General features: G+C 35.8%; 4 protein-coding genes and 1 pseudogene across 4 annotated transcripts; 1 reads left to right on the top strand and 4 right to left on the bottom strand.

Annotated features, from left to right (window-relative positions):
• Nucleotides 1–3,346: 3,346 nt before the first annotated feature.
• On the bottom strand, nt 3,347–8,634 carry LOC131939990 (uncharacterized). Its single transcript, XM_059298524.1, has 4 exons — nt 7,906–8,634; nt 6,106–6,263; nt 5,108–5,256; nt 3,347–3,610 (listed from the first exon to the last, which is right to left on the bottom strand). The coding sequence occupies exons 1-4, from the start codon at nt 8,511–8,513 to the stop codon at nt 3,347–3,349; spliced, it is 1,179 nt and encodes a 392-aa protein (XP_059154507.1). The 5' UTR covers nt 8,514–8,634.
• A 9,246-nt stretch (nt 8,635–17,880) lies between these two features.
• Nucleotides 17,881–35,659, bottom strand: LOC131939989 (uncharacterized). The gene is made up of 10 exons (XM_059298523.1): nt 35,600–35,659; nt 35,360–35,424; nt 34,060–34,242; nt 32,255–32,418; nt 31,543–31,682; nt 31,135–31,236; nt 25,571–25,698; nt 25,122–25,279; nt 23,014–23,162; nt 17,881–18,150 (listed from the first exon to the last, which is right to left on the bottom strand). Exons 1-10 carry the CDS (start codon nt 35,657–35,659, stop codon nt 17,881–17,883), a joined length of 1,419 nt encoding a protein of 472 aa, XP_059154506.1.
• A 197-nt stretch (nt 35,660–35,856) lies between these two features.
• LOC131939988 (uncharacterized) lies at nt 35,857–36,555 on the top strand (annotated as a pseudogene).
• A 4,449-nt stretch (nt 36,556–41,004) lies between these two features.
• LOC131940000 (glutathione hydrolase 1 proenzyme) lies at nt 41,005–49,893 on the bottom strand. The gene is made up of 12 exons (XM_059298534.1): nt 49,766–49,893; nt 48,782–48,958; nt 47,934–48,056; nt 47,415–47,512; nt 46,061–46,253; nt 45,461–45,624; nt 44,922–45,071; nt 44,466–44,602; nt 43,495–43,682; nt 42,700–42,940; nt 41,912–42,025; nt 41,005–41,305 (listed from the first exon to the last, which is right to left on the bottom strand). The coding sequence occupies exons 1-12, from the start codon at nt 49,780–49,782 to the stop codon at nt 41,159–41,161; spliced, it is 1,749 nt and encodes a 582-aa protein (XP_059154517.1). The 5' UTR covers nt 49,783–49,893; the 3' UTR covers nt 41,005–41,158.
• A 1,872-nt stretch (nt 49,894–51,765) lies between these two features.
• On the bottom strand, nt 51,766–62,679 carry LOC131940004 (glutathione hydrolase 1 proenzyme; the record flags this gene model as incomplete). The annotated part of the gene is made up of 11 exons (XM_059298538.1): nt 51,766–54,592; nt 54,920–55,033; nt 55,893–56,133; nt 57,229–57,416; nt 58,202–58,338; nt 58,595–58,744; nt 59,776–59,939; nt 60,605–60,797; nt 61,165–61,262; nt 61,620–61,742; nt 62,515–62,679. Coding segments are annotated over 11 exons (1,720 nt in total), but the record flags the coding sequence as incomplete, so codon positions are not given.
• Nucleotides 62,680–67,575: the final 4,896 nt, after the last annotated feature.

The following is a 67,575-nucleotide window of genomic DNA, read 5'->3' as shown; positions in this document are numbered from 1 at the left end:
GCAATGTTAATTAGTAGGAAAATCCAAAACCTCGCACTCTGTGTATGTGTGTGTGTGTGTGCGTGCGCGCGTGTGTGTATGTATGTATGTGTGTGTGTGTGCGTGTATGTGTGTGTGTGTGTGTGCGAGTATGCGTGTGTCCGTGTCCGTGTGTCGAACTTCCTATTCCATCAGGCACACTCTTGATTTCTATAATTAACAATATGAGAATCTTAATATCTGAAATCAAATCTTTAAAAATTAACCTTGCCTTACCTGTAAATTATCTTAGAACCCATCATCTGCCACCAAAAAAAAAAAAAATCTTCACCCAACCCAAATCAAGCTGAAATCATTTTATGAGCACAAAGTCAACCAAGGTAGATTATTGAGTTGTCTCATGTTTACAAGAGGGAGATAACTTTAATAAAAACTCTTTATGAAAGTATGAAGAATTACCGTTACTTACTGGCTGAAGTTATCATATCATAGGTAACTAAAGTTCCGAGTTCGAACCCGCGGGTTGATGTGGCTCATAGCTGGCGGACAGCAGGCCGTGTTGGAGAGGCAACTTCAAAAACAAACAAGTGCTATGGGTCGGCGTGGTCGAGTCGGCAAAGCTCATGTTTGCTAAACCGAAAAGATGAGGCTCAACAGCAACTCTTCTAGGCAGATAACTCCAAAATCAAACACCTGCTGCCTTGTAGTTTGTTCGAATGCCATGGAAGCAAATCCTTAAAGAAAAGCAGGCTGGAAGTGGGGTGATACTTAATTGTGTTGGAGGGAATCCCTTTCAATACTAGAATTAAGAACGAAGAAGTCTAAGTAACAAATATTCTAAGAATTTTAGCGATGTTTCTAAAATTACATTTGTAATTTTTAAATATACTAGTAAATGCATTAGGCATAGTTTGCTAATTTTAAAGATGTCAGATTGAAGTTATACAGATGTCATATTGTAGTTTTACAGATGTTAGATTGTAGTTATACAGATGTCATATTGTAGTTTTACAGATGTTAGATTGTAGTTTTACAGATGTCATATTGTAGTTATACAGATGTCAGAGCTATACACAGATGTCAGATTGTAGTTATACAGATGTCATATTGTAGTTTTACAGATGTCAGATTGTAGTTATACAGATGTCTTATTGTGGTTTTACAGATGTCATATTGTGGTTTTACAGATGTTAGATTTTAGTTTTACAGATGTCATATTGTAGTTTTACAGATGTCATATTGTAGTTTTACAGATGTCATATTTTGGTTTTACAGATGTCAGATTGTAGTTACACAGATGTCAGATTGTAGTTTTACAGATGTCATACAGATGTCCTATTTTAGTTTTACAGATGTCAAATTGTGGTTTAACAGATGTCATATTGTCGTTTTACAGATGTCAGATTGTAGTTTTACAGATGTCTTATTGTAGTTATACAGAAGTCAGTGCGGTGTCTAGAATTGAGTCACTAAAGTCACAACAATAACGGTACAGTAGACTGTAAAAGTGGAGTCACAGATTTAAGAAGTTTGCTATGCCAACTTAGAAATTATAAGGGCACCAGTCATGTAACTGTTAAATATTTAGGTTTATAGTTTCTTACCCCCTCCCATACAAACCAACTGTTCCCTTAAAACATCTGTTAAATATTTAGGTTTATAGTCCCCCCCCCCCACCCCATACAAACCGTTCCCTTAAAACATCTGTTAAATATTTAGGTTTATAGTCCGCCCCCCCCCCACCCCATTCAAACCGTTCCCTTAAAACATCTGTTAAATATTTAGGTTAATAGTCCCCCCACCCCATACAAACCGTTCCCTTAAAACATCTGTTAAATATAAAGCTTTATAGTCCCCCCCCCCCCCCCACACACACACACAAACCGTTTCCTTAAAACATTTGTTAGTTACGAGTTTCAAAGTTAACTTCCGGATAAACTTTGCGTTAATCCTCGGATTAACGACACAACAGTACACCGGTTTACGTCAAATGGGGAACGGTCGTTAAAACAGTTTTAATCAACTCTGAGGCGCCCGGGGACAAACTTTTCGATTTGCACCCCCCCCCTCAAACTTTCGATTTGCATCCCCCCCCCCCCCTCAAGATTTCGATTTGCACACCCCCCCCCCACCCCTCAAACTTTCAATTTGGACCCCCTCAACCTTTCAATTTATTTTCCCAACCCATTTTGGCGCCCCCTAAGGTCGGCACCCGGGGACATATGTACCCCCCCCCCCGCCCCCTCCCCTCGCTACGCTACTGATTCAACTAATCTAATAAGCCGTGGAAGTTGTGAACTACTTTTTATAGCCCATTAAAAAATAATCAATGTGAAAGTAAAACGGTTTTTTTTTAATCGTAAGAGGAACAATAACAGGAGAAAATAAGGTCACTGGCCAAATAAACAAAAATTTAATGTACCTATTTCACAGCGAATTTTATTAAAAATAAATAGAGATATTTCTAACACAAAAACACAACACATAGACACACACAAACCCATACATAATTACAAAGCTGTACACCCCCCCCCCTCAAATATACACCCCAATACACACACAAACAAACGGACCCACACACAGACACACCAGCAGCCACACCAATCACTCTAACTCATAGAAACATTTAACACACCGATACAAACAGGCACAAAACGAAAGCACAAGCAAACACGACGTGCTTTTAAAACGGTTAACAATTTAGTTGAAACCATTAGTTATACAATATTATCACACTTCCTATAAATATATATATATATATATATATATATATATATATATATATATATATATATATATATATATATATATATATATTTATAAATATATATATATATATATATATATATATATATATATATATATATATATATATGTATATGTATATATATATATATATGTATATATTTATATATCTATATGTATTCACATATATATTCACACTTCATGAGTGTTGATAAATGACACACACACATATATATATATACCCTATATATATATACCCTATATATATATATATATCCTATATATATATATATATATATCCTATGTATATATATATATATATATATATATATATATATATATATATATATATATATATATATATATATATATATATATATATATATATAAACGGTTAACAATTTGGTTGATACCGCTAGATACCCAATGTAACAACATTCCTGTATATATTTATATACACACACACATATATACATAATATATTATGACACTTCATGTATGTATATAACTACATGGATATACTCATGTATGTATATGGTATATATACATGTATGTATATATATATATATATATATATATATATATATATATATATATATATATATATATATATATATATGCCTCACACGTTCCCTCTAATTTTCGGATCCCCATAGAGAATGTATCTAAAAATCTGGCCAACAGTCGAATTATCTGCCTGAATGGCCAACGTTTCTTTGGGAATTCTCCCGCTGTTGACCCACATGTGCATGGCGTAGTTCTGGCTCCAGTTGTACGGGTGGCTGGCGTTGACCAACTTCTCTATCTCGTACCAGTTGGGCTGGTACAGCTGTTTCCTCACGTTTACCAGACGATTCGTGTTGTTGAAGTACATGTTTTGTGAGACCTGTTGGGTGGGAGGACGGGATGTCACGTGTTGAGTTCAATGACCAAGTTCAAAGATTGGTTCATATATCTAAATGTTTCTTCAAAGATCATATATAAAATGTATGCTGACTATAAAATGAATATAAAAGGTAAAAGAATGCAAGGAAGGCCAGGGGAGACGTGGAAGCAGCCGGCAGAGGCAGGACTGTCATGGGGGACTTCCAAGAAAATTTCCGGTGACCGACAAAAGTGGAGGAAGCTTTCTTTAGCGGCCTTATGTGTCTTGGGCACGAAAAGGAAAAGATGATAATAAAGTTGAGTAAAGCAAAGCTCCTATTTATTGTTAATATATTTCTCGACCTCGGCATGTGAACGGATTATGTGGTCAGCACTATGCCCAGCCGCTTTTACTTTCCCTAACGTAAGCCAGGTACCCCTTAGAACTGGGTGGACTCTAGGAGGTCATACATCCAGAGATCTGAACTGGATACCTTCTGTTTAAAAGCCGAATGCTCTACTATTCGACCATGCCGTATAATTATAAGGCAGCGTAAATTATTTGTATTCCTTTCAAAGAAAGAATAATTTAATTTTATTATAACCATTACCTTTATTAAACCAACTTGTACTGAATTTATACAAACAATCTTAGATTGTCAACATACATATTTACCCTCAAAGAATATCCACCTACACATAAAGTTTCTTGTCCAGATAAATGTGTATGCAGATAATGTGTCGGGGTAGATTCGGGGTCTTTTCCAGATAGTCCCCGCAAAAAGTAACCCCCGCCACCCAGTAGCGATTTAAAAAAAAAATATAGAACTTGTACTTTCAGATTTTATTGATTTTGGACATGTCATTTACATTCTACATGAAAAGTTCTGTATTTGGTATCTTTAACTGTAACCTCAGTCCTAACCCCAACCCTAATCCTAAGCCTACTCTAGAGGCGGATATGGAGTTGTTGTTTTTTTTAAGGCGTAGGTTTATCAAATATACAAATGTCTAGACAACAGAAATAAGTCACAGGTGTCGGAGCTTAACTTACTGTACACTTTTTGCACTAGTGGCGGTGCTTATCTGGACAAGACCCCCCGAATCTCCCCAGATACATTTTCTGCATTCAAAATTTACCCTCATAGAACATGCAAATCTACCATCATACGATATCCACAAACATATCCTCACAGATAACCACATACAAACAACCCACAGAATAACCACATACAAACAACCCACAGAATAACCACATACAAACAACCCACAGAATAACCACATACAAACAACCCACAGATAACCACATACAAACAACCCACACATATTCCACATACAAACAACCCACAGATATTCCACATACAAACAACCAACAGAATAACCACATACAAACAACCAACAGAATAACCACATACAAACAACCCACAGATAACCACATACAAACAACCCACAAATAACCACATACAAACAACCCACAGATAACCACATACAAACAACCCACAGATAACCACAAACTAACCTTCATCGAGTTGTACCCCCAATCTTTGTTCTTGAAGTTCCTATAATGTTCGTACCACTCCTTGATAAAAGGGTGATGTCTTTTGGCCAATATAAAAGCGTTTCCCAGTCCAGTAGCGTTGTCTAGCATTCCCATCGTTAGGTCGTTATCTGGGTCAAGATAATTTATTTTGTTGTAAATTGGATACATTATGCTCTTTGGGGATATAAAACTTACATTGACCAAATAACAAAATGCACATGGACCACAACTTTTTCAATAGCAGAAATATCTAATTTGTATACACTTAGTCATTTTTGGCAAACATAAAATTAGAATAAAACATACACCATTGTTTACAATAAACATAATTTAAAATATATTATGATATTTTGGCCATACAAGTATTTAGGATGAAGAGAGTATCTGATTCGCAAGACGTTGTTTTATCTCGAATCTGTTCACCGACGTCTTGCTCAATATCTAGTAAATAAGCAGGTCATAAATAAACTAACCAAGTAGGTCATCTATAAACTAACCAAGTAGGTCATCTATAAACTAACCAAGTAGGTCATCTATAAACTAACCAAGTAGGTCATCTATGAACTAACCAAGTAGGTCATCTAAAAACTAACCAAGTAGGTCATCTATAAACTAACCAAGTAGGTCATCTATAAACTAACCAAGTAGGTCATCTATGAACTAACCAAGTAGGTCATCTAAAAACTAACCAAGTAGGTCATCTATAAACTAACCAAGTAGGTCATCTATGAACTAACCAAGTAGGTCATCTAAAAACTAACCAAGTAGGTCATCTATAAACTAACCAAGTAGGTCATCTATAAACTAACCAAGTCGGTCATCTAAAAACTAACCAAGTAGGTCATCTAAAAACTAACCAAGTAGGTCATCTATAAACTAACCAAGTAGATCATCTATAAACTAACCAAGCAGGTCATCTATAAACTAACCAAGTAGGTCATCTATAAACTAACCAAGAAGGTCATCTATAAACTAACCAAGCAGGTCATCTAAGCTCCTTAAAACCACCATGTCCGTGTCCAGATAAATCCCACCGTTCATGTAGATGGTCTGGAGCCGGACAATGTCCGAGTGGTGCTGTTTTATTTTGATTCTAGAACCTGATATCTCTAGCGGGGCCTCCCTGTACACAAACCTGGAATTATAAATTTTGTATTCATTGAATTAGAATATAATAGATTCCTAGGGGAGCTTATATTTAGAAAAACCTATAACAGTGTAACACATATGGTTACCAGCCAAGGGGGGATAAGATAAAGTTGTAATTCATTGGGTTGCGGCCCCTGTGGGACCGCAACTGAACTGTTGATGTAGTTGCTTTGCATGCTCTGCTGTGAGCGATTTTACCTATGGGTAGTTTCGTCCCTAGCCGTGTCAGTCACACGCAAGGCTGCTGTCTGTGGACACGGAGGGTGACGGTACCAAGAGGTAGACATAACAATGTAGACCTAATGAAGGTAGTGTGGTTATATAAATTATGTTTATTGTTAGAATACTTTTTTGTGTATTCTTGCTAGTGCTGTATGTTGCATACTAATTAGGTTGAGAGTTATTTAAGTATTTATTGTTGTATTACTTATTGGTACTTGTTGGCAGTACTGTGTACTAGCCGCAACATACTTTATTGCAACCGTGTATGTTTGTAACTTTTTCTTTACATTTTTTTTAGGGCTACAGTTTTTACAGTTTTGTTTTCCTTTTTGGTTTGTTTCATTATTCATCTCTAATCGTCGTACTACTGTTGTTCTACATCGCCGTCATGGCTCGATGTACTGTTGTACTGTTGTACTTGACAAAAACTGTCGGTGTCAGTGTGTCCTAAATCTCAGGGTCAACCCATCTTAACCACAACACCTCAGTGGGTAAAAGCATTCCCATTGAGTGAGGGTTACAACAGATATAGCAATCACAGTTTCAGTTGAGTGACATGAACAAATATACCTGACTATCGTGCCCGTCACCGCGAGTTGCTACTGAGATAAAAGAAAGTCTGACGAAATATTTTAAAATGGTTTCATCAATGCCTTACCAATCCTATATTCTAGACACGTTACCTTGTTTTCTAAAACTGGGTTATTTAAATGCTGAGTTTTACCGCTTACCCCTTACCCACTATGCAGGACGTCCAGCTAACGTATACAAAGTACTGAGATAGTCAGTTTGTATCTATGGGTGCCAAACCGTGTAATGATAAAAGATGTATCCTGTCGGGTATCGCCCATAAGACATGTTAATTTTAACTCTTCTCGGGAGTTTCATGGCACTTGTATGATCGGTGTGAAACTGCATTCGACTTTAAATTTTGTATAAACCGTTTAAGGAAAAAAAGTCGCACCCTCCTAGTGCGAAGTTTCAAAAGATTTTGGCAGAAGCCGCCCCTGTAGTATTCTCATCAACTCCCCGAAGTTTCATTCTGTGTATAGAAGAAAATCGCATAGCACCCTGCCGGGGCGCCGCTACTGCGAAATTTAAATTCTTTTTTCACATAAAAATATTCTCTTCTGGGGTATTCTCAACGAATTCCCAAAGTTTCATGGCGATAGGATGAAGGGTGTAGTAATACATAAAGAATAACCCCCCCCCCCCCACACACACACAAACAAACCCACCCACAAGCATACATATATATATATATATATATATATATATATATATATATATATATATATATATATATATATATATATATATATATATATATATATATATATATATATATATATATATATATATATATGTATATATACTAGGGACATTCAGGTAAAAGACAAACTCACCTGACGTTAGGGACATCCCGCACTATCAACTCCCAGAATTCCCCAACCGGATGTTGATCGCCGATGACGTAGATCGCCCTTGGAACAATATGTCGTTGTGCGGCAACAAAAGCCACGTAATTCCATAAATGAAATGTGTAGTGTCCATACGTCACAAAATAAACTATTTTAGGAACTTTTGTGCTGTTAGCCAACGCGCATGCGCTAGTTTCCAAATGACTAAAATGGATCCGTTCTAAAAACATTCGACACAAAATATCAGATTTTTCCGCGAATTCATCGCAAATCAACTTGCTATTTATAGACATCATACTTTTCTCAACTGATGCTAATAATTTATAAACACTGCATGTTGAGTTCAAGGCTGAAGGGTAGGTAACTCCAAAATTATCAGATTTATTTTCGGATTTCCACGAATCCCAGAACCTCGGCATTGAGGTTACTAAGAATGGATTAAATGACCATTCAGTCGTTTTTGTTGCCGGGTCAAACATTTTTAACGTTAAAGTTGAGTTGAAGTTACCTAGAAATAACACTATGACAAAACAGGCGAAGAAGAAAACATACACTAAACACAAGTACCTCTTCTGCTGAGTTAGAGGGGACATTATAACAACAGTTCTGATATAGGAGCAAGGTATTTCGGAACAACAGGATCACATGGAGTCTAGTGAATAAACAACTTAATTTGCCTGATTTATAGTATGTTGAATGTGATTCTCTTCATTGCTAGTCGATCATTATCACTTGTAGAATTTATCTCTCGTGATCCGGGACTATATCCACCATTTAAACTGTACCTACAAAAAAATTACAAAAATTAAAATCATTAAATCTCAGAAAAAAAATATAACTCAGCGCAATTAAACTTTAACCAATGAACGATTAAAATAGCGATGTTCCACGAATGATGTTGTTATAATGTCGTCTCTAAATAAATAAATTGTTATTTCAACTGGCCGAAAGTATTGCAATTATTATCATCTTTTTAAACAGAAGATAGTTATTTTGGTCCTCTCTTAAACATCTGTGGAACGCCTATGTAATGGTCCTCTCGTGAACACATCTCTAAAGTGTTCGAAACGATCAAGTTTTCTCACAAACTTAAGGAACTAGTTTTATTTGTTTACATTACATTCTAATTTTATTAATCCCTTTATTTGACTATACTAAAATCTCTTCACTACATAATTATTTACCTCTTAATATATAACAGCACACAGCAGTAAGATACTACAACAGAACATTCATTTCCTTTGTGAAATACCAGAATAGAACAAAATATTTCGCAAGTTACTTTAGATTGGAGGCTCTAGCTTCAATTAAATCATTTATAAAATACATAATGCTATGTATTATGTGCCATAGATGTATGGGTTAGCACTTGGGACACTTCCAACCGTATGTTAACTTGCTGACGTCAGAACTCATATAAAGTTACAGCTCCCCCTTATAATAAAAAAGTACCGCCATTAATTTAATCCCTTTTTTTTTCTAAGGTGTGTTGAGGGCAAATGAGATCAACTGGGGATTGTTAGACTTACAAACACAAACAGCTGCTGCATTTGTGACAACATTGTTGACATTAAGTAAACACAGGCGCTCCAAATATTTATTTGTGACAACATTGTTGGCTTAAATCAAACATACGAGCTCCAAATATTTATTAAAAATTCGTGACAAAACTGTTGACTTTAAGCAAACACACAATCTCCACGTGTTTAATAAATAAGCCTGGCATCAATTCTTGGGAATTTATTTACGATCTTTTAAAAATGTAATGATTTTTTTATCATACTTTGTAAATCTACTTTAGCTTAATACAATTAATGATTTAATGATTAAACAATATGTTTATTGTCGACTTGATTTAAAACACATGATTCGAATTGTTTAGATATCTAATTATTCTTATATATTTTCATTTTATAAATATTAAAAAGTAGAAATTAAACAAATACAAACCTTAACAATAAACAAAAGATCAAATAAATCGAAAATTTAAAATAAGAACATAAATTATATTTTGATATAATAGTAATGTCTCTCCGAAAATCTTCTTAACTCTTGGATTTTTACTTCAATTTCTGAAAACAATTTTAATTTTATTTTCATTAAGCCAACTTGTTATCAAACTTGTTCTATTTAAGACAAACTCTCCACCCTATAAACAGCTGACAAACACGTTTTCCTCCAGGTAGTCGATTGATCGAACACGTAACAGAACAAGAACAAACAAGTATGTAATCCCATTTAATCCCACTTGGTTTAATCGGTCTAGACATGCGCTCTAACTTGGTCTAATCTCTCTAAACATGCTCAGCCTGCACAAACAAACTCTGCAAACTTCCGTCTACTAATCTCATTTTAATCTGTCCCGTTTTAGGCTACTCACTTTAGAAGGATAAACGGATTAAAGCGCTGAATCCAAATTAAATAGTTAAACTATTTAAATAAAAAGTATGTTAAAAATTATAGATTTAACTCTTACATATAGAAAAATAAATAAAAATTGCGAAAAAAAAAACGTTTTAATAACAAGCTTTTAGGTAATAATACACTAAAAAAAGTAGATAATAAATTATTTTCTTTATATTTACAATAATACAAGTCATTTCTATTCACTATTTGGGTAGTGTTGAAACCCCTATCGACACAACTCAGAATGTTACAAAACCGATGTCAGTTAGGCTCAAACGGAAATTTAACAGTATACACAATTTTATTGAACACAGAACTTCATCCTGAATCCGTAAATTTAGCTGGATATGGAAATTTAAAAAAAAAAAAACTTAACAGGTACGAAATTTAACCAAAACGGAACTTTATTCGGAACCGGCATTTCAACCGGTAACGAAATGTAACAGCAAACGAACATAATCCGGAGACTGAAATTTGACTCTAAATTTAACCGTAACCTAAAATTTAACTGAAATCGGAACGAAATTCAACTGGAAACGGAACTATTGGAAGCTGCATTTTAACCTCAGCCGGAAATTTAATAAATGTAACCTGAACCGCAATCCTAATACTAACACTTACTGTGAGTATTATATTTCACGTATTTTTGTCAATATCTATATACACTTCTAAAAATAGACATTTAATTTAGTGGTTATCTTTTGCCTTTATAATCTATGTCAACATTTTTATGGTTGAGTAGTTTTTGTGCATTCGATTTTTACTTTCTCGTATATACAGAGTATACAGAAAGTATTGTAATCGTGCAAAAAAATTTTACACCTCCCTGAGTCGGAAAAACATAATTTTGCAATCTTGTCCGTATGTCTGTGTGTGTATGTGTGTATGTGTGTGTGTCTGTAAACACGATAACTTGAGTACCGTTACAGCTAGAATGATGAAATTTCATATATAAGTGTTATATCAAATTTGTAGATCCGTATAAACTTTTCCGATAACCGAAAGTGGAACTTTTTCTACTTTCAATTTTTCAAAAGCCTATAACTTGAGTATTACTGTTTCCAATAGATAAATGAAATTTCATATATAAGTAAAAGATATTATTCTTTGCCTTCTTTAAAATTTTTGAGTAATTTCCGTTAACGAGAAGTAGTAATTTAGGCTATTTCCGATTTTTCAAAAAACGCATTTGAAATTATAAAGTACTAATAGTATCCCGCACTATTATGCACATTTTGTTTGGCGTTCACTTGGTGTGCAATTCTTTTTTTCTACGAGATTCTATTCTATTATAAAAAGTTTAAGTAATTAAAAATGGATTAAAAATATTGTCTATACCCCGATTTGCCAACCCCCGAAGTGTTATATAAGAATATTCGAGACAGCTTAGGGGAGATCACTCCCGGTTTATTTAATACTTTTTTTAATTCAAAAATCAATGACGCCATTTTCTTGTATGTATAGACGCAAACTCTAGACCAGGGGTTCCCAACCTTTTTTTACTCTAGAGCACATTCTAAAATATCGGTAGGGTGGCGGGCACCACCTATTTTAAATCGACAAACTCCTTTCCCCCCTCAAACTTTCGATTTGCACACCCCCCCCCTCAAACTTTTGATTTTCATCCCCTTCAACCTTTCAATAATGTTTACGAAAAAAATTTTGTCTCTGTCGAATAGTGAGAGGCGGGCACATACGAATCGTTCGGCGGGCGCCATGGCGCCCGCAGCACGGGGTTGGGAACCCCTGCTCTAGACATTGAAACATTTTATCTGGTAATCTCGAACTCTGAGCGCGGAATTCCGGGAAAGCGTAATTTGATAAAGTGCGTTAGTGGTTGAGATAAAGTTTGCGTTTTTGGTGAGTTAGCGATTGCGTTTGTTTTTTCTTTTGCGTTTAAATGTGTGTTTGTGTTTGCGTTTGTGTTTGTGTTTGGTTATGTTCTGTTCCCAAGTTGGTATATTTCAAAAAGATTCACCGTGGCGAAGCACGGGTATGCAGCTAGTATATATATATATATATATATATATATATATATATATATATATATATATATATATATATATATATATATATATATATATATATATATATATATATATATATATATATATATATATATATATTATATATATATATATATATATATATATATATATATATATTATATATATATATATATATATATATATATATATATATATATATATATATATATATATATATATATATATTTATTTATTTATTTATTTATATGCATGTATATAAATATTAAAATGTTATGTCGGTCGCTCTTCCAATAACGAAATCCTGTCTAAGCCATTGACAAAAATCTAACTAAGTAAATGGAGACGATGATAAATTCGTAGCTGAAAAGTATATGATTGGAACTACTGGACATTCTATACACCCATTATTGATTAACGTTTAGGTTAACAACGCTTGTAGGGGGTATTGGATTTAATATCGCGACCAGGTGTTAAACAACACACAAAATCTTTACCATAAGCCAAGACCAGTTTTTCATAGGTCGAAATGTTTTATAAGTAAAATGGTCATACCGCAAATCGATTTAATCTTGGTATTAACAGTACTGTAGCAATGAACAACTTTCGCGGCTGATTAGTTGATTGGACGGGAATCAGGTTACTGGGTCATACGTTAACTGGCATTAATTAAAATAGAAAAAAGATCTAACGAAATTCCTGGTGTCTTTTTTTTCGATCTGACCTTATTAAATTAAATATTGAAACTTGACGTAAATGTTTATAATTAGACACTCGAATTTTGTAAACTTTTCCAAGTTAAATTTATCAAACATTACAAGATTTTGTAACATCTTTAATCTTTACCTTGTTTAATCTTGACGTCATACATTTCAAAAACAAAAACAAAAATTCATAAAAAACGTTTTAATAACAAGCTTTTATGTAATGATGCACTAAAAAGTAGAAAATAAATTATAGACTACTATTTAAATAACTATAAAGAAAAGCGTGGGTCACTTTAGTATCTATTGGATACCTTTACTAATGTTAAGGAACACACCCACGCTTTTCTTTATAGTTATTTAAATAGTAGTCTATAATTTATTTTCTACTTTTTAGTGCATCATTACATAAAAGCTTGTTATTAAAACGTTTTTTATGAATTTTTTTTTCAGTACTTTACATGTTTTATTTACAATAGAGTTACATGACTAAAAACCATTGCGCGCCTACTGAACATCACGTTCAGTAGGCGCGCAATGGTTTTTGAACGCAGCCATTACGTGATGGCGCAGCTATTGAAGGTGATGACGCGTGTGGTGTGGTTGGCTAGACATGCCTACTAATTCGGTCCAAATTTTAATTAATTCATAAAAAATTAATTAGGCATCCAATTAAGTCAAATTTAGTTTCAGATTGCATTGTCTTCATGTCTTGACCCACGTGCCAACTGTGAATCGTATCGGTCAAGTAGAACTGTCCGAATTTTCACTCCTGCGTTTCCGTCTAGACAGACAGACAGAGGAAGTGAGTTAAATAAAAGCTTGTAAAAATTAACTATTGAGAAAACGAAAACCCATCACAATTAAAAGCACGCTTTTTTATTAACCAGAGTCTATAAAACGTACTACAGCAAAATCCTACCTTCTCATTTTAAAGTCTTCGGGATTATCTCCCTGCCATTGATAACATTCTGATCTCCCCTGTATTTAAACAACACTTACGCCCCTTCACCTCTAGATAATCTCAACAAACTTCCCATATCAAGTTGCCTCTAATCCAATTAAAACCACTCCCACATTCTCCACCAAACTTCGTGAAAACGAGCCCAGTGAGTACAGTAGCGAGATAACAAACACGCGCCCCGTGAGTACAGCGAGATAACAAACACGCGCCCCGTGAGTACAGCGAGATAACAAACACGAGTCACCCACGTGTTGCATCTGCTTATCCCCGCCCACTTTCTGCCCACGTCTGACAAAAAACTGGTCAAAACCCTGAGATCTATGCTAACTAATCTTGAGATACACGTACACAAATTCTAACTTGTCAAACCTTCAAATCTATCTATGCTAAAAAAAATCTTGAGATACACGTACACAAATTCTAACTTGTCAAACCTTCAAACTACCTATGCTAAAAAAAATCTTGAGAGATACGTACACAAATTCTAACTTGTCAAAACCCTCAAATCTATCTATACTAAAAAAATCTTGAGATATACGTACACAAATTCTAACTTGTCAAAACCCTCAAATATATGCTAACAAATATTGAGATCCATTCACTACCGATTCGACATTCTCAAAACCCTCAAATCTATGCTAAAATCTTAAGATCGTGAGTATATTAATCCATTTCCATTTAAATGTTAAAAAACGCCTTTTAAAAAACGCGAAAAAGCAGCTAAAATTCAGTTTTATCATTCCTTTTCATAAGTGTACACACTGTGTGAAGCTTCTAAACACGCACTGTGGTGAGCTTAGCTTCTAAACACGCGCTGTGCGAAGCTTACCTTCTAAACACGCACTGTGGAGAGCTTAGCTTCTAAACACGCACTGTGCGAAGCTTTCCTTCTAAACACGCACTGTGAGGAGCTTACCTTCTAAACACGCACTGTGTGGAGCTTACCTTCTAAACACGCACTGTGCGGAGCTTACCTTCTAAACACGCACTGTGCGGAGCTTACCTTCTAAACACGCACTGTGCGAAGCTTACCTTCTAAACACGCACTGTGGAGAGCTTAGCTTCTAAAAACGCACTGTGCGGAGCTTACCTTCTAAACAGGTACTGTGGGGAGCTTACCCTTCAAAACAGAATGGTACGCATTAAGCGGAGCTTAGCTTCTGAACGTTGTACGCACTACCTTAGCAGTTCCCCCATCTTCATCTACCAAAATCAACTCACACGTCATCTGTTTTTAAATCGGTACAAGAAATGTAAAAATCTCAAACTATTTGAACATACTATCCACTGTTCTTCACAACCAATTTCAACGGATTATAGAGCGACGCGCACCAACAATTTATAGTTACTGTTATCGATTACTTTTGCACCAACAGTTTGATAGTTAATGTTATCGATTACTTTTGTTTTCACGTAAGGATTCGAAAAGGAGTAATGATTTATTAGCTACACAAGATGTTCATGTTTTTCAAAATCAAAGCGCAGTGAATCGATGAACACAGGTGGATATTAATTGTGTGTGGGGGATAACGAGGAAACGAGAATAACGAACATAAATTTTTGTTTTTGTTTTAGAACCTCAACAGTAAACAGAAAAGTGTGATGTCCTTAAATAACGTGTAAAAAAAGTAAAGATCCCCTTTCAGACTTAAAGATCCATACGGCTGTTGAAATAGAATTCATCTTTCTTGAACCCCCGGCATTTGAAGTGCGGGTCAACCCGCCTTTACTTTCTTTAAAATGAGTCAGGTACCAATCAAAGCTGGGTGGACTCCATTGTTTCTCCAGACTTGAAAGGGGCACTTGAAATTTTCCGGGGGGGGGGGGGGGCGGACTAAAATTTTCGGGGGGTCGGACACTGTTAAAAGTATATATTTACTATATAAATTCCATTTCGTTCAGGGGGCGGTAGACTTTCTTCGAGGGGGGGGGGGGGCGAAGAGTCCACTATGGTGGAATGGTCCAAAATCCGAACTCGAGACATTTGGACTAGCGGTAGAAATAACGTGCACCTTCCTGTTCAATGTGTAAACCCTACGTTTTCTGACCCATTGAATTCATATCGAAGTCTGTAACACCAGAACGTTTGCGATATTTCAGTCAGGTACGAAGTGATGACTTTACAAAACCGAGTAGACTGAACTTTTAAAAATTACGTTGCATTTTTTTTTTAAATTTTAGCCACATAATCTTCAAATAGGGAACGACGTGGTCCAGTAGCGTAGCGAGGGGGGGGCGGGGGGGACATATGTCCCCGGGCGCCGACCTTAGGGGGGCGCCAAATTGAAAGTTTGAGGGGTGGTGCAAATGAAAAGTTCGAGGGGGGGTGCAAATGAAAAGTTCGAGGGGGGGGGTGCAAATCGAAAATTTGCTCTCGAGGGGGCGCCAAATTGGAAGTATGTCCCCGGGCGCCGGGAAGGGTCGCTACGCCTCTGACGTGGTCAGACGGTAGAGTTCACGACGTCTGATCCAAAAGTCTCGGATCTCAGGCCCGCATCTGTAGAACATCCGTGAGTACACCCACCCAGCTCTGATGGGTAACTGACTCACGTTTGGGAAGCTAAGACAGCTGAACACGCCGTGGTCGTTGAAACAGATGAGCTCTACTTCATCTGTTCATATCTTTTGTTCACGTAAAAAGACGATGAATGTTCAAATATGGCGGCATCTGAAGTATTTGATGTTATTCTTATCCAGAATGACTAGTGTAGACTGAGTCATGTCATTTGTTTCCATGGAAACCTGTATAATCACAGACCACATGGGTTTTTTATTTATCACAGGTTAAATGGCTAACGTACATCGCTTGTCTTGAAATTTCATACAAAATTCTTTGAGGCTATCTAGACATCAATTCACTGGATATAACTCCTGTTATATTAGCCTGCGTTGACGTTGTCATTACCTCCCCTTTTTAATTTAATGTTGTTTTTTCGCCCTGGGGTCGTAAGCAAAAGATCACGATAAAAATGCATAAATAGTGTCCAGTTAAAAATGTACAAATAGTGTCCAGTTAAAAATGTACAAATAGCGTCCAGTTAAAAATGTACAAATAGCGTCCAGTTAAAAATGTACAAATAATGTCCAGTTAAAAATGTACAAATAGTATCCAACTGAAAACGTCGTATTGAAAATGTACCAAAATTGTCGGGGTGGACAATTTGTGGTGTTGACTAAAAATGTCGCAAAAATTGACTTTAAATTTCCGTGTAGCCCAGAGATATTATTCTAGAGTATTCCCCATTACTAGTGCACAATTTTAATTTTATTTTACTCATTATCATTTTTATTTTTCGTTCCTAAATGAGCATAGGGCATCTGTCAAAACTTTCCTCTTTCCACGGTCTCCAGACACTCAGCTGTTCTCAATCCCTTCCTACATATTCAATATTCTACATCGCCATGTTAAGTCTTTCAATGCCCTACACATTTTAGAGACCAGTGCTTTCAATATAGAAAAACAAATTAGTTCTTTTAACTTATGTTCAGTGCAATTAAAATCTTATTTTTATAAACCTTTTTATATTAGTTCCATTAACATTACAAATAAAGAATTCACATGTTGTTTACAGGGAAGGAGGTGTATATATTCCCCAAGTGTAAATTTTATAATTTTTTAACAGATCAATTTTATTGTGAACTGTCTAAACATTTGTCCAGAACATTTGTCCAGAACATTTGTCTAGAACATTTGTCCAGAACATTTGTCCAGAACATTTGTCTAGAATCATCAACGGAACTTACCCTTGATTAAGTGGCAGAGATTTAATTAATTAACAAAATTAGGAATCGCACAAAAAAGACAATTTGAAACTTTTATTTTTTAATATTAATTTAAAAATCAAATGTATTAATAATCCTATTTTATAACAGCCATGCATTAGACATCAGGTTTTTTCCTCACTTTCGGATCCCCGTAGAGAATATATCTAAAAATCTGGCCAACAGTTGAGTTGTTCACCAGAATGGCGTCCGTCCTAAGCGGTATTTGGCCGCTGTACTTCCACAGGTGGATGGCGTAGTTGTGGCTCCAGTCGTAGACGTGGCTGGCGTTGACCAGCAAGTTGATCTGGTTCCAGTTGGGCTGGTACACCTGCTCCCTCACGTTGACCACACGGCTGGGGTCAGTCAAGTACATGTCGCGGGGTACCTGGTGGTGGGGTGGGGCGAGCGGTCAGAGGTTAAATCCAAGTAGGTCAAGCACACTTTCAAAACTGACGGTTCATAAAGAAGTAGTTTAGCGTAGTCAGCACAAACCCTAATCGCCTTTACTCTCCCTGTAGGGAATCAGGTACCCACCAGAGCTGCGCGGACTCAGGATTCGAACTCGGGATTCGAACTAGAGGCTTTCGAATTAGCATTCAATGCTCTACCACCCGACTAAATTCTAGGGCTACGTTCGAATACAAAGGGCCGAAAGCCAGTAAATGGATAATTTCAAAATCCAAAAAGCAATAAAATACGACGTATAATAATAACTAGCCGTCCCGGCCAGGCCCTGCTCTGGCTTCTGTGAAAAACCTTTCTGTTAAAGACCATTACCTGTGTGTTAAGTAATCATTCTATACCCGGCATTGCCCACCCAAACCACCACCAACCAAAACAACAAAACGCAAACATAACGCTAACACAATTACAAATACAAACGAAAACAAAAACCTAACAACAAACCCAACCACAACCACAAACACCAATACAAACACAAAGAAAAAACAAACAAAAAAGCAAACGAAAACAAAAACCTAACAACAAACTAAACCACTAACACCAATACCAACACAAAAAAACAACGAAAAAGCAAACGAAAACAAACCAAATCCAAACGCAAAACCAACCAAAAACACAAATACAAACCCAAAGAAAAAAACACAAACAAAAACGAAAAAAGAAAGAACAAAAACGAACCAAATCAAAACGCAACCACTAACGCAAACCCACCTAAACACAAAGAAAACACTAACGCGAACATAAACGCCCGGGGCAGAATCGCCTGTTTTAGCTTAATGAACGACTATAGTACCCCAACTTATTCATAGTCTTTTGCACTCACTTAAACGAACGCGCCTGTTTCAATTTAATGAACAATTATAATACTCCAAGCTTATCCGTAAAATACCTACAACATTTGCACTTGATCAATCCCCGCTAATTATGTAATTATTTTTTTTCCCAACACCAAAACAAAGTAATTAAAAAGTAAATTCTTTTCGACTAATGCAATGGTTTTATAAAGGGAAGTAATTGTGTTCTGCCTAATTTATCGAAGGGAAGTAAGCGCTATAGGACTAAATAAAGACATAATTAGAATTTTTGTAAAAGATGATATTTTTTTTAAAATTGTGTTTAATGAACATGCCGACAATTATTAGTTTCAGTTTGAAAAATGAAAATTATTTCCCAACACTTTCAATGGTAATTTTTTAACTCATAAATTTAGACAAATGCGCACGGTAATATTCTAACACTTTAATCCATGGAAGTATGTCAACGATATACATACGTGTTTTTACATACAGAACTGAGCTTTATATATTAGACTAGCCGTCCCGGCCAGGCCCTGCTCTGGCTTCTGTGAAAAACCTTTCTGTTAAAGACCATTACCTGTGTGTTTAGTAATCATCATAAACCCGGCATTGCCCACCCAAACCACAACCAACCAAAACAACAAAACGCAAACATAACGCTAACACAATTACAAATACAAACGAAAACAAAAACCTAACAACAAACCCAACCACAACCACAAACACCAATACAAACACAAAGAAAAAACAAACAAAAAAGCAAACGAAAACAAAAACCTAACAACAAACCCAACCACAAACACCAATACCAACAAAAAAAAAACAACGAAAAAGCAAACGAAAACAAACCAAATCCAAACGCAAAACCAACCAAAAACACAAATACAAACCAAAACAAAAAAAAAACACAAACAAAAACGAAAAAAGAAAGAACAAAAACGAACCAAATCAAAACGAAACCACTAACGCAAACCCACCTAAACACAAAGAAAACACTAACGCGAACATAAACGCCCGGGGCGGAATCACCTGTTTTAGCTTAATGAACGACTATAGTACCCCAACTTATTCATAGTCTTTTGCACTCACTTAAACGAACGCGCCTGTTTCAATTTAATGAGCAATTTTAATACTCCAAGCTTATCCGTAAAATACCAACAACATTTGCACTTGATCAATCCCCGCTAATTATGTAATTATTTTTTTTCCCAACACCAAAACAAAGTAATAAAAAGTAAATTATTTTCCTCTAATGCAGGGGTCTCCAAACTACGGCCCGCGGGCCGGATGCGGCCCGCGAGGTCCTCTCATCTGGCCCGCGGAGATCTTTTTGTCCACGGAAAAAACACATGTTGGTGATGGCTGAGGAACTTTGCCCAGAAAAATCAAAGACATGCCTGGAAGAAACTGGCCCCCGAACTGAAATTTGATAGTTAATGCGGCCCTCGGATTGAAAAGTTTGGAGACCCCTGCTCTAATGCAATGGTTTTATAAAGGGAAGTAATTGTGTTTTCCTAATTTATCAAAGGGAAGTAAGTGCTATAGGACTAAATAAAGACATAATTAGAATTTTTGTAAAAGATGATATTTTTTTAAAACTTGTGTTTAATGAACATGCCGACAATTATTACTATAATTTGAAAAATGAAAATTATTTCCCAACACTTTCAATAGTAATTTTCTAACTCATAAATTTAGACAAATGCGCACGATAATTGTCTAACACTTAAATCCATCCAAGACCAACGACAAACATATGCGTTACATACAGAACTGAGCTTTATATATTAGATTATAATTATAATTTTTATTTTTATAATAATAATAATAACAATTATTATTATTATTATTATTATTATTATTATTATTATTATTATTATTATTATTATTATTATTATTATTATTATTATTATTATTATTATTATTATTATTATTATTATTATTATTATTATTATTATTATTATTATTATTATTATTATTATTATTATTATTATTATTATTATTATTATTATTATTATTATTATTATTATTATTATTATTATTATTATTATTATTATTATTATTATTATTATTATTATTATTATCATTTTTATTATTATTTCTATCTTTATCGTTCATTTATGCGTTTATTCGTTTATTTATTTTTTCATATTTTCATTTGTTCATTTGTTCATTTGTTCATTTGTTCATTTGTTCATTTGTTCATTTGTTCATTTGTTCATTTGTTCATTTGTTCATTTGTTCATTTGTTCATTTGTTCATTTGTTCATTTGTTCATTTGTTCATTTGTTCATTTGTTCATTTGTTCATTTGTTCATTTGTTCATTTGTTCATTTGTTCATTTTATTCCAGTGTTTGTTAGTTCGTTTATTTGTTCATTTGTTCATTTGTTCATTTGTTCATTTGTTCATTTGTTCATTTGTTCATTTGTTCATTTGTTCATTTGTTCATTTGTTCATTTGTTCATTTGTTCATTTGTTCATTTGTTCATTTGTTCATTTGTTCATTTGTTCATTTGTTCATTTGTTCATTTGTTCATTTGTTCATTTGTTCATTTGTTCATTTGTTCATTTGTTCATTTGTTCATTTGTTCATTTGTTCATTTGTTCATTTGTTCATTTGTTCATTTGTTCATTTGTTCATTTGTTCATTTGTTCATTTGTTCATTTGTTCATTTGTTCATTTGTTCATTTGTTCATTTGTTCATTTGTTCATTTGTTCATTTGTTCATTTGTTCATTTGTTCATTTGTTCATTTGTTCATTTGTTCATTTGTTCATTTGTTCATTTGTTCATTTGTTCATTTGTTCATTTGTTCATTTGTTCATTTGTTCATTTGTTCATTTGTTCATTTGTTCATTTGTTCATTTGTTCATTTGTTCATTTGTTCATTTGTTCATTTGTTCATTTGTTCATTTGTTTATTTGTTCATTTGTTCATTTGTTCATTTGTTCATTTGTTCATTTGTTCATTTGTTTATTTGTTCATTTGTTCATTTGTTCATTTTATTCCAGTGTTTGTTAGTTCGTTTATTTGTTTATTTGTTCATTTGGTCATTTGTTCATTTGCTCATGTGTTCATGTGTTCATTTGTTCATTTGTTCATTTGTTCATTTGTTCATATGTTCATTTGTTCATTTGTTCATTTGTTCATTTGTTCATTTGTTCATTTGTTCATTTGTTCATTTGTTCATTTGTTCATTTGTTCATTTGTTCATTTGTTCATTTGTTCATTTGTTCATTTGTTCATTTGTTCATTTGTTCATTTGTTCATTTGTTCAATTGTTCAATTGTTCATTTGTTCATTTGTTCAGTGTTCATTTGTTCATTTGTTCATTTGTTCATTTGTTCATTTGTTCATTTGTTCATTTGTTCATTTGTTCATTTGTTCATGTGTTCATGTGTTTATGTGTTCATTTGCTCATTTGCTCATTTGTTCATTTGTTCATTTGTTCATTTGTTCATTTGTTCATTTGTTCATTTGTTCATTTGTTCATTTGTTCATTTGTTCATTTGTTCATTTGTTCATTTGTTCATTTGTTCATTTGTTCATTTGTTCATTTGTTCATTTGTTCATTTGTTCATTTGTTCATTTGTTCATTTGTTCATTTGTTCATTTGTTCATTTGTTTTGTTCATTTGTTCATTTGTTCATTTGTTCATTTGTTCATTTGTTCATTTGTTCATTTGTTCATTTGTTCATTTGTTCATTTGTTCATTTGTTCATTTGTTCATTTGTTCATTTGTTCATTTGTTCATTTGTTCATTTGTTCATTTGTTCATTTGTTCATTTGTTCATTTGTTCCAGTGTTTGTTAGTTCGTTTATTTGTTTGTTAGTTTATGGATTTATTCGTTTATTCGTACGTTTATTTTTTTTTTCGTTTTTTTTTTTATTTTTTTTTTTTATTTTTTTTCAGTGTTTATTTTTTTATATGTTCATTTCATGATAAACTCAAGGGTACAGACTTTTACTCTCCACCCCACAACCTACCTGCATCGAGTTATATCCCCAATGTTTCTGATTGTAGTTCCCATACTTTTCGTACCACTCTTTAATGAACGGGTTGTGTCTTTTAGCCAGTATAAAAGCGTTGCCAAACCCGGTTTCAAGGTCAATCATCCCCATCGTGAGGTCGTTATCTGCAGATATATGTTCAATTTCAGAAGGTTTTTTTTTTGTCAGCAGATATATGTTCAATTTTAGAGGTTTTTTATCTGCAGGTATATTTTACGTTCAATTTGATACGTTTTCTAATTTGAGATAAACGAATGTTTTGGAAAAAATGTGTACATTCAAACACAGGTAATTTAATTTTATGGAGTAAATCATCTATAAGAGAAAAGCAATTTAAAAAAAAAAAAGAACATTTCTGTTTTTATTTCATTGCATACTGAGTATAACCAAACAGGTCATCTATAAACTAACCAAGCAGGTCATCTATAAACTAACCAAGCAGGTCATCTATAAACTAACAATGTAGGTCATCTATAAACTAACCAAGAAGGTCATCTATAAACTAACCAAGAAGGTCATCTATAAACTTACCAAGAAGGTCATTTATACACTAACCAAGCAGGTCATTTATGAACTAACCAAGAAGGTCATCTATAAACTAACCAAGCAGGTCATCTATAAACTAACCAAGAAGTTCATCTATAAACTAGCCAAGAAGTTCATCTATAAATTAACCAAGTAGGTCATCTATAAACTAACCAAGCAGGTCATCTATAAACTAACCAAGCAGGTCATCTATAAACTAACCAAACAAGTCATCTATAAGCTAACCAAGTAGGTCATCTATAAACTAACCAAGCAGGTCATCAATAAACTAACCAAGCAGGTCATCTATAAACTAACCAAGTAGATCATCTATAAACTAACCAAGTAGGTCATCTATAAACTAACCAAGCAGGTCATCTATAAATTAACCAGGAAGGTCATCTTTAAACTAACCAGCGTCATCTATAAACTAACCAAGTAGGTCATGTATAAACTAACCAAGAAGGTCATCTATAAACTAACCAAGTAGGTCATCTATAAACTAACCAAGTAGGTCATCTATAAACTAACCAAGCAGGTCATCTATAAATTAACCAAGAAGGTCATCTATAAACTAACCAAGCAGGTCATCTATAAACTAACCAAGTAGGTCATCTATAAACTAACCAAGCAGGTCATCTATAAACTAACCAAGCAGGTCATCTATAAACTAACCAAGCAGGTCATCTATAAACTAACCAAGCAGGTCATCTATAAACTAACCAAGCAAGTCATCTATAAACTAACCAAGCAGGTCATCTATAAACTAACCAAGCAGGTCATAAACTAACCAAGCAGTTCATCTATAAACTAACCAAGAAGGTCATCTATAAACTAAACAAGTAGGTCATCTATAAACTAACCAAGTAGGTCATCTATAAACTAACCAAGCAGGTCATCTATAAACTAACCAAGCAGGTCATCTATAAACTAACCAAGCAGGTCATCTATAAACTAAACAAGTAGGTCATCTATAAACTAACCAAGCAGGTCATCTATAAACTAACCAAGTAGGTCATCTATAAACTAACAAAGCAGGTCATCTATAAACTAACCAAGCAAGTCATCTATAAACTAACAAAGAAGGTCATCTATAAACTAACCGAGCAGGTCATCTATAAACTAAAACTAACCAAGTAGGTCATCTATAAACTAACCAAGAAGTTCATCTATAAACTAACCAAGCAGGTCATCTATAAACTAACCAAGCAGGTCATCTATAAACTAACCAAGCAGGTCATCTATAAACTAACCAAGCAGGTCATCTATAAACTAACCAAGCAGGTCATCTATAAACTAAAACTAACCAAGCAGGTCATCTATAAACTAACCAAGCAGGTCATCTATAAACTAACCAAACAGGTCATCTATAAACTAACCAAGCAGGTCATCTATAAACTAACCAAGCAGGTCATCTATAAACTAAAACTAACCAAGCAGGTCATCTATAAACTAACCAAGCAGGTCATCTATAAACTAAAACTAACCAAGCAGGTCATCTATAAACTAAACAAGTAGGTCATCTATAAACTAACCAAGCAGGTCATCTATAAACTAACCAAGCAGGTCATCTAAGCTCCTTAAAACCACCATGTCCGTGTCCAGATAAATCCCACCGTTCATGTAGATGGTCTGGAGCCGGACAATGTCCGAGTGGTGCTGTTTTATTGTGATTCTAGAACCTGATATCTCTAGCGGCGCCTCCCTGTAAACAAACCTGCAACAGATAAACCAATTGTTTACCTTTAGTTCAGGCTACAATAAAATGTTCTGTTTCCAATAAATTAGCTTAAAACATTTATATTGTTAAGTATCCTATAAATTTCATGATCTGCATAAGTGATTTGTAGAAATTAGTTTGATTATTATCGAGTTTTGAGCTCGAAATTTCGAGTTTCTTATCATTGGGCCTACGACTCGACAACATGATCTAAGTTGTCATATATTTCACATAAACTCTACTTCACCTATCTCGTGGTAGGGACATCCAGGTAAAACACAAACTCACCTGACGTTAGGGACATCCCGCACTATCAACTCCCAGAATTCCCCAACCGGATGTTGATCGCCGATGACGTAGATCGCCCTTGGAGCAATATGGCGCTGCGCGGCCACAAAAGCCACGTAATTCGCCAACTGAAATCTGTAATTTCCGTAGGTCACAAAATAAACTAATTTCGGAACTCTCCTGCTGTTTGTAAGTACGCATGCGTCGTTTTCAAAATGATTCAAATAGATCCGTTCGAAAAACATTCGACACAAAATATCAGATTTTGTAGCAAACTCGTCGCAAATCAAGTTTCTATTTATAGACATTATACTTTTCTCAACTGATGCTAAAAATTCATAAACACTGCATGTTGAGTTCAAGACCACAGGGTAAGTAACTCCAAAGTTATCAGATTTGTTTTCTGATTTCCACAAATCCCAGAACCTCGGCATTGACGTCACTGAGAAGACATTGTAAGACCAGTCAGGATTTATCCTTGGCGAGTCAAACGCTATAAACTTGGGAGCTGAGTTAAAATTGACGAGAAACAGGACTGTGGTAGAACACGTGATAAAGACGACATAGACGAAACACACAAATGTCTTCTGTTGTGTCAGCGGGGACATTTTCATTTGAACCTTAATCCTAGACTGCTAGAACTGGCTGATGAACAATGCACGGGCCGGCACTGACCGTGTTTCAAAATGTTAAGACTTGCAGAATTGTCATTGACTTCAGCTGCAATATTTAATTTCGATTTTGTTTTCGCATTGCAAATTCCTTAATGATAACTTGTGTGACGTCAACACCAGTTATGTTGCCAGGTAGCTGTCAACTACATCCGGCTGGCCACCTGTACCTACATGCAAATACAACAGAGAAAAAAATAAAAGTTGATCTTCAGATATATCACTGGGACATATTGTTATATCAATATTTTGGGTCTACGGCAAATTCTAGAAAGAAACTTGCACACAAATGCCCAAATTGGACACTTGCCTGAATGCGACAAATGCCCAAATTGGACACTTGCCTGAATGCGACAAACGCCCGAATGGACACTTGCCCGAATGCGACAAACGTCTGAATGGACACTTGCCCGAATGCGACAAATGCCCGATTGGACACTTGCCCGAATGGGACAAAAGCTCAAAAGCCACTTGCTCGAAGTCCGTGTTTGCCCAAAAAATTTAAAATCTTTTAGCTAAAGCTTTTAATAGAACTCATTGAATTGTTTCATGCCCAGCCTATATGATGCCTTTGTTTTAGCATTTAGACAAACCAGTTTAGGTTTTGTCTTTTCTATAGTTCTGAAGCTTCACGTGTTTTGAACAACAAGAACTATTATACATAGCCGTATATCACAGGTTTCTGATGTTGTTAAATAATATATTTAAAAACACAGAAAAGTAGCCTCATTAGACCAAGTGATCCATCAGGCAGATGAAGTAGAGTTCATGTTTCTTGGCCTTGGCATATGAACGGAAGCTGTGGTCAGCACTTTACGCAGCCGCCTTTACTTTCCCAAACATGAGTTAGGTACCCATAAGAGCTGGGTGGACTCAGTGACGTTCTACTGACTTGGACCCGGATTCGAACTCGAGATTTTCGGTTTAGCAGCTTTTCCGTGTAATAAAATATAACAAAAAACAAACAGCTGAAAACGTTCCAATAACAATCAAAAGGAATTCTATTGAATAAATTCTTAAATCGGATTTGCGGCCGCAAATACTACATTTATGTCCAACAAGTTCTAATGAATATCCGACTTTTAAAATAAACTGCAGCCTTCTCACACTGCATGTTGGTGGCATCATGTCAAACAAGCATGAACATAATGATACAATAGGTGAACACATTTATGTTACTCTCGTGAGATGAAATCAATCCATACAATCAATGCAATAGGACAAAGTACATACAATTACAACAAATATAATAAGCCACAGTAAATACATATAAAAATAAATCGGGAGTGATCTCCCCTAAACTTTCTCGAATATTCTTATATAACACTACGGAGGATGGCACCGCGGAATATAGCCATGATTTTTAATCCATTTTAATTACTTAAACTTTTTAAAATCGAATAGAATTCCTTCGAAAAAAAAAAGAATTGCATATCAAGTGAATGGCAAACAATATGTGTATTATAGTGCGGAATATTATTAGTACTTTATAAATTTATTTTTGTTTTTTAAGAAGTCAGAAATGACGAAAATTATTACTTCCGGTCAACGGAAATTTACTCAAAATTTTATAGATGGCAGAAAAGTATATCTTTTACTTACATGTGAAATTTCGTTTATCTATCTGAAACAGTACTCAAGTAATAGGCTTTTGAAAAACTAAAAGTTGAATAAGTCATCTGTGTATCGGAAATGGCTGAAAAGTTTTTACAGACCTACAAATTTGATATAATACTTATATATGTAATTTCAACAACCTATCTGTAACGGTGCTCAAGTTATCGTGTTCACAAACACACATACACACACATATACACACATACACACACAGACATACGAACAAAATTGCAAAACTATGTTTTTCCGACTCAGGGAGGTGTAAAACGTCGAGATTTTTTTGTACGATTACAATACTTCGTATACGAGAAAGTAAAAATATAATAGGACAAAGTAATTACACTTACAAATATAATAGGACAATAGATGCACTTACAAAAATATAATTAAATAGTACATTCATTCACAAGTACAATAAGACACGAAATACACTCACTAGTACAATAAGGCACTGAATACATTCACAAGTATAATTAAACCCTAGATAGACCTACCTTCAACTGCACTATGCCAACTCCATATCTTCTCTATTTTACACCCGCAGTAAACGAATTTTTCAAAGATTGATTCAATTTTTTAAGAGACTCACTTTAATCGGCTAAACACAAAACACACATTTTCCTTAATCCCTAAAATGTATTCAAATATCCAATTACAGCGTGAAGGGTAAAAAAAAACATCCATCTAAAAACGTATAAAAATTGGAGTTGAAAAATCTTTTCTTCAGTAATGAACGTTGGTCAATGCGGAAATATCTGGAGATGAAACATCTGTTAGTGGCATGTACTTGAGTTGTTTGAGATTCCAAACCTTCTATCGTAAGTAGTGGGTTGGTTGTTTATGTGGGGATAATATGTTAAGTCAAAGGATGATGAGTGCGAAAGAATTTTTATCTTAAAATAATTTTTTAAAAGAGTTTCAAGTAATTTTTTTTCAAGAACCGTAAGACGGTAGACCTTAGCTGCGCTTGGCTAACTACGAAACATTTTAAATGAACAAGGAAATCTAGAAAAATGTTTATTCCAAATATTTTTGGGACGATATGGTAGAATCGTAGACCTTTCGTCTGCTAACCCAAAGTCTTGAGTTCGAGTCGCTGTATAGAGTCATAACACGTCTGAGTCCACCCAGCTCTGATGGGTTCCTAACCTAGGTTAGGGAAAGTAAAGGCGGTTGGGCAGGGTGCTGACCACAATATCCATTCACATGCTGAGGTCACAGAAACTCTACTTCACCTGCCCCATGGGCCGTAAGGGAACTTTGCTTAACTGACTTATTTTTATAACAATCTTGTATCTGAATGCTAGCGATTTATTTTGATGATTGAACTTGGTTTCTAATTAAAGGGGTGGGGGAAAGCTGTCATTTCCATTTACACAAGTCTGAAATGTAATGAAAAGGTGCTGTCAAGTATACAATTACTACTCAAATGTAATGAAATTTTAAACTGCATACGTCACTCTATTGACAGCTCTCTGTTGTTTTATTTTTAGCCAATTACGCTAAAGTAGTCGATAAAGCGTCAGCTTACTTTTCATACACAACAAAAGTAATCGATAAATGAAATAAACTTTTGGTGCGTGTCGGTCTATAATCAATACGTCATTATATGCACGGTATTTAGTCCGTTAAGTTTCAATAGAATTATATTGCAATATTTGCTGTTTAACAGTTTGTTACGTGGAATGTTAACAAACATCCAACTAATTAGTTAACAAGATGCTGTTAATATAATCTCCATATACTGTAACGCGCATATGTTGGGTTGCGCTGTTTTAGATAGTTATTTTTGTCAATCTTGGGTGTTGGGGTGTTGGGGTACTGGGGTGTTGGGGTGTTGGGGTACTGGGGTATTAGGGATGTGGGGGCAGGGAGACTGAGACCGTCTTATTGTGTGCCCTGTGCATAACGGCTGATTTATTTGGACTCCATTTAAATTTAAGACTTGTGAATAGTAGATTTTTTCTCTCTTTTTTTCCGCCTCAGACATGCAATTTACATCGTCGGTTTGCCTTGTGTGTTCGCTTTAGTATTACAGTTTCCATCATCGGCTTGTGAGAACTGATACAGATTTACTATAGTAATACTTCCTTCTTACTTGTAGCCTACTTTTATTTATTTAAGATGGTTTAGTTGGCGTGCTATAGTCGTTTACTAAGCTGAAACAGGCATTTCCGCCGGCGCCCCAGCATGGTACGATTTGGCGCCCCGGGCTACAATGTGAGCACTTTGCGTTTAGGTTAGCGTTTGTGTTTTCTTTGTGTTTGGGTTGGGTTTACGTTTGTGGTTGGGTTTGTGTTTGTGCTTGGATTTGGGTTGTTTTCGTTTACTTTTATGTTTGCGTTTGTGTTTGTGTTTTCTTTGTGTTTGTGTTTGCGTTTGTGGTTGGGTTTGGGTTTGCGTTTGTGTTTGTGTTTTCGTTTGTGTTTGTATTTGTATTTGCGTTATGTTTGCGTTTTTTGTTTGTTTTGGTTTTGGTTTGTTGTGGTTAGGGTGGGCAATGCCGGGTATATGCTGATTACTAAACACACATGGTCCTTTACAGACAGCGCGACAGGTTTTTCACAGACGAAATGTAGTTAAGTGCTTTGATACGAACCAATAGTTCTCTTAAATCAATACAATTTATTGAGTTGATTCATATGATGGATTAGTTAGTGCAGCAGCTCTAAATAGAAATGTGAACGAGATTAAGTTCTAAATTATTTAAGCTGTATGTAGGCGTTTAAACAAAAGACGCACGTAACCAATTTTATTATTGCTTTAAATATATAGTTTTCAATTTTCGAAACAAAACTTAATGCAACAAATTATTTTAGTAAATATGACTTTATAACGAGAAAATAGAACGTAAAGGAAAAAAACATCTACATTATTTACAATGTCATCTTTCCAGAAGTAGCAACTGAAACCTCCACCTTTCTTCAAACTAACCTCCCCCCCCCACCCCCCACCCCCCCCCCCCCCCCCCACCACTTCAACATTTCTTGTCATATGTGCCATTACTGATGGCCGCACGTACAAAGTTTCTTTCGGGCATCTCTTCGGTGGTAGGGGCCACCTCAGCACGACTACTACCCCCCCCCCCTCGACCTAAATAGAAATTATATATCAAATAAATACTTGATCCAGTGTCCGCTCCCCCGGAATTTAACTCTGCCCCCCCCCCCCTTTCGTAAATTTCAGGTGCCCCCTCCTCACAAGAAAAATGTCTGAAAGAAACATTGCGCACGTGCTCGTTCTGTCTCAGTATCCGCCCTTCCTGCGGTCACTCACAGCCAAGATGGCGCCGTCCACCACGCTGATGTCCTGGACAACGGCAACGCTGGACGACTCGGTCAAGTTGTGGGCAAACCGTCGGAGACCTGCGAGAATGTTCTGGAAATTTGGAACAAACATCAGATCACTCTGCTATCAACTCATCAGATTTAACATGTTACATGCAGGCCTCGGCTAGTGTTAGACAACAGTTAATTCGAAGAAGAATTTTATTTTCAAACATCTACTTTATCGTTACAAAGCGATAGATAATATATTATTTCTATAATTTTAAAAAAATTGAAAGTTTAAAATTATTTCAAATTTTAAAAAAAAAACAATTTTAAAACACTTTAAGTACAATGAGTTGCTGATTCAATCATTACGTGTTTTTTACCAAAGGCGCATTGGCCTACCGTCAAGCACATTGAGAATAAGAGCCATCATCGGCCCACCACTCGGGACACCAGGGGAAAAGACTCTAACACTACCGCTTAGAGTTATCTCCACTGGTTTCTTCTCCAATGGCTGGTAATTCATCAAATCTTCTCGGCTTATGATGGAACCTAAAGCAAAATGTATCATACATAAAATCAATATATATATATATATATATATATATATATATATATATATATATATATATATATATATATATATATATATATATATATATATATATATATATATATATGCGTGTGTGTCTGTGTAGTAAACGTTGCAACAGAACATTGCAACATAACCAACCTATGTCCTGTAAATCTTATATGTATATATGTATATATTTTTTTATATATATACATATATATATATATATATATATATATATATATATATATATATATATATATATATATATATATATATATGTGTGTATGTGTGTGTGTGTGTGTGTGTGTTTGTGTGTGTGTGTGTTTGTTTGTGTGTATTAAACGTTGCTATAGAATATTGCAACATAACCAACCTATGTCCTGTAAATCTTATATGTATATATGTATATATTTATATATATATATATATATATATATATATATATATATATATATATATATATGTGTGTGTGTGTGTGTGTGTGTTTGTGTGTGTGTGTGTTTTATGTATTAAACGTTGCTATAGAACAATACGCAACATAACCAACCTATGTCCTGTAAATCTTGTAGAATGTCATCCGTCAAAGATCCATTATAAAAAGCCGTCATCCCTTCACGGGAGATAACTCGAAGTGTATTAGCCAGCTTTGGTCTCGTCATTATCTCCCCTTCTTTAAAAACCTTTCCAGTTTTCTTGTTCGTGAAGATCTCGCTTTAAAAATTGGAAAAATTAAATAGATTGATTCTGTAGTATATGGTTTTTGTCGTACATAGGTAAGCAACCTTCTAATATCCGAGTTATAGATTATTTTTAAAAAGACAATTAAAATCGTTGGTCTTAAATAGCCGTCACGTGAGGGAGGTCGATATTTTCAAGCTAGAATTGGCGATGTTGGACCAGGTTTAACAAGGTAAACATAGAATTTATTACACCTGAGTTGCCCAGAGATCATATGGTCAACATCAATAATGGATTTACCTGGGTCACAAGTTGTACGAGTTATATAAGATAAAGGTTGGGTATTATTAGAAAAATTGATGTATTGTAACTAAAAAGTGTTGATTATACTTGGAGCAACAGTTGTATAGCAACATAAACGATGTACATGTCAATTCTAGTTAGAATAATAGTTGTATAACAACTAAACAAGCTTTAAAAAACCTAGAACAAAACGTATACCTTTCCACACACAATTTTAAGTTCTAGTTTGATTTAATCACCAGGAAAGGTAACATAAAGAATTAAAAGCAAATTTTTTTTCTCAAAGTTTAAGTCAAAAAACGTAACACGACAATGTTCGATATTTACTTTAAGTAACCTATAGAGAATGAGAGTTACAAAAAAAATTCTATGTTTGATGAGTACACATGAACACAAACACAAGATTCTTGATCTAATATTTGCTGAACTTTGCATAGTGAAGAATTGAATTCTAGATTAGTATTTTTATCCTGCTACACCGAGAACTCGGTCTACATAAACAGGAAGAGAGGACAAGATATCACATGATCAGAAAGAAATCTGACTAAGCTAAAGTTGTTTGTTTGTTTTTGGTTTTTTTTTTTTTGGTTTTTTTTTTTTGGTATACCATTCATTTTACCACGCCGCACTTAAGTATTTCAGACAAAATACCAAACAAAGACCTCGGCAAAATACAAAACAGCAGCGAATAGAGAAAGGTATAAAGGCCCGTAAATGGGGAAGGATTGGTCACACGCTTAGAAGGGAAGAAGGAAATGTTGCAAAAAATGCTAAGGACTTTAACGTGTGGCTCACGTGGGCACAGATAAAGGAAGCATCCCAAAACCAAGTCCACTGGAAAAGTGTAACCTTATCCCTCTGCTCCCCAGGGGCTACAAAGGAAAAATGATGACTTCAATATTTAAAACCACGTTCTATAACCCACATTCTGTCACATTAAATCAAACCTAGGTTACCCAATGTTTGGGAGAAATCTCGCTGAACAAGTTGCTCTAGTTAAATGACAAGTTTCTAGATTCAAGTTTATTTTAAAGTCAAGTCAAAAGTTTAGACATGAAGGTCATTCTACGTCTGCCCATGTCGCCCTATAGCAATAACCTTGACCTAGTGTAAAATAAAAATGTCAATGTTTACCATTCTAAAAAAATTTTGTTTGCCTACAAAACTTAGAACAGATTTTTTTTTTTAAATAAGTACATGGTTTTCAGATTTGTCAAGGAATAACGTTATTTCAAGAAATGTGTAGAAGTTAAAATTATATCATTGGAATTGTCGGTGACCACACCAGATTTACGTAGCGTGTTGTTTAAGGATTAAAATTTTACTTCGATGTTTATCGGAAGTTGAGGGTGGGGGACTAACGACATTAACCTTAAAGATGGCTCTACAGCTATCGTCTGGTTCCGATCACGGAGAACCGTGCCCAAAGAAGGCGTTACAGGAAATCCCTCAGCGGCCATCTTGATGGCTGGTTCAAACAAATCTGACCACGGCAGCCTGCCATACTTTTGATGTGCGTACCAGTAGCCTTTGATTTCACTATACTGAGCCCACCTGTTGGTTCAAAAAGTAGTGTAATAGAAAGTTGTAGTAAAGATTTTCAGGTCAAAATTAGATTTAGCCAAACATCTTTCAAATTCAAATCATCCAATCGTATTTTAGGCTATGGAGAGATTTATATATATATATATATATATATATATATATATATATATATATATATATATATATATATATATATATATATATATATATATATATATATGTATATATACATATATATATATATATATATATATGTATATATACATATATATATATATCTATATATGTATATATACATCTATATATGTATATATATATATATATATATATATATATATATATATATGTATATATATATATATATATATATATATATATATATATATATATATATATATATTGTGAGTTAAACTCTGACTAGTAAGTGTTGCGGCACAGTTGTGATGCAACAAACTTATGCGCACGACTTCATTATTTGAGTGCCCAGTATAACATCCGACCAATGTTACCTGTCTACGCGATAAGTTACCTGTCAACCACCCCAAAACAGCAACCTGTGAGTGACCCAACACTTACCTGTAAGTGACCCAACACTTACCTGTAAGTGACCCAACACTTACCTGTGAGTGACCCAACACTTACCTGTGAGTGACCCAACACTTACCTGTGAGTGACCCAACACTTACCTGTAAGTGACCCAACACTTACCTGTGATTGACCCAACATTTACCTGTGATTGAACCAACACTTACCTGTGAGTGACCTGTGAGTGACCCAACACTTACCTGTGAGTGACCCAACACTTACCTGTGAGTGACCCAACACTTACCTGTGAGTGACCCAACACTTACCTGTGAGTGACCCAACACTTACCTGTGAGTGACCCAACACTTACCTGTGAGTGACCCAACACTTACCTGTGAGTGACCCAACACTTACCTGTAAGTGACCCAACACTTACCTGTGAGTGACCCAACACTTACCTGTGAGTGACCCAACACTTACCTGTGAGTGACCCAACACTTACCTGTGATTGACCCAACATTTACCTGTGATTGAACCAACACTTACCTGTGAGTGACCTGTGAGTGACCCAACACTTACCTGTGAGTGACCCAACACTTACCTGTGGGTGACCCAACACTTACCTGTGAGTGACCCAACACTTACCTGTGGGTGACCCAACACTACCTGTGAGTGACAAAACACTTATCTGTGAGTGACCTGTGAGTGACCCAACACTTACCTGTGAGTGACCCAACACTTACCTGTGAGTGACCCAACACTTACCTGTGGGTGACCCAACACTACCTGTGAGTGACACAACACTTACCTGTGAGTGACCTGTGAGTGACCCAACACTTACCTGTGAGTGACGCATCTGGTCTCCCAGCTGTTGCCCTCCCCGGGGCAGTTTCTCTGGCATCTATCACTGTTGGCACCCCTGTGGTCCTGGTGAGTTTATGAATAAGACATTGTCACTGGCACATTAGGCTGAACGTGTTTTTCTATCATTGGGTTGGGTCACGTGGTCATGTGGTAACGTGGTCATGTGGTAATGTGGTCATGCTGTTATGTGATCACGTGGTCGTGTGGTCGTGTAGTCATGCGGTCGTGTAGTCATGTGGTCATGTGGTCATGTGGTCATTTGGTCATGTGGTCATCTGGTCATCTGGTCATCTGTTCACGTCGTCACGTGGTCACGTGGTCGTTTGGTCATGTGGTCATCTAGTGTTGTGGTCACGTGGTCGTTTGGTCACTTGGTCCTTTGGTCACGTGGTCGTTTGGTCACGTGGTCGTTTGGTCACGTGGTCGTTTGGTCACGTGCTCATATGGTCATGTGGTCACTTGGTCATGTGGTCATGTGGTCATGTGGTCATGTGGTCATGTGGTCATGTGGTCATGTGGTCATGTGGTCATGTGGTCATGTGGTCGTGTGGTCGTGTGGTCGTGTAGTCATGTGGTCATGTGGTCATGTGGTCACGTGGTCGTGTAGTCATGTGGTCATGTGGTCATGTGGTCATGTGGTCACGTGGTCGTTTGGTCACGTGGTCGTTTGGTCACGTGGTCGTTTGGTCACGTGGTCATGTGGTCATGTGGTCATGTGGTCATGTGGTCATGTGGTCATGTGGTCATGTGGTCATGTGGTCATGTGGTCATGTGGTCATGTGGTCATGTGGTCATGTGGTCATGTGGTCATGTGGTCATGTGGTCATGTGGTCATGTGGTCATGTGGTCATGTGGTCACGTGGTCACGTGGTCACGTGGTCATGTGGTCATGTGGTCATGTGGTCATGTAGTCATACGGTCACGTGGTCATGATGTCAGATTATTGGTTTTTGTTTTCTAAACCTGTAATTCTGATTACTTGTTCATTTAACCAGTTTTTTTTACCTATCACTCTAAAATTAGATGATAGACAGATCTATTAATCTGTTGTGTTTTTTTATCTAGAGTTGTTATTTTGATATGTCTATTTAAAATGGTTTGCAAAGTTACTTAAATCTTTTAGTGTACAAAATAACGTTCAGATACTTATCGAAACGTTTTGTATTTCAGTTTTGAAAGTGCGTTTCCTCTTCTACATAAAGGCTGTAATTAGTCTAGCATTTCTAGAATAAATGTACTTTATGAAGGTGTTGCTAGTGTATAATTGGATTTGTTTCACCAAATGCCGTGTTGAAGATAAGATTAAACTCATAAATTGTAACATGCTAATATGGTAGTTATACCAAACGTAAACTTTAACCTGTTGTAGATGGTCATAAAGAAACCTCCACCGATGCCCATAGACCAGGGGTCGGCAACCTTTTGAGACGAAAGAGCCAAAAGTTACAATTTACGAATTTTTCCAGTTTTTAAAGAGCCACTATCATTTTTATTTAGATATTATGGCATTTAATTAGGCTTAGGTGAAAAATGTTGTTTTTTATTTGAAATAAATAGCTTTATATATAAAATAATATTTATTCATATAAAAACATACAACTGTTTCGCACCAAACATATTAAAGTATTTTAGCTAGCTCTGATAAAATTAGTAATCAAATAATATAACTGTAGGCCTTTCCCAATCCACTTTAGAAGCTAATAAATTTTTTGCCTTTCTTTACGGACATCACCGGCTCAGGAAGTGTCTCCTATTAGCCAGGCAAGCCTCAACACGGCCAACTCCGACTAACTGGCTTGGACATTGGTTTGATCACCGTATAGGTCACTTCTGTCCTTCAGTTCACAACTGACTTACCTTCCACTTTACGCGTTCCCAACCGTACAGTACTCGGCTCAACCGTAGGAAGCTAAAAACTAAAAAGTCATTCAGGTCTAATTAATGCATACTGAGAGAAAGAGAAATGCAGTCTGAATAAAATAACATTCACTATTGAACGATATTGGAAAAAGTCGGCACTATCAAGCATGGAACCGTGGTCACAAGGCTGGCTACAGCACGGCTGTGGGGCTGGGTCTGGTGCCCAAGCGGCTATAAGCTGTCCATATACTTTCTACCTCACCTACTCTCATTGTTCTCTGATTAGTGTTTTTATCCCATTTAAAGTTGTTTTTCTTTACAGTATAATATTTTTATGTGTTTTAAAAATAAAATAACTTAATATTTGTGTGAGGAACTCGAGAGCCGCACATTGACATCCAAAGAGCCGCATGCGGCTCGCGAGCCGCAGGTTGCCGACCCCTGCCATAGACTGGGTACAGGCGAGTCCATTACACAGTAGGGCTGCTATAGCGGCGTCTACAGCATTACCTCCCTTCAGTAGGATAACCCTGTGATTGAAGAAATTTTTTAGCCTCCTTAGGATTAGAACAAAATGTCCTAGTATGTCCACCTCTATGTCCCTATGAGTAATGTGCCGTAAAGCTTGTAATAAAATCGGAAAAAAAATCTACTAGTAGACGTTAACTAGAGATAACTTCTTCAGTTCCTTCTTGTAGCCTACATTCACTTTTCTGATTCACGAGTCCGAACCGAGATCCGAACTCGAAAACTTCGGGTGAGCAGTGGGGCTACCCAGCAACACTATTCTACTGCAAAAGTTTGTTTACTCTCCTACTGTAAAACATTGTTTACTTTACTACTGTACAATTTTTGTTTAATTTCCTACTGTAAAACTTTGTTTACTTTACTACTGCAAAAGTTTGTTTACTTTCCTACTGTAAAGCTTTTGTTTACTTTCCTACTGTAAAACTTGTGTTTACTTTCCTAATGTAAAACTTGTGTTTACTTTCCTACTCTAAAACTTTTGTTTACTTTCCTACTGTAAAACTGTTTACTTTCCTACTGTAAAAGTTTGTTTACTTTCCTACTCTAAAACTTTTGTTTACTTTCCTACTGTAAAACATTGTTTACTTTCCTACTGTAAAACATTGTTTACTTTCCTACTCTAAAACTTTTGTTTACTTTCAAACTGTAAAACTTTGTTTACTTTCCTACTGTAAAACTTTGTTTACTTTCCTACTGTAAAACTTTTGTTTACTTTCCTACTATAAAACATTGTTTACTTTACTACTGTAAAAGCTTGTTTACTTTCCTACTCTAAAACATTGTTTACTTTCCTACTCTAAAACATTGTTTACTTTCCTACTGTAAAACTTTGTTTACTTTCCTACTGTAAAACATTGTTTACTTTCCTACTCTAAAACTTTTGTTTACTTTCCTACTGTAAAACTTTGTTTACTTTCCTACTGTAAAACATTGTTTACTTTCCTACTGTAAAACTTTTGTTTATTTTACTACTGTAAGAATTGTGTTTACTTTCCTACTGTAAAACATTGTTTACTTTCCTACTGTAAAAGTTTGTTTACTTTCCTACTCTAAAACATTTTTTTACTTTCCTACTGTAAAACGTTTGCTTACTTTCCTACTGTACAACTTTTGTTTACTTTCCTACTGTACAACTTTTGTTTACTTTCCTACTGTACAATTTTTGTTTACTTTCCTACTGTACAACTTTTGTTTACTTTCCTACTGTACAATGTTGTTTATTTTCCTGCTGTAAAACTTTTGTTTACTTTCCGACTGTGAAACTTTTGTTTACTTTCCTACCATAAAACTTGTTTACTTTCCTACTGTATAACTTTTGTTAACTTTCCTGCTGTAAAACATTGTTTACTTTCCTACTGTAAAACTTTTGTTTACTTTCCTACTGTGGAGCACTGAGCCGAGTCTGTAGCCACGGCAGCATGTCTGTAGAAGTTAGTTCCCCTGTATTGACGTCTGCTGACCTGCTGCTCCCGCGTGACGAAGACAACAGCTATAATTATTGCTGCAGCCACAACAAGGGACACTACCCCAATGACAACAAATTTTGTTCTGTGTAAGACATAAACAACTCTTCCAATCATAGTTTGTCAACGACAACAAATTTAAATATTTTTAAAAACCAAAATGTGTGGCGGACTAACTATATTCGGTGTAGATCTCTAAACGCTAAAAGTTACTAGAACCGATTTCATACATTTTTACAACACCTGTGGGGGGGGGGGGGGAGGTTTTAGTTTACTTTCTGTTTAAATTCCAGGACAATTTAAATTAAGTTTTAATTTTGATAAATTCAATTATTTTTAATTATAATAATTAATTTAAAACAAAAATAAAAATACTTAATTATAAAACTATTTCTATATTATTAAAATTATGTTTAAAGTTTCCTTCTAAAGAAGCTTATTATCCAATCGTTATAAAACTGTTATAAACCAAGTACCCTTATAAAATGTAAAAGAAAAACTTCTGTCATTTTACTTACGTACGTTGTTGGTACATTCTACAGTTGCAAGAGACACGTCAAACCTACTCCAGACACACACATACACATACACACACCACACACACCTACCAACACCACACACCACTCACACAGCACACTGTCAATGTTAGCTTATGAGACCTGCTAGTAGCTCTCTCATTACATTGACTTCATTCAGTTAAAAAAAAACAACGGTGTTTGCACAAAGGTAAAAGTTACAGTAGACTGAAGCATAACAAAATTTGTGGCCTTTAAGGATACCTGACACCCACGCCCCTTCTTCAAATAATATTTTTACCTGAGGTCACAAGATTCTGTTTTACCCCGACAACACTGAGATGACAAACTATTTTTTTTTACATTTTTTTTTCCATACAAGTAGCGCACGAACCAATCCAAAAAGTCTGTCTATTGGGCAAGTAAACAAAGTTTGTGCAATTATGGTGCTATTGAGGTCAAGTCGCATTGAACTTCCTTTACTAAAGTTTCCTTCAGGCAGCTATAATTTAAGCAGGATCCGTCTTCTTATCTCCCTTCGAGCATGGAGTCAAATTATCAAAAACATTCCCGTTAAGAAAAACAGCTGAACTATTTGAACTCGTCAGTGAAACAATTTAAAGAAGAGCCAAAGAGTCCAATTAACTGATCCAGTGTACACGCGCTAATTAAAATACTTGATGAGTTGTCGTTACACTTCAAGAGAAACAAAAACTTAGTCAAACAAACACTACTAATACTACTACTAATACACTACTAAATACAAACTACTAATACTATTGTCTTCTGCTATCTCTGGCCTGTAGACTGATCATACTTAAAAATATGTAAATGGCATTAAATTCGAACGTGTTAACTTGTCTTTTCGCCGTTTTTATTAGGCATCAACTATCGATGCCAAAACACTTTAGGTAATCACATACAATATTCATCGCTGAAGCAAATATGACGTTAAAAAAATTGTAACAACGCACGTTATAGAAAAATAATATATATTTGTATTATACACATCAACATTATGTACACAGAATGTTAATACATTTTAATATAACCACAAGTTGTAGATCACAATCCTACCACTTTATAGTACAATACACTGACTAGTTTTAAACTCTCAGGTTCTAGATCAGACGTCGTCTGCAGGTCATCGCTTGCACGTGCCGGGTGGCATCAGTAGCCGTCTGGTACCCCGCCCTTCCTGTGGTCACTTTCAGCAAAGATGGCACCGTCTATGACGCGGATGCCCTGCACGGCCGACTTCGGGGTGAGTAACTCCTTCATGGTGTGGCCTAACTCTCTCAGGTACGTCACCACGTTCTGGGGGGAAAATTTTAAATACTGAAACTATAAATAGCACAAGTGTTTATCAAAAGCTGTTGACAAATCGTGCACAGTTTGCCCCAAGTGTATTTCTTAAACTTACATCTGACAAGTTACATAGTCGAATACTTCAGTATAATTTGCAATAGAGACGAATGTACCAATCCAACTTACAACTTATACTAACTAATCCCATTTTTACAACATATACTAATGTGCCTGACCAATTTACAACCTAAACTAATTAATCCCATTTTTACAACAATTACTAATGTGCCTGACCAATTTACTACATGGATTAATTTACCAGCCCAATTTACAATATAAATTGAATTGCCAATCTAATTTACAACATCCTTCATTGTAGCTAACGATATATAAATGTTATGATGAATTTTTCAGCAAATATCTGCTGGAAACTGAAGTGTATGTTTACAACTACAGTAGAAGCTACTTTAGATGTCTAACTTAGTTAGAACTTTATTTAAACAACAATTTTAATTAAATGTTTTTAGATGAATTCTTAGGTTACCGTACACACACACACAAACACACATACAAACACACTGAAATAACATTCCTAAAATAGAATTCTCAAATTACTTGCTGAAATCCAAGTTCGTGTTCGAGTTGATCGGGCACAAGCTGATGGTGGAGACGTGGTCTAAAAATAGCGTCTTTAATACTGTCACCTAGCCAAAGCGAGTGTGCTGCCACCTAGCGGTGAATGGAATCAGGCAACAAGTCGTGGTTTATATTATGTATACCATCACAATGGTGATATGTTTTCTCACATTCAACATCTACAACAATTCTATTTACATCTAAGCAGATAAAAGGCGAACAACTCAAAAAATACTTTGAATAAGATTTGAAGAGTGACAAAGGAAAATTTATTTAATCTGATGAATTAATTTTTTTCAGGTTTAAACCTTTGTGTGTTGGTTTGTTTCTTTTATTTGCCTGAATCTGGCAGGCTTAATTAACAATCCATTTTCAAATCCATTTTCAACACACTAGTAAAACTTGTTTTACTCTATGGAGCTGAGAAGAGGAGAATAACGGCCATAAATTAGAAGAAAATACAATCATTTATATCCTCATGCTTCAGAAAGATCCTTTGAATACACTGACCATAAACCGTGAGATATGAGGTACTACGGGAACAGACAAACCAAATGCCAGCTGAAGAAAGGATTCTACAGAGAAAATGGAGATGTATTGACCTCACACTCAGGAAGACCTGGAGACGTGACCTCGAAGAAGACACCAAGAAGATTGGATACACCTGGGAACAGTTAGAGAGACTAGCCCAGGACAGAGACGCCTGGAAAGCTCTGGTCAACGGCCTATGTGGGGCGACAGGCTCACATAAGATATCCATTACTTACCCAGGCTGTGGATGTTGTAATCCTGGACCCACCGGAAGCGCCAATCACCATGGTAACCTGACCGTCTCGCTCTACAAAGATAGACGGAGACATGGAGGACAGGGGCCGCTTGCCGGGGGCGATGAAATTAGCAGGGGAGGGCTGGAACCCAAACAGGTTGGTGATGTTGGGAGAGCTGAAGTCGTCCATCTCGTTGTTAAAGATTATACCAGTTCTCATGCCGCGACGCTTAGACCCGAAGCTAAAGTTGAAATAGTAAAAATAATTACTAAATAACAAAATAGTTTGATTTACAATAGGACAATGTATATTGCATTGAATTTGGTAAACAAACTAAATGCAAAACTGCAATTGGAGACATTGGTAAAATTAATTTCATGTTGTGGCGCCACACACACACCCCCAACCACCCACCCCCATATATACTGCTTGGTATTTGCACTTACACCGTGCCCAAAATATGTACCTGACTACGTACACAGAATCCGTTATTTATTTTCTCCCATCCTCTTTCACATCTTTTAACATTGTTACACTCAACAAATTCACAAACATACATCACGAACATACATAATATTTCTACCAGATTAACAAACATACACGATACACCAGACATACAAATATACACGCTACCATACACCCACCCAATATGCTACCATACACCCACCAGACATACAAACATACACGCTGCCATACACCTACCAGACATACAAACATACACGCTACCATACACCCACCTTATATGCTACCATACACCCACCAGACATACAAACATACACGCTACCATCCACCAACCTGCCGTTGATGGTGCTTGTAACCGACACAGCACTACCATCACCATCTACAACAGATATGTGTGAGGTGCCCCCTGTGCTGGGGCTGTAGAACGTAGGCCCGTAGTGCACGTAGTCAAACGTCTTGGTGTCGGAGATCTGCCTACGGATGCTGTCGGCGTAGTCTTTTGATGACATGTTGTGTAAGAGCTGGAAGCAAAGTTGTGTGATAACTAGAACTTTAGATTTATGACTTACTTGACTTACTCCTCTTTTCTCCAAGTCGAACATTATTACTCAACTATAACCTTCCAGTTTGTCCGGGGCCCGACTATCAATTTTGCAATCCCCAAAGACATTCCTGTTGTCTTCAGTTCTTCAAGAAGACTACATTTTTTACATTTATACTGTTTATTTATTAATTAAACTATTTTCGTTTAACTGCTTTTATTATAAGATTATAAAAATAATACATAATGGATAACTAGTGTTGAATTTACTTGTAAAATAAGCCAATCGTTCTTTCAATAATGCATTTAAGTCAAATCATTTTAGGAAAATGTATATGTATGTCAAACATTTCATAGATTCATTCAACTGTCTTACAAACTAGCATTAGATTAACTAATTTCACTGGCATAAAATATGCCTCATCGCCTCATCATATAGGCCTAGAGGAACTGCACCTAAATCGTAACAAAATGTGTAATCTACTTCTGATATAATAACAATATGTGTATCCTACTTCTGATATAATTAAAAAAATGTGTATTCTACCTCCAATATAATAACAAAATGTGTATTCTATCTCCGATATAAAAACAAAATGCGTATTCTACCTCAGATATAAAACAAAATATGTATTGTATCTCCGATATAAAAGCAAAATGTATATTCTACCTCAGATATAATAACAAAATGTGTATTCTACCTCCGATATAATAACAAAATATGTATTCTACCTCCGATATAATAACAAAATGTGTATTCTACCTCCGCTACATCGACAAAACTTCCATCCCCAAGTGCCGTACGTTTGGCGTAAGCAAACTTAAACGCTTCAACCATTCTGTGATAGGTTAGGGCTCGCTTCTCTTCGGTGTCAACGTCTTTAGGTTTAAAATAGTAGCCTGTGGAAATACGTGGTTCATAAAATAGAACCCAGTGGAAAATACACGGGTCAAAAAGTTATATACTTAAGAAATAAAAAGACAGTAAAATTACAGCATCTAGTAATACAGCTAAAAAAATATTTGCAGTTTAAAAAAACGTATTAAGCAAGAGCTCTTTTTTCGGTTAAGTTGCCTACAGTAAATTCAAATTTATTTTATTTACATTCTGAAAATTCAAATTATTTACAATACCATTCCCTAAATTCAGTTACATCAATTTACCACTCTTCAGATACATGAATTAACCATTCCGTAAATTGAAATGCCATCAATTTACCATTCAGTATATTCAGAATAAATGCCAACACAGGTCCTCCACTGGGTGTGCCAGGGGACAGCACCCTAATTCCATCATTTAGAGTTACCTCCGTTGGTGACGTCTCGCGCACAGTGTAGTTGAACAAGTCCTCGCGGCTGATTATTGCCCCTGAAAATTTAAAGAGGTATAATATGTAACATTATTATTAATTAAATTAACAATAAGTCGTTGCTTGTTTTTTGTTGTTCTTTTTTTGTTTTGTTTTGTTAAGTTTTTTCCTTCTAAAACTATTCTACTGATTGTCACAACCACGGGGTTTTGACCAAAAAAAAACAGGTAAACTCGACTTCACGTATCCCGTCACCTGCACCTCCTGTGTTTCCCACCTAACACTTAGCAATATAACGAACCCATGTCCTGTAAATATTGTATATATATATATATATATATATATATATATATATATATATATATATATATATATATATATATATATATATATATGCGTGTGCGTGTGTGTATTAAACTTTGCTACAGAACATTGAAACATGACCAACCTATGTCCTGTAAATCTTGTAGAATGTCATCCGTCAAAGATCCATTATAAAAAGCTGTCATCCCTTCACGGGAGATAACTCGGAGTGTATTAGCCAGCTTTGGTCTCGTCATTATCTCCCCTTCTTTAAATAACTCTCCAGTTTGATTGTTCAAGAAAACTTCCCTGAAAAAACAAAATAAAACTCCTTAGATTTTTTTTCAGAACCATAATGAACACATACCTTAGAGTAAAACAAACAGAACAAAGTGAATAGTCATTGCATTCTCGTTTCGTTGGAGCTAATGATCATCATACTTAAGTTTGACAGCAAGTTCAACATTACATGTAGCCTACACCACAGTAAAACTACTGCAACTTTGGTGCATTATGGCGTTTGTTCACTGAGAAATTCCTCAAAAGCGTAGCTATATGGTTACATTTTAGTTTTTTTTTTCAAATTTAACTGTTTTAAAAAACTACAAAAAATATATGGAAACGTAACTAATGCATAAATCAAGCGAAGAACATAACAAATAACAAGTCTTATACTATTTATACTAATATAACAATTAATATGTTCAAAGCTTTGACTTGATATTTTGAAACGGATACTGCATACCTTAAAGATGCCTCTTGTAATATCATTGTATTGAAACTTGTGATAATTTTGCCCAAAGAAGGTGTTACAGGAAATCCCTCAGCGGCCATCTTGATTGCGGGTTGAAACAAATCTGACCACGGCAGCCTACCATACTTTTGATGTGCGTACCAGTAGCCTTTGATTTCACCTGGGACGGCTATACTGAGCCCACCTGTTGTATGAAAGATATGAGATACGACATAAAACATCTGGCAGATATGCCACTAAATAAAGTATACAACACATAAATGTGTACTGCTCTATGCCTCAAACAAACACAAAGTTAATAGACAGATCTTCCGCTACCCCCAACAAAGTTACCTGTGAGTGACCTAACATTTGACTGTGAGTGACCTAACACTTACGTGTAAGTGACCTAACATTTACCTGTAAGTGACCTAACACTTACCTGTAAGTGACCTAACACTTACCTGTGACTGACCCAACACTTACCTGTGAGTGACCCAACACTTACCTGTGAGTGACCCAACACTTACCTGTAAGTGACCCAACACTTACCTGTGAGTGACCTAACATTTACCTGTGAGTGACCTAACACTTACGTGTAAGTGACCTAACATTTACCTGTAAGTGACCTAACACTTACCTGTAAGTGACCTAACACTTACCTGTGACTGACCCAACACTTACCTGTGAGTGACCCAACACTTACCTGTAAGTGACCCAACACTTACCTGTGAGTGACCTAGCATTTACCTGTAAGTGACCTAACACTTACCTGTAAGTGACCTAACACTTACCTGTGACTGACCCAACACTTACCTGTGACTGACCCAACACTTACCTGTGAGTGACCCAACACTTACCTGTGAGTCACCCAACACTTACATGTGAGTGACCCAACATTTACCTGTGAGTGACCCAACACTTACCTGTGAGTGACCCAACACTTACCTGTGAGTGACCTGTGAGTGACCCAACATTTACCTGTGAGTGACCCAACACTTACCTGTGAGTGACCTGTGAGTGACCCAACATTTACCTGTGAGTGACCCAACACTTACCTGTGAGTGACCCAACACTTACCTGTGAGTCACCCAACACTTACATGTGAGTGACCCAACATTTACCTGTGAGTGACCCAACGCTTACCTGTGAGTGACCTGTGAGTGACCCAACACTTACCTGTGAGTGACCCAACACTTACCTGTGAGTGACCCAACACTTACCTGTGAGTGACCCAACACTTACCTGTGAGTGACCCAACACTTACCTGTGAGTGACCCAACACTTACCTGTGAGTGACGCAACACTTACCTGTGAGTGACCTGTGAGTGCCCCACCACCTACCTGTGAGTGACCCAACACCTACCTGTGAGTGACGCCTCAGGTCTCCCAGCATACATGTCGGCTGTTGCCCTCCCCGGGGCAGTTTCTCTGGCATCTATCACTGTTGGCACCCCTGTGGTCCTGGTGAGAAAATGTCTGTGATCGAATGACCTGATTCTACAGGTAACTCGTTTATTTTAGAATGACCTGTTTCTACAGGTAATTGATGTTTGTGACAGAATGACCTATTTCTACAGGTAATTCATGTTTGTGACAAAGAGACCTATTTCTAAAGGTAATTCAGGTTTAAACTTAGATGACGCTTTAAAACCCGTCAGATATTTATTTTGAAATACGACAATACTGCTATAATTGTTGTTTTTTTTTAACGGCCGGTCAAAATTGTTAGTGGCCATTAGTCGCACGCACTCATACATACATAGTTTGGTTTTTTGTTTTTTGTTTTTTTTTCCGCTTATAAAATCGATTTTTGCCAGATTTTATTTAAATTTTTTTTTAAATTGATGTAAATCAATGATCATAAGAGCTATGTCCTGTCTACCTGTTGTAGATGGTCATAAAGAAACCTCCACCAATGCCCATAGACTGGGTACAGGCGAGTCCATTACACAGTAGAGCTGCTATAGCGGCGTCTACAGCATTACCTCCCTTCAGCAGGATATCCCTGTAAGAATTTAAGAATGTAGTGAAAACATCAAATTATATCCCTTTATTTGCTGACATTGGTATCGCCGCTTATGAATATACTGGTTTTGCCGGTCAGGGTGTCTATAAAAATAAAATTCTCAGCAGGCGGGGGAGGAGGGGAAGGGGTTTGAAACTTTACTTAATTTTTTTTCTTTTTCTTCCGAGGAGAAGTAGCAGGGATACTTGCTAAGGCTGGAGCGACCCCCCCCCCCCTCCTTCATCAGAAGAGATGCCTGAAAGAAACTCTGGTAGCAGGACCGGCAACTGACGTGTGACGTGCAACTAGCCTCACGTAACACGGTGCTGTCCGCTGTTGTCTGTAGCTCACCAGGTGCACGTGCAACTGGTTTACTCACGCACAGACCTTTTAACTTGTCTATTCCTCAAGGAGTTGGGTTTGAGATAGGTTAAAGCTTAGAGATGCTAGTCGAGTAGGCCTATCTGTTATCTACCTGCCCTTGAATATGCATCCAAACAAACATGTGTAAACACAACATGTGAGTCGATGCAAAAACTCCCAAACTATTCTACACAGTGCATTAATGTTCTTTCTCTAAGCCATGCACGCTAATCTTATCATAAATGCTCTGTTATTAAGTCAAGTACAATAATAATAAACCCTGCTATAATAAACCCAATAGGCCTAACTCCCCACCCTTGACAAAGTTTACATTATAAAACCCAAACAAGTTGTTTGTTTACTTCCCAATGGTTGAGCATTGAGCCGAATCCGCCGCTATTGCTGCCTGTCGGTAGAAGTGATTACCCTTGACTGGTTGGCTGGCTGATGCGTCAGGCGACTGTGTGAAGAAAACCACCAAAAGAACGACAACCGCGGCCAACAGCAGGGACATAACTCCTCCTATAACATATTTCACCCTGAAACATTTTACAAGCAGGATTAACAGTGTAATTCTAGACGCACTGGAACTAGTGTAGAACTGGAATAGTGTTCATAGTTTTTGTATTATTTGTTATGGTTAAGGAGAGGTTAATTAAATCGGTGATATTTGCAGGATTTTGTCATATATGTTTGGTTTTGCGTTTGGATTTGGTTTGTTTTCGTTTGCTTTTTCGTTGTTTTTTTGTGTTGGTATTGGTGTTTGTGTTTGGGTTTGTTGTTAGGTTTTTGTTTTCGTTTGTATTTGTAATTGTGTTAGCGTTATGTTTGCGTTTTGTTGTTTTGGTTTTGGTTGGTTGTGGTTTGGGTGGGCAATGCCGGGTATAGAATGATTACTAAACACACAGGTAATGGTCTTTAACAGAAAGGTTTTATTACAGAAGCCAGAGCAGGGCCTGGCCGGGACGGCTAGTATATATATATATATATATATATATATATATATATATATATATATATATATATATATATATATATATATATATAAGGTCTGGAAGTCTGGAATGTGGCACTATCCTCAAGAGTATTAAAAGCCATTACAATTTGATAATTTAACCCCTGACTGAGTATAGGATACTAAGTAATATAAAATTATAAATATGCAGGGGGTGTAGCCCTACTAAAAATTTAGTGTTATTGGCTAAAATAATGTAGAAGAATAATTGAAATTTGCTTTCTTTGTTTAAATTAATGTTATAAATAAATAAAATAAAACAAATAACTCAATGTAATGACTGGTGTTTAAGCGAATACATTTGAGTGGGAAACATAAAAAATAAACTTACACTTGTTTTCTATACATGCTGTACCAGGACACATCAACAACGGCAGTTACTTCCCTTAACCCTTGACCTCCAGCTCTAACGTGTAGTGTTTGCTACAGGTGTCTCTTTAAATAGCCGGGACAAAAATACAATTATACAGGAGCCTACACTGTGACAGGGCCTTGTTGCTCTCATATGTTCAGGTGTAGGCGGGGGGCGAGGTGTAAGGGGGTGGGGGGTGACTGGTATAGACTAAACTGATTCAAATTGTCTCAACAATTTTACAGATTAATAGTTTCATCTGATGTTTCTCTTGTGTATCTTTATGTGTGTCTAAATGTATATGTTGTCTTGGAGCTATAATTAATTCTTAATAGTTTTTTCAATAAGGGCCCCGAATAATTTTCAGCCTAGAACACAGCCTATATATATATAATGTATATATCAGAAACTTTATCAGCCCCAAAAATTTGTTTTCATTCGTAAAATTCAAGTTGTAATTACATACAGTTTTTTTACGGTTAATTAATTAACAAACATCTGTGATGCTACAGTGCGTGTAATGGCTCAATCGATTTGTTCTGGGCTATAATTAATTAACTAAAGTCCACGGTAACGGCTATATATTTATTACCCTAATTAATGACGGTCTTATACATCTGTCCACAACTCTGAATCCTGAACAACAGCGGCGTTTTCCATTTGTACACAAGGATGTGCCACTAAATATGTTGAGGAAATATATATATATATATATATATATATATATATATATATATATATATATATATATATATATATATATATATATATATGTATATACAAACGTGGTCTCTTCAAAGAGCGACCTCTTCAATCTATATATATGTTACGGTCAAAGCCCGAAGTTGGTCAAAGCACGCATTGGCCGGCCAATGCGCACATTGGCCAATATCGCCTCCCATAGACTGGTCAAAGTCCGAAACTTTGCTTGATTTACTTGATTTTAGCCTTTGGCCGGCCAATCCGCGGACTGGCCATGGTGGACCGGCCAAGTACAAATCAGAAGATTATCTGGCTAGGGACGACCAGCCAAAGTCCGTATTAGAAGATCATGAGCAGACTTTTGGGTTTTTTTTTATATCGTAAGGATTATGAAATTAAGTCTTCATTGATTATTAGTTAAAGTAAATGACAGAAACATTCAAATTATTTTATTCTACTATAGTCTCAATCAATATTATTACTTGTTAGAACAAGTTGAACTTTTATGGTATTTAGAATCACATAGTAGCTTGTTATTTTTAAACTTGCAGCGATTTGTTGTGCACTTGGTTGTGCAATTCCAGCGAGTGTAGCCTTGGCCGCCGGTCAGTGATTGTGAAGATGCGATGGTTCGTCGTGATTTTTTCTCAGTTCCAACGGACGACCATACAGTTGTTTTAGAACACCATGCTAGAACACCATGTTCCGTTCCTAGATTTTAGAAAGCGCCCTCGACGCTCATGACAACTGCAATGACGCTTCGGGGATCACCGCGACCTCTGTAAACATCTGGTATACGGATGCGAACATAATCTCCCACTTCAGCTTGTTTAAAATGTGTATCTGATTTTGTTAGCATCTTAGCACCTTGAGTTTGCAAGCTAGTGTGAGCTGCTAACCTGTTGTCCATGATTTCTTGTTTATTTTGACATAATCTGCAAATAAGACAATAGTCCCCAGTGAATACCTGATGTCTCTAAACAATATTTTATCACATTGTTTCAAGTAATCCCACCTGGAGAATCCACAACATATTACAGGATGAAATACTTTAAATACCACAACCTTTTGTAATAAAATCTCTGTAACTAGTATAACAAAATATTATTGTACAATTTTGTTTATTATTTTGTTCCAGCTCTTGCACTAGTTTTTAGACCACTGCTTTAAAATTAAATTTGACAAACATCCTGAAGAACTACTTTAACCCAACCACAAATCTGAATATTTGATTTTTTACTTTAACATTCATTCTACAAAAAACATAATCCATCATACTTGGTATATTAGCTGTTTTATTTAGACATTTATTAATGAGAAAATACTAGAAAGACACTTGGAATGTAGGAAGAGAACCTTGTTAAATTTTCATTGCATAGAAATAATTTTTTAAATAATTATTTCACAATTTGCTTTCAATTCTTTACATCAAAGTAAAAGAACAAGATTTTCAAATCAATAAAAACTGAAGATAACTATAAGAAAACAATCAAAGCTAAAAATTTCAACAATTTTTTTTCATAAAATAAAAGATGTACACAACTATCTTAAAATTTTTTGATCATCTCTGTGTTAATTTAATTTAATTGACAACTGCTTGTTTGAATGACAGGATATTTGATTTAAAATAAATATCAAAATGTGTGAGTAAAAAAGCACTCGGCTGCAACATCAAATGTACCAACAACTATGGCACGGATAAGATGTGGTAAAACATGAAAAAATATGGAAAACATACGGAAAACATGGCAAAAATATGGAAAACATACGGAAAACATGGAAAAAATATGGAAAACATGGAAAAAATATGGAAAACATGGAAAAAATATGGAAATCATGGAAAAAATATGGAAATCATGGGAAAAATATGGAAATCATGGAAAAAATATGGAAAACATACGGAAATCATGGGGAAAATATGGAAAACATGGAAAAAATAAGGCAAACATATGTAAAATGTGAAAAGATTGAGAAACAGGATTGTGAGACTGAAGCCGTTAAAAAAACTGTCTTAAAAAAGTAATTATAATTACACATTTCATAACCAGATTCTCACATCAGATAATCACATCCAATCATACAGTAAAACACTTTTTTATTTTTAATAACCACATTCTCACATTTAACAATCACATTCTCACATGAGATAATCACATCCAAACATACAGTAAAACACTTTTTTATTTTTAATAACCACATTCTCACATTTAACAATTCACATCAGTATGTAAGCTAATCACTAAGACAAAATGCCACTAAATTTTTTTTTACCAAAACCACATTCAATATCACAGCCCTACCATTAAAACTAAAGCTGATCGCTATCTGAGAGAACCAAATATATATATAACAATGAAAATATATCTGAGAGAACCAAATATATATATAACAATGAAAATATATCGGAGAGAACCAAATATATATAACAATGAAAATATCCAAAATCTGCAGATCAAAGAAGTACATCTATATCAAAAGAACCATATAACTTGATTCAACATTCCACAACACACCCATCCTAATGATCAAGTAAGGATGGTAACATCAGGTAAGGATGGTAACATCAGGTAACAGACACAAACTGTTATCTTTCACACAGATAAAAACACATTTTTAAAATAAATTTAAAATTCAACCTAGGATGAATATAGTTATCTGGATATATATTTTAAGATACGCTTATAACTAAATCAAACATAATAGTATTAGTGAAAACATAGTTACCAGAATATTTGAGAGAAATAATACAAACAATAAAATAACTACAAAGGCACCATCTTGGATTTGATCTACATATTGCAAGCCTTCTGTTCTGTTCACATTGAGATCAGTCAAAACAAAATAAACAAAACATTTCCACCAAATCTCAGATTCTCTTGTTTAAAAACCAAATCACTGCCTGACACTAGTATGTGAGTTTGTCTTCTTAAAAGTCATAAACAGCACATACTTGCATAATTGTAAGCAGAACATACATTGTTTAATAAAATCACATTTGCAATTCTTCAGTAATCTAAAAACACCCTGTATCTGTGATTGTATCACAAAAATCATAGAAAAGGACCATCAATGGAATGTTATTTAACAATCACAAAACAGGTGACAAAAGTTGCTTCCCTGACTAAGATATACAGTAAGGATAAATTGATCTAAGTTAATTAATCTCACAATAAAAATCTAAATTACTGACCATCAGGTCACTTTCTCACCGAGATGATAAAAATAAAACCACACTGTGTGTCTACCAAAAGTTCATGACAGCCTAACCAACATACATCAATCTATCTGTTCCCTTACAAGCCACTAGTACAGAGATAATTATGCAAATGGACTGGGTCCTCAGCCAGTTCATCATAATTCTTGGACCTGGCCAGTTATCTCCCTGTTACATGAGCACCTGTTACACAATACCGCTGGTAAGTAGTTCACCAACCAGTTCTACAGCTCAATAAAACCTGCATGAGCCATAGAACTGATTGTTGACCTACTTACCAGCCCTATACCCAACACAATTTAACAAGTTGACATGTGACCCAGGCTAGTGACCTCTGACCCAGGCTAGTGACCTCTGACCCAGGCTAGTGACCTCTGACCCAGGCTAGTGACATCTGACCCAGGCTAGTGACCTCTGACCCAGGCTAGTGACATCTGACCCAGGCTAGTGACCTCTGACCCAGGCTAGTGACCTCTGACCCAGGCCAGTGACCTCTGACCCAGGCCAGTGACCTCTGACCCAGGCCAGTGACCTCTGACCCAAGCCAGTGACCTCTGACCCATGCCAGTGACCTCTGACCCAGGCCAGTGACCTTTGACCCAGGCCAGTGACTTCTGACCCAGGCTAGTGACCTCTGACCCAGACTAGCACCCACTTCCTCAATCCAAACTTCACAACACATTATCTTCACACAACAGAATCACAGCCTATATCAAACACATGGGGACATGACCTTTGACCTATTAGAAGCCAGCTGGGACCCCACCCTTCCTGTAGTCACTATCAGGATAGATCCTACTGTCTACAACATTGATACCCTGGACTATAGACTTCCCAGTTGGATATTCTGTTACATTGTGCCCAAACGTGGTGAATCTCTTGACAATGTCCTGAAAAATTAACCGTTTTTATTTATAAATAATGTATTAAATAACATTATTAATTAATATATAGTGCATACAATACATAAATTTAAATGATGTCATAAATTAAGCTCATATTATACTGCCTTTTGAAAAATAAATTGCAGAATTTTTTTACTTAACAGATTTCTTATTGAATATTTTTAAACATGGTGTAATACTTTTAAGTTATTTATAAAACAAACATGACAAACTAATGGAGATTACATATAGCAATCAGTGTCAAGATATTGTAAAATAAATTGTTTACATAATCAAAAAATTCTTGAAATAAATTAACACAAAAAAACTTACTGAATTAAAACCGGTCTCAAATTCAATCCTTGGAGGAAGAAGCTGGTGATGGAGGCGGGGGCTATCTACTGCTGGCTTTATGCTGTCACCAAACCAAAGTATATGTGCTGCCACCTGGGGGGGGAGAGATTTAGTTTTTGGTTAATAAAAGTTCAAAAGTTGCCAAATATCCTGGGGCTGAGGAGATTTTTATTTTGGCTACAAACATCTATAGTTGCTAGATGTACAGAACTGTATACAAGTTGCCAGATGTACAGAACTGTATACAAGTTGCCAGATGTACAGAACTGTATACATGTTGCCAGATGTACAGAACTGTATACAAGTTGCCAGATGTACAGAACTGTATACATGTTGCCAGATGTACAGAACTGTATACATGTTGCCAGATGTACAGAACTGTATACAAGTTGCCAGATGTACAGAACTGTATACAAGTTGCCAGATGTACAGAACTGTATACAAGTTGCCAGATGTACAGAACTGTGTACAAGTTGCCAGATGTACAGAACTGTATACATGTTGCCAGATGTACAGAACTGTATACAAGTTGCCAGATGTACAGAACTGTATACATGTTGTCAGATGTACAGAACTGTATACAAGTTGCCAGATGTACAGAACTGTATACATGTTGCCAGATGTACAGAACTGTATACATGTTGCCAGATGTACAGAACTGTATACAAGTTGTCAGATGTACAGAACTGTATACAAGTTGCCAGATGTACAGAACTGTATACAAGTTGCCAGATGTACAGAACTGTATACATGTTGCCAGATGTACAGAACTGTATACAAGTTGCCAGATGTACAGAACTGTATACATGTTGCCAGATGTACAGAACTGTATACATGTTGCCAGATGTACAGAACAGGAACCAGACTGAGACATACAAACAACTGACCCAGGCTGTGGCTGTTGTGACATGTCAGACAGACTCACAGACAAACAGACAGACAAACAACTGACCCAGGCCGTGGCTGTTGTAATCTTTGATCCACCTGCGGCGCCCAGAACTTTTGACACCTGGCCATCCCGGTCAATGAAAATGGCAGGACACATAGATGACAGGGGCCTTTTCCCTGGTTGTATGAAATTGGCAGGGGACGGCCGGATGCCCCACTCGTTAGTAATGTTTGGTGCACTGAAGTCATCCATTTCATCGTTAAAGATTATCCCTGTCTTCATGCCACGACGCTGTGAGCCAAACCTGGATGCGGCAAAGTTTTATAATCGTTGAGTTGGTGATAATTAAACTAATGAGTAGTTTACAGTTCAGGGACCAGCCCACAATGTCTAAACAACAAAGCTCAAATTTCTAATTAAACTTGCTGTTAGATACAGTATGATTGTATTTAACTATGAGGCTATGAGCAAGTTAATGATTGGTGTTATGATTGGGGCTATGATTGAGTATGGTGGATGCTCTATTGGTGTTGTAAGAATGATTGGTGCTCTAGTTTGGTTAATGATTGGTAACTCAACTGAGCCTGTCTTTGTTGCTATACCTAAGGTGGTGCCAACAATTAATGAACTGTCTGATAAGGTATGCAACATTACATTTTAACACTGCTTTTGTATATATATTACATAACTTAAGCTCACTAAAGCTGAGTTGAAATGTTCCATGTACCTGGCATTTATTACATAACTTAAGCTCATTAAAGCTGAGTTGAAATGTTCCATGTACCTGACATTTATTAGATAACTTAAGCTCATTAAAACTGAGTTGAAATGTTCCATGTACCTGGCATTTATTACATAACTTAAGCTCATTAAAGCTGAGTTGAAATGTTCCGTGTACCTGACATTTATTATATAACTTAAGCTCATTAAAGCTGAGTTGAAATGTTCCATGTACCTGGTTAGATAACTTAAGCTCATTAAAACTGAGTTGAAATGTTCCATGTACCTGGCATTTATTACATAACTTAAGCTCATTAAAGCTGAGTTGAAATGTTCCGTGTACCTGACATTTATTACATAACTTAAGCTCATTAAAACTGAGTTGAAATGTTCCATGTACCTGGCCTTTATTACATAACTTAAGCTCATTAAAACTGAGTTGAAATGTTCCGTGTACCTGACATTTATTACATAACTTAAGCTCATTAAAACTGAGTTGAAATGTTCCATGTACCTGGCCTTTATTACATAACTTAAGCTCATTAAAACTGAGTTGAAATGTTCCGTGTACCTGACATTTATTACATAACTTAAGCTCATTAAAACTGAGTTGAAATGTTCCATGTACCTGGTTAGATAACTTAAGCTCATTAAAACTGAGTTGAAATGTTCCGTGTACCTGGCATTAATTGTACTGGTTACTGACACAGCACTGCCATCCTGGTCAAGGACTGACAGGTGTGAGGTGCCAGTTGTAGCAGGTGAGTAATAGGTGGGGCCGTAGTACAGGTAGTCAAAAGTTCTGGAGTCAGAGATCTGCTTCCGTATGCTGTCAGCATAGTCTCTGGATGTCAAGTTGTGAATCAGCTGAAAATGTGAAAATAACAACAAAACATTGGAAATGAGAAAATAAAAATGTGAAAATAAAAATTGAGGATAATAAATCTCAAATAAAAAATAATTTTTTTTAAGAAAAAGGCTTTTATATTCACAAATCACAAAATGTTCACAAATTTTAAAAATTGCACTACAAAGTAAAAAATAAATAAAAGTCTGAGCTTTCGATAAAGGTGTCTTATATTATGTTATAGAACATACACCCAGCAATGAGCTCCATCTGAAAGGGATTATATTTACTTTTGGTAATCAATAAATGACCTCTACCATGTAAACTAATTACCTCAACCATTTCAACAAATTACCTCAACCATGTCAACAAATTACCTCTGTCATCTCAACAAATTACCTCTGCCATCTCAACAAATTACCTGTCATCTAAACTAATTACCTCTGTCATCTCAACAAATTACCTCTGCCATCTCAACAAATTACCTGTCATCTAAACTAATTACCTCTGTCATCTCAACAGATTACCTCTCCCATGTCAACAAATTACCTCTGCCATCTCAATAGTCATCTCAACAGATTACCTCTCCCATGTCAACAAATTACCTCTGCCATGTCAACTAATTACCTCTGCCATCTCAATAGTCATCTCAACAGATTACCTCTCCCATGTCAACAAATTACCTCTGCCATGTCAACTAATTACCTCTGCCATCTCAATAGTCATCTCAACAAATTACCTCTACCATGTCAACTAATTAGCTCTGCCATCTCAACTAATTACCTCTACCATGTCAACAAATTACCTCTGCTATATCAATAAAGCTGTCATCGCCAAGGGCTGTCCTCTTTGCGTAAGCAAATTTAAATGTTTCAATCATGCGGTGATAATTCAGAGCTCTCTTCTCCACTGTGTTAACATCCTCTGGTGTCAAATAGTAACCTTAAACAAAAGTTTTCAAAAAAAAAATTTTAATTCATCTGTTATAGGATACAAACAAAATATCAACAGTCATCCCATAGGCTTTTGATATTAAGCTAAAACATTTTTTTAAATCTTATTTTCAGTCACGTTTTTTTTTTTTTATTTTGTCCAACTGAAGAAAATATGAAAGGTATGTGAGATCATGTAATTGAACACATACCATCCAGGACATTGAGAATAAAATATATTTGAGACCATGTAATTGAACACTTACCATCCAGGACATTGAGAATAAAAGACAACACAGGTCCACCACTGGGAGCAGGAGGGGAAACAACTTTGATTCCATCTTTGATAGTTATCTCCACTGGTTTTTTCTCCAAAACTTTATAATTAATTAGATCCTCTCTAGTTATTATTGAACCTAATAAAATTGTAAATACATTTGAAATTACTATTTGCAAAATAACAGTTCTAATTATATAACTATTCATTAAACAAATAAAAAATACATGTGTATTAAATGCTCAACATAAAAATAATTTTTAAAAACTTGATGCAGAATAGCATTACAAATAGAAAAAAGTAAACTTTGTATTAGAAAAGAGAAACAAGGTAATTAAAAAGTCTAGTGACAATTTTAGCGCAATTTCCTTATGTTATCTAAAAATAGCTCTGTCGTAGCGTAAATCAAGAGCAGGGTTAGTAAAACCATTGGTTAGTTATTAAAACGTTTTTTATGAATTTTTTTTTTCAGTATTTTACATGTTTTATTTACAATAGAGTTACATGACTAAAAACCATTGCGCGCCTAGCTACTGAACGTGATGACGCAGCCATTGAACGTGATGGCGCAGCTATTGAACGTGATGACGCGTGTGGTGTGGTTGGATAAACATACCTACTAATTCTGTCCAAATTTTAATTAATTCAAAAAATTTTTTGTGACCAAACGAAAGGATATTTTTGAAAACTTTCTTCGGCAATATTGTTCTAAATTATGGCAGGAATCGATTGGTACATGTTTCAAGTCGCTAAGTGGTCTGGTTGCCGAGATATGGGCCGAAAACTGCATTTTTTGAGGTTTTTTGGCTTTTCCGGGAAATCCATGAAAGAAACCTGGAATTTTTATGGCCTATGTTCATCCTCGTAACTTGCTTAACATAATTGCTTTTGGAACTAGTCATCAATATTGCTTCGTTGAGGAGGAGATACGACTTAAAGCTGCGGACACACATTCATACATCCATGCATCCATCCAGAAATGACGGGTTAAAAACGCAATTCTCCAGAATGGAAATTGCGCTAAAAAGTAAACATTGTATTAGAAAAGAGAAAAAAGTAGTCCTACTAAACACAGACATTGAACATTCACATTTTTTACATGACACAAAGGTTTCCAGTCCACAGTTTTAAATTTAACTAATGAAACAAACAAGTCTAAAAATAGCTGACCTATATCCTGCAAGTCCTGCATTATATCGTTTGTTAAAGACCCATTGTAAAAAGCTATCATTCCTTCATTGGCAATAACTCTGAGAGATTGAGCTAACTGGGGTCTCTTCATTATCTCCCCTAGTTTAAACAGCTTTCCTGTGGCTTTGTTTACAAATACTTCCCTAAAAAATAAACACATCAGAATCAAGTTAAAGTAAGGTACTGTTTGAGACATGATCATCCACAGGGCAGGTTAAGTGAGTTTCTTGACTTATACCAAATAAAGGTAGAGTGTGGTCAGCAATAAGCCACATGAAGGTATAGTGTGATTGGTCAGTACTATGCCACATAAAGGTCAGCATTATGCCACTTTAAGCTAGTGTGGTCAGAACTATGGCACACAAAGGTATACTGTGGTCAGCACTTTGCCCACTTATCTTTACTTTCTCCAACGAGAATCAGGTATCCAAAGTAGCTGGGTAGACTCAGTGGCTGAAACTTTCAGGTTAGCAATTAAATGATCTACCACAACTCTGTCCAATGGAAACAGCGGCCTAGCAATAGAGCGCTCAACTGTTAACCTGAAAGTCTTGAGTTCGAATCCACCCAGTTCTAATGGGTACCTAACTCATGTTAGGGAAGGTAAAGGCGGCTGGGCAAAGTGCTGACCACACTATCCCTTCACAAAAAAAAGGGTAGGAAAGGGAACTTTAATTTTTTTACTCTGTCTTATATGATATATATATATATAATGTTAGAGTATTTGTGATTGTATTTTATTTCCTTAGCTCTGATCGACATTTAACCAATTAAAAGTGTTAAACAAAAAGATTCTCCCGCAGCTTACTTTAATGACGGCTCCTGCGTCAAAAATGTTTCACCATCTTTCAATGCATTATGTAAACCAATAGGCACAGGAAATCCCTCAGCGGCCATCTTGATGGCTGGTTGAAACAAATCTGACCACGGCAGCCTGCCATACTTTTGATGTGCGTACCAGTAGCCTTTGATTTCACCTGGGACGGCGATACTCAAGCGTCCTGTTGGAGTAAAACAATGGAAAACATATAAACTCCACTTTAAACAGTCATTAATTGTATGGTTGGGACAGTGAGAAGTAAGCTGTACACATCATCATTTATAGCTATATTTCTCAATGTTAAGGGACAGATTTTGTAGTAAAAAAAAATATTTTGAAGTATATTAGCCCCAGAAATCTGTCAAACTAGCAGTTAAAAAACTATCTACAGGACAAAGCTGTCACCTAGCACTAAAAAAAAACACACTAGACAACAGAAAATTGTCACCCAGCAGTAAAAAAAAAACACAGAACAACAGAAAAATGTCACCCAGCAGTAAAAAAAAACCAGAAAAATGTCACCCAGCAGTAAAAAATCATTGACTGACCAACAGCTGAAGCACTCCTGTCTCCAGCAAACATGTCTGCTGTGGCTTTAGCTGGGGCAGTTTCTCTGGCATCTATCACAGTTGACAGACGTGTTGTCCTGTAGAAAGCCAAATTTAAATCCACATTAACTCCTTTTTAGCCTACTTTTTAATTCTCTTAGAATTGGCTGATCTAAACACCATATTTTACCTACAAATGTACCATAAATAAACCAAATTTATATGCATATATACTTATATATATATATATATATATATATATATATATATATATATATATATATATATATATATATATATATATATATATATATATATATATTGGCTTATAGATAAGTAGATAAGTGACATTTTGTATAGTTTAAATGCTGATGCTAATATTAGCATTAAATATTTGTACAGGTAGTGGAAAGATCAATGTAATATTAACTTCTAAAGAAAACTTTAAACCACACCTGTTGTAGATGGTCATGAAGAAACCTCCACCAATGCCCATAGACTGGGCACTTGTGAGACCTGTACATAGCAGGGCAGCGATGGCAGCGTCCACAGCATTGCCACCTTTCTGGAGAATGTCCCTAAGATTAAAACATAAATAAATATTCATCTGTAGTCACCTTCAAACAGAGGACCAGTCTAGTTTTTTTTTTTAAATTATTGTTTCCAGAAATTAACTTGTAAGATTTACTTTGTTTAGGGAACCTTTTGTCCTCAGATATTGTTACTGGGATATCTTTACCTTAAGATATTTCATGTCAGTAATTATGTCTGTTATTGACTTAAAAAATTGTCATCTATTTGTGCTATACCCACTGTAATCCAATGATGGTCTTAGCCTGTGCTCAATGCTGTTCACAGGTTGGCTCTGTGCCCCCCCACCCACCCACCCCCCCCCCCCCCCCCCCAATGGTGTAATTAAGTCTGCTTTTGTCCCACAGATTTATATATGTAATCTTTTTCAGCTATTTAATAATAGAATTATGTTGTCATTTAAATTTCCTGCCCATAGAATTATGTTGCCCATTAGTCTTTAGACTCAGAAACTTCGAAGTAAATAATTCCATTGTAGAGAATACATTTTGAATAGAAAGTGATGACATTACTTACAAAAATTTTATTCGGCTGACCCCCACAAAGCTAATGAACAACTCACAATTAATGAACAAACTGCCCTCACACACGTATAAGATGGCTACTTAACACCTATAAGATAACACCCACACAGCTATCAGATGACCAATACATGCCTAGGGCGACCCCCACACCACTACTAAATGCCTCCCATCCCCCCTCCCACAGCTAACCTTTAACCCTACACCCCTCAACACAGAGCCCATGAAAGCATCTTACTTCCCAACAGTGGAGCACTGCGCTGAATCAGCCGCCACTGATGCATGTTGGTAGCCTTGACTTTCTGCTGGACTGTCCTTCTGCTCTCTGACCACAAACACCACCAGCACCACCACTGCCGTGGCTATCACTAGAGACACGAGGCCGGCTATGGTCACCTTCACACTGCCAGGTTAAACAAAGGTGGAGATAATGTATTAGTCCACTCACAAAAGTGTCCAATGATCAAAATTATAAGAAAAAATGTGTCAAATGATTAAATTACTAAGAAAAAAATGTGTCAAAAGATCAAACTACTAAGAAAGATTAAATTACTAAGTGAAAATGTGTCGGACGATTAAACTACTAAGAAAAAGTGTGTCAAAAGATCTAATTGCTAAGAAAAATAAAAGCTTCCAGTGATCAAATTACTAAATCTTCAGCTCTTTGCATTCGTAGAATCAACCAACTACCAGATCTCAGTGCAGATCCAGGAAGTAACAGTCCCACAAATCTGAACTTCTTATTTGCCTGACATACAGATCTAGCCTACTCTAGATCAGTATCAACCTTAACCTACTCAGCAGCAAAGACTAAAGAGATGCCTGAAAGATACGGTTGACATGTAGTGTCTATGGGAACAAGTATCTTACAAACGACCTTCTGATGCTACAGCTATAGTGTGGTAAGGCCAAGGTATGAGTATCTAGCTTAAATGAAACAGAGCACACTCATTTCTACCTAGATCTATATCTTATTATCTAGCTGTAGTGTAAAAGAAAATAAAATACTTAAAAAAAACTTTTTAAAAAACCACGTTTTTCTTGTGGACTAAAAAGTAGAAAATAAATTTTTCTTTTGTGCTTCCTCGAGCTGTGCAGGTTCTTGTGATGACTGACAAAAAACGTGGGTACGTTCACCATCAAATTTCCCGACCCATCTGCCCGACCCACGTTTTTTGTCAGTCATCACAAGAACCTGCACAGCTCAAGGAAGCACAAAAGAAAAATTTATTTTCTACTTTTTAGTCCACAAGAAAAACGTGGTTTTTTAAAAAGTTTTTTTTAAGTATTTTATTTTCTCCTTTTTAGTCCGTTGCTACACATGAAAAACGTGGTTTTTAAAAAAGTTTTTTATATAGTTTATTTTCTACTTTATCTAATGACTTGATTAAGTATGACTTGACTAAGTGTTTATAAATACACGGACTAAAAAAAAATCTTGAGCGACCAGGATTCGAACCTGGGTTGTCGCGGCCACAACGCGAAGTACTAACCGCTATACGATCACGGCCAGCGCGCTCACATCGATTGGGGCCGAAGTAACTGTGGCAATAGGCCTCCAGTCTTGTCGGTATCTTTAGAAATCATGTCCTCGATTTTATGGTCCTTGGGGCGTAATTAAATTAAGTTAATTACGGTCTTTAATTGCTAGTTTTTATGATTGCATCTGAAATTGTTAGGCGAAAGTAGCCTACATGCCAAATTTCAGATCTGTAGAGCAATCAGAAGTGGGCTAATTTTCGATGTCAATTTTAACAACAAACAAACAAATCCACAAATCCACAAACGCGAAGCTGAGTTAAGAAAAACGTGTTAATAATAAAAAAAAAAAAGAACGTTTGTATCTAAGCCAGCTGTGAACCTCGGCACACCGACCAAAACTCAAACCTCGAGGTCTTTCCTCGGTCCACCAACTGTTCCTGCTCACGCATACTTCAATGGATAGGAGACCTTTTAAAAGTATCTCAACACACAGACTGGGTCCACCTACTGGTCCTGCTCATGCATACTTCAATGGATAGGAGACTTTTTAAAAGTATCTCAACACATAGACTAGGAAGATCGCGATCCTTTTCGAAATGTCTGAACTTGATCTGTTTTCCTACCAGCCAACATTTGATCGCACGTTCTAAACGCAGATAATTTGGTGCAGCCGCACCAAAAAATAAATGCTGATTTATTTTTAAGTCCGTGCAGTCGAATATAAGAAATGCGGTGGTTGCTTTTTTTTCTCCTTAACAATAAACGAATACAAGAATGACTTCTTGTCCTTAGCGGTGGATTCTTTTATTTTTCCCTAATGTGTAACGAGTAAAATTAAAATTTAGATCACACAGTAGGATATAAGCGAAGATCATTTCGGCCAGTGTTTCTTCCAGACTTTTTTCTCCGGGGGGGGATGGGCACTTGAAATTTTCGGGGGGGGGGGGGGTGGACACTGTTAAAAGTATATATTTTCCATATAAATTTCATTTCGTTCAGGGGGGGGGGCGGTAAAATATTTTCGGGGGGGGGGGGTGAAGAAACTCTGATTTCGGCTACTGTCGCTGTTCTAAAGCTGAAAAAAAACTAATCACTAACCCTAACCTAACCATTACAATATCACTAACCATGTCTTGACCCTAACCTAACCATTACGATATCACTAACCATGTCTTGACCCTAACCTAACCATTGCGATATCAGTAACCATGTCTTGACCCTAACCTAACCTTTGCGATATCACTAACCATGTCGACCCTAACCTTGACCTTAACCCACGAGCGGGAACATATATTACGTTTAAAAAATCGACAGTTTTATCTAGATCTCGTGAGATTCACGGTCTGCAGGAACGAGTGAACGTGAGGAAAGTTTCTATATTTGGACCGTTGTTGATAATTTGCGTACATAATTAAACTAAAGCTCGCCTAACTTTGAAACAAAATAATTGGTTAATGCCTCAATGCTTAGAGTCGCCAACAATAAAGGTCTACGTTTTTTTTTTTAATTTTAAAAATAAAACTCTTCCAAAAGGGCAGTAAAAAAAGTATATTCACTCCAACCTATCCTCCCCCCCCCCCCAAAAAAATTATTAAGATACCAAAATTATAACATTATATCAGAGGCGTAGCGACCCTTCCCGGCGCCCGGGGACAAACTTTCAATTGGGGACAAACTTTCAATTTGGCGCCCCCCCCCCATATATTTTTATATTTATAATGCAAAACTGCAGCTAAAATGAGCTTTTAGTTTGTTTTTTACAACCCATTTTGGCGCCCCCTAGGGTCGGCGCCCGGGGGCATATGTACCCCTACCCCGTCGCCCCCCCCCCCCCCCCCCCCCCATCGCTACGCCTCTGCATAATATTTACAAAGAGTAAATATTACAAGACATTGGAATTTAACGTTGAGGTTTTTACTAGATTCTAGTTTACATGAACAAAGTGTCTATTCAAACCTTAGTGTACACACTGAGAAATACCCAAAAGGCCGACTAAGTATACACGTCTTGCATACCTATATGTTGTTTTAACTTTGATCCTTTAGATACCGTTCTACATTGGTTAAAAATAGCACGAGCACAAATTAGGCCGAACAAACTAAATAAACTAGCCGAATGTGGCTCGGCTCGACGCCTTGTCTAAACTGTGACTCAACACTGACGCTAGGTCATGACTCCAGAAATTTTTACATTTAAGAAAACTGAAAATTTTCAATAAACTGAAATTGGTATCAACATTTCAGAAAACTGAAAGTGGTTTCAATATTTCAGATAAATAAAAGTGGTTTCAATATTTCAGAAAAATAAAAGTGGTTTCAACATTTCAGAAAAATAAAAGTGGTTTCAACATTTCAGAAAAATAAAAGTGGTTTCAACATTTCAGAAAAATAAAAGTGGTTTCAACATTTCAGAACACTGACAGTGGTTTCAACATTTCAGAAAAATAAAAGTGGTTTCAACATTTCAGAAAAATAAAAGTGGTTTCAATATTTCAGTAAAATAAAAGTGGTTTTAACTTTTCAATAAACTGAAAGTAGTTTCAACATTTCAGAAAAATAAAAGTGGTTTCAATATTTCAGAAAAATAAAAGTGGTTTTAACTTTTCAATAAACTGAAAGTAGTTTCAACATTTCAGAAAAATAAAAGTGGTTTTATTATTTCAGAACACTGACAGTGGTTTCAACATTTCAGAACACTGACAGTGGTTTCAACATTTCAGAAAAATAAAAGTGGTTTCAACATTTCAGAAAAATAAAAGTGGTTTAAAAGTGGGTTTCAACATTTCAGAAAAATAAAAGTGGTTTTCAACATTTCAGAAAAATAAAAGTGGTTTTAACTTTTCATTAAACTAAAAAGTAGTTTCAACATTTCAGAAAACTAAAAGTGGTTTCAACATTTCAGAAAAATAAAAGTGGTTTTTAACTTTTCAATAAACTAAAAGTAGTTTCAACATTTCAGAAAACTAAAAGTGGTTTCAACTTTTATTAATCAACCACTATTTAGTATGGGGGGGGGAGGAAAAACAACACAAAAATGACGTTGCATACTGTTTAAGACAAGCTAGATTTCAGTTCGTAATGACACCGTTATTAACCGCGATAACATGCCACCCCCCCCCCCCCCTTACTTGCATTACAGTCATTTAGCTGCCGATATATTTACCCTTTATCCGTATAAATACTTGCTAGTCACGTACCAAACAATAGTTGTCTATAGACACAGTTACGTCCCTGCGCGGGCATGATAAAGCAAACTTTGACAGCAATCAAATGTCTACCGGTTGTAACTACTGGTGTCATGGACGTCTGTCTTTTGGTCTAACCCTCTGGTTTTTATGTCAACTTTTTAAAACTAGTTTCATTGTGCCTTTTTTCTGCTCTGTTTTTAATAATTTTCCGTTGACCAACTACTTCGGACGACATAACCGAGATCCTTAAAACACTGGCAAGAATGTTTGCAAAGTTCCATTCACCAACAGTTAGGACAGCATTTGTGGCGAGTTTTTCTTTTCAAGTGTCTGACCCAAACACGAGTATACACCTTAAACTGTTGAGTCATGCCACAATATTCCTGGTCGGGACGTTTGTTATAAGAACGTGGGAACAATATATATATATATATATATATATATATATATATATATATATATATATATATATATATATATATATATATATATATATATATATATAATGGAAATGTATATCCGAGTAGAGAAGTTACTGTTATTTATTAATCCAGGTGTATAATTAGAGAACTACTATTTAACAAAAGTTGACAATGTTTACAACAACGACGAGGGTTGTAAAAGGCCTTC

This window comes from Physella acuta, unplaced genomic scaffold (assembly GCF_028476545.2).
Source record: "Physella acuta isolate Inbredline_101_S28 unplaced genomic scaffold, ASM2847654v3 ptg000307l, whole genome shotgun sequence".
Taxonomy (NCBI): domain Eukaryota; kingdom Metazoa; phylum Mollusca; class Gastropoda; family Physidae; genus Physella; species Physella acuta.
Note: the sequence above shows the minus strand (reverse complement) of the source record. Positions and strands in the feature narration are given on the sequence as shown.

What these genes read in the sequence shown, in the direction of transcription:
- LOC131939990 (XM_059298524.1), bottom strand. Translation starts at nt 8,513, where the DNA reads ATGTCCCCTCTAACTCAGCAGAAGAGGTACTTGTGTTTAGTGTATGTT. An exon ending in GAGCTTAGATGACCTGCTTG is followed by an intron (nt 5,257 to 6,105) that starts GTTAGTTTATAG and finishes ATCTTGACCCAG; the next exon opens with ATAACGACCTAACGATGGGA. An exon ending in GGGGGTACAACTCGATGAAG is followed by an intron (nt 3,611 to 5,107) that starts GTTAGTTTGTGG and finishes CCCACCCAACAG; the next exon opens with GTCTCACAAAACATGTACTT.
- LOC131939989 (XM_059298523.1), bottom strand. Translation starts at nt 35,659, where the DNA reads ATGCCAGAGAAACTGCCCCGGGGAGGGCAACAGCTGGGAGACCAGATG. An exon ending in ACCAGATGCGTCACTCACAG is followed by an intron (nt 35,425 to 35,599) that starts GTAAGTGTTGGG and finishes TGTCACTCACAG; the next exon opens with GTAGTGTTGGGTCACCCACA. An exon ending in AAGTGTTGGGTCACCCACAG is followed by an intron (nt 34,243 to 35,359) that starts GTAAGTGTTGGG and finishes TTGAACCAACAG; the next exon opens with GTGGGCTCAGTATAGTGAAA.
- LOC131940000 (XM_059298534.1), bottom strand. An exon ending in TTTATGACCATCTACAACAG is followed by an intron (nt 47,513 to 47,933) that starts GTAGACAGGACA and finishes TTTTCTCACCAG; the next exon opens with GACCACAGGGGTGCCAACAG. An exon ending in ACAAGCACCATCAACGGCAG is followed by an intron (nt 42,941 to 43,494) that starts GTTGGTGGATGG and finishes TTTCAACTTTAG; the next exon opens with CTTCGGGTCTAAGCGTCGCG.